Raw genomic sequence first — 72,089 nt, 5'->3', positions numbered from 1 at the left:
ATAAAATAAAAGAATATGGGAACCAAATGAACATTTTGAGTAAAAGCGCAAAAACAAGCTGCAATAATATGCAGTTATAATAATAATACACCGAGAAATTTTGACACTGATACCATCAATAAAAGCAAACTATTAAAATGCAATATTTTAATATTGTGGAGAATAAATAATGTTTATGAATGTAAGTAAGTCCAAAGTCATGGTATTTGAAAGAGAGAGTATGAAAACAGTGTGCAATATAGTTGTGAATGATGAATACTTGGAGCAAGTGGATGAGTTTGTGTATTTGGGAAGTATGTTTACGAGAGATGGGAAGGCTGATAGGGATATTGAAAGAAGGGTGAATGCAGGTAACTCCATAAATGGTGGGTTAAATGCCGTAGGCGCCAACAAAAAGCTGTCCAAAGAAGCAAAGCTGGCAGTCCACAATGGAGTGCTGGTACCTACCCTGATGTATGGCAGTGAAGCATGGAACTGGCAGAGGAAGGATGAAAGTAGGCTGAATGCTGTAGAGATGAGATCCCTGAGGCGTACGTGTGGTAAAACCATGTATGATCGTGTGAGTAATGTGGATATCCGCAAAGAATGCAAGGCTGATGTGAGCGTAATGAGTAAAATTAAGAAAGGGACCCTCAGATGGTTTGGGCATGTAGAGCGAATGAATGAAGAAAGGAGCGTAAGGAGAATATATGACGCAAGTGTGAATGGTGTAAGAAGTAGGGGACGCCCGAGGAAGACATGGCACGATCAAGTGAATCAGATACTTGAGTCGGGTCATGTCAAGAGTCAGAAAAATAGAAGAGTATGTATGAGACGATGTATGAATGTGAATGAGGCAAAGAGTGTGTGCCAAGACCGAGTTGTTTGGCGGTCCGTCCTCTCTGCCTACCCCTGCGGGGAAACGGCGTGATGGTTAGTTAGTTAGTTAACACCCCTGAAACATATACTTTTATACGCCATTGCATAAGATAAATGTACTTACCAATCTGAAGACGCCCGTAGCACTGTGAAACTGGTCCGTTCCCAAAGAGAATTATTTAACACCAAAACACAAGTTAGCAATAACCGAAAACACTATTTATTCGCTGCAGTCTTCAATCATACTGTACTTTAAACTTTTGAGCAAGTTCTATCTTCCAAATTCCAACAAATTTAAAAAAATAATTGTCTCTTTCTGGTCTATTTGTATTTCATACGACAAACAGAGACGGATGCAATTTTAATTGTGTTCCTAAAATGTGTTGCTCATAGAATGTATAAGGACACCTGCGCCGGATGTTACCCAGACGAAATGGTCTGGGACCGCCAAGTGAATATCTTAGTATTTCAAAAGGACATATGAGAAGCGCTGTGTCACCGATTCGGATTAAGTCCTTTTCATTAATAACTAAGAAATTACTTACTATCCCTTAAAAATTGTCCAGTTACCGCCTCTCCCATTTCAATTCCGGTCAATCATTAGGTAAAGCAAAATGGTAAAGTGATAATAAGAATACTAGCGTGACTCAATTATAACGGTGTAGCCCTTTTTATTACAATGCAAAATTTATCTTTCGGCTACCGGCTTCGGCAGGATCTTCGTCCAGTTCGTGGAAACGTTTATAAAGTCCCGCCCCGTAAAAAATATTCTATCAGATTTAGATGTAATTTATTTAATATCTTAAAAAGTAGTAATGCGATATAAATTTTTTAAATGCAGATCGATAGCTGAATAGTTTTTCTAAGATTACCTAAATTATTTGTTATATGGTGTAAAAAACCATCTAGATACAGCTTAAAACTCTAGTTAGTGTAGAATTATAACCCCGGTCCGGGGTGGAAGTGTTAAAATCTCCCGAACTTTGGTAGATCTGTTTATCGCGCAGGTGTTCATTTACGACGCAGTTATCAGATCGCCACAGTTCGCACCATACGTGAATTGACGTTCGTTGCGCGCGTTGCGAATTTATTTTTGAATTGAATTGAATTTATGTTAACCGCTGTTCCTAGTTCCTAGTGATAATGGCAGACAAAACCGTGGAGGATTATTTAATTTCTTGGAATCTGGAGGCTTACATAGAAACATTTAAAGGTGAGTTTTCTTTTTTTCATTTTTTTATTGATTTAGAATTTAGATCATGGAACTATGATATTATATATTATGATAATATCCATTCTATTTTATTTAGAAACTGGCACCTTCATTATTCCATGACTCAAGTACCTACGCAATAGATTTAGAAGATTTGTATTTATTATGTACCTAGTTTGAAGAGTGCGTGTTGACGCTACAACCAAGATTGTGTCAGGAGTCATGACACAAGTTACAGAGAGTGGTATATAAAAAAAAATAATAATTGGATCACTTGTATAGCGCCGTTTTTGTGCAAAATCACCTCAAGGGCGCCTTTATTTCTTTGTTTGTTTCCGCCAGTATTATTTTGTATTGAACGAATGTTGTTTGAAACTGTAGTATTTTCTAAGTTACAATTTTACCCTAGCCAGAAACTAGAACCAACCAAACTAGCTTTGAAATCGTATATATTATATTTTAATAAATGTGTATTGCAAATTATTAATTCGGACATAACATTTTGAACATTGAATTCTGTTGTTTTTTTTTTGGGAGGGATATTTTTTTTTAAATACAGGGTGACCACCCATTGTTAATGTTTACATTTGAAATTTTCATATAAATGAGATAATTTCATTATTAAAACTATTTTATCTCCGCTTGATTCATGATACAGGGTGTTCGGTATCTGCTGTTGTATAAATATAAATTTTTTTAATGAATAATTTTCATTCCTTTGAAAAATAAATTTTTATTTTTTGTTTTGAAATTTTTTGTATTATCTCGTCGTTTTTTTTCTTTATTTCAGACTCAAGCCATAGACTCGAAAACACTCCTGATAATATCTCAAGATGATATTAAAGAATTGATTCCGACTGTAGGGCACCGGGCACTGCCTACAGCACACATTAATGCGCTCAAGGATGTTATTAAACCACCTGTCATAAGTGTAAGTTTTTAACAGCAGTAATGATGACATATTGTTTACCTAGGCCTTTTTTGGCTAACCATTTGGAAATAGTTGTACCGGACGCGATTTTGATACAAAAATAATAGTATTTAAAATAATAATTCCTGTAATTAATGAATAAATCGACTGCCGGGGGGGTCAAGCAATTCCAAAGGGATAAAAACAAAGCTTGACCCCTTCACCCTTTCTTTCCCCTTTGTGTACATACCCGCTTTTTGTTTCAGATTGAAGATATACCTTCAACTTCCAAACAAACAACGCCCATATATTATCAACACGATGACTTCCTTGTAAATGACATTTCCTCGTTGGAAAATAAAAACAAATCACAAAGAATAACGCAAGAAGCTTTTGAAGAGCAAATTTCGAATGTAAGTTAAATAATTTTAGTAAGTTTCAGATACCTAAGTAACTTAGGTTAATTGTTTTATACATTACGATATATGTATTTTAGTAGTGGCAGCGTAGAATAGCCATCCTGTGACCGATATTATGATGATTATAGAAGTGGTTATTAGTTATGTAATCAATATGCAATTTAATTTTGTTTTCCAGGACTTACGCAATCATCTCCTATCAATCAATGAACGGCAAGCACTTTTAATGCAGTTTGAGTCAAAGGGTCTGTTGGACAATTCTGCCAGACTGTGCAGTACTATTATAAGTAAGGAATTGCAGGGTAATCCAGATAGATCCATTACAAGCAAGAGATTTTATGAATTTGCTTTTCAAATCACCAAAGTATTTAATAAAGAAAGCGCAGCCGTATATTTCACCCCATATGTGTGTTTTGGGCCTACCCAAAAAATTGCTGCTAAAGGTAAATTACTAGACACATACAGGCAGCGCCGAAAAGAATTTGCCAAATCAGGACACAAACATCTTTACCTATATTTAAAAAAAAATTATAATAAAAAATGATAATATAAATGTGTGTATGATCAAACGTGTTTTCTTTTTTGAGGCTTTGCTGGTAGCTGGAAACAATATTTTGAGAGACGATTCTTAACAAAATAACTTTTATATGAATCAGGTTTTTAATAAGTACTTTCTAGTCTTACAAAACATAATATTTATTTATTTAGGTTTCATCTCTCAAAAGGGTTGTAATAAACTACCTGCAACTCAAAGTATTTTACCCATGATTCTGAATTATGGGTATAATCCTTCGAGTTGATGGTGGTTACATTTACTCCCTGTATTGTTTTCAGCTAAACTGCAAAGCTGCACTTCCTATTTAATTTAGATAATCTAACCAAAAAGCTAAGCTACAGTACCTAAAGCTAGCTAGCAGTAGAGAGCTAAAACACCTATATCGGTAGGGCTATTCCAACCGAAGTTTAGTTAATCAACCTAACCATTTTGTAATATTAACTAAATAATAAGGTTACTACATCTAAACAGTTCAGTTTTTCTAACCGAACACTACAAAATGGTTTAGGTATATAATTTTTAGTTTAGGTAACACAACTAAACACAAAGCTGTCTCAGCCGATTAGTTTAGCTAGAATACCTGAATCGTTAAGCTGTCATAAATACAGTTTAGGTAACACAACTAAACACAAAGCTGTCTCAACCGATTAGTTTAGCTAGAATATCTGAATCGTTAAGCTGTCATAAATACAGTTTAGGTAACACAACTAAACACAAAGCTGTCTCAACCGATTAGTTTAGCTAGAATATCTTAATCGTTAAGCTGTCATAAATACAGTTTAGGTAACACAACTAAACACAGAAAGCTGTCTCAACCGATTAGTTTAGCTAGAATATCTGAATCGTTAAGCTGTCATAAATAAACTGCTGTTTAGCAAACAGTAGCTAAAAGTTCGGCAGTCACCACAGCAACTAAACTGTTTAGTAGATAATTACTGAAAATTTGGTAAATCGTACCTAAACATTTCTTTCAGTGGGGGCGATGATGGGCACTTTGGGAAACACTGGAAAAGCGCGACAGTCCGATGCATTATGTAGATTGACAATCACAATACATACAAGTACAATCTGCGCGGTTGTAATTTACAATGCGGATAGGGTTTCCTCACACTAGAAATCGATATAGTAATATCGTTACTATAAAGTATTTGTGGATTATCTCAGCGAAAACGCTCGAACGATGAGTTATGGCGTCTTGAAGTTTCTACACTAACGCAACATTTTCCAGATAGCTACGTCATTTCCATCACAACGCTTAAAAACATCTATACCTCTAGTTAGTCATTTTCATCGTATTTTTATGAAAATTCAGTAGTATTTTCAACCTTTGCAAACTTTTAAATATAAATATCGAACAATTATTAAATAGGAATATATAACATTTTTACAATACGTGGAATAAATCGTATTCAAAATTAGAATAGATTCGAAGTAAAAATTAGATTCAATGCGAAAATTTCGTAAATGCGGAAAAGAACGGCAAAATGTGATTCAAGGGTAATTACGCAATCCGCTCATATCAACAGGCAAATAAGAACTTGGATGCTAATACCAAGAGCATACAATTTTATTAGGAAATAATATATGATTTACTCTTTGTTCCAAGTGGATGTATGTATTTTTTTGCATTATAACATAATATCTGATATCTAAGAGGAAAATAATAATTCTATATTATTTTTTCACAACAATGTTTGCTAAATTATTTTTTGAAACCCGCGAAAACGGCCCATTTTGTGGCGGTGGTAGAGGGTGTATGTACAAATGTACATATTCTAAGTAGATATTTTCTATTACGCTTCCATACTTCCATCAAAGACGAGTTGACGAATGACGAATTGTGGCGGGATAATTCGCCATCCGAGGGAAGGAGAACAACAACAATCTATTTCAGTACTTTTATCTGAGCTCCCATAAAAATAAATGCCACATGCCGCGTTTCGCGCCAAATTTAAACTTTAAACCCTATTTTAATAGTGATGGACAATATGAAATTTCTCTTTAGAATAAACATTTAAATTGGTTCCTACCTAATCGAAATCATGTTTGATCCTCTCAAAGTGGACAAATTTATATAGTTTTATTTGATCTAAACACCAAAAATGGGCATCAGTTTATACTATTAACCAAAGAAACATTTAGATAATCTCGATAATAGCTTAATAAAACTCAACAAAAAATGACAATTCAACACACCTTTAAAAGGTGATATAAAGTCATTAAAAGTGATGAAACAAAAACTAGGAACAGTTACATATGTAACCTATTTAACCTTGTTTTTGTTTCATCACTTTTCATAACTTTATAACAATTTTTATAAGTGTGTTGAATTGTCATTTTGATGAGTTATCCGGTCACTAAGTGGGACACGCTTAAAACTCACTTAAAAAAACACTTTTCATCAGTTAGATAATAATTTTGAAGAATTTCAGTTTTCAGGAATGAAAAATAATGCATTATAATAGTTTTTTTCCATTATTTCTGGCTTTCACCCTTCAAGAGTGTTCTTGGCCATCATTTAAAATTATTGAGAAATGAAAGGTGAATTTGAATATTAATTTTATTTAAATAGGCAAATTTCAAAATTATATTTCGTTAAAATATCGATTTTTCACTTGGCGGCCTTTGTTATTGATGTGAAACTTTCAAGGTAAATGTACTGGACAGGAGTCCGCACAAGACTGTAGATTTAAGCGCCGGGTCAAAACCGTGTCTTCAACCGATGAGAATGCTCCTTTATGGCCGATGATGATGATGATAGTTGTAAAGTTTATGGCAATCTGCCTCCCGCACCCGGTGCTCGGTGAATGCTGGGCACTGGGTGCTGGGTTGTCGGGCAGCGGGACGTTATCATCTCACCATAAAAGGCCGGTTTCCCATCGGCCGGTTGTCAGATAATGGGTGGTATCTTCCATCAGCTGATTCTCTCCTCCATCTGTGGCTCTCCTCACGCAGGGCCAGTGTGGTAGCCTCATTCTAGTGTTCAGGGGTCCCTCTGCCATGGGTGGTCCATCCCAACGCCGTCCGTGATAATATTCGCGTAGAATCACGAACGTCTTGCACTTCCCTCGAGACAATTAGATGTGCATTGTATTGCCAGATGAGAAGTGTGGGGGTGACGTAGCGGCCGTGGATCCTCAGGGAGGCTGAGATGCTTGATGGTGAACTCGTACCGCTCGGCCGGGGTACGTGCGCGATGCGGTATCGATACTTTTCGGGGTCAGAAATTTCGGGCAATTTTGGCCGAACAGGAAACACGTAGAGCCACACCGGAACAACGCCAAGCGCCAAACACTGGATCCTCTGATGACAAGGACATAATGATCTTACTGCAAGGCCTCATCAGGGTACGCGAACAACTGGCCTCCTGCTCATCCAAAGCAGAAAAACTGATCATCCTAATGGAGCTTCTCAAGGAGACCTCATCGTGAAGCTCCATGAGAAAAATGACAGCGACGCCGAAAAAATAGTATCCTTTTTAATATAACAAAATGTTTTTTTCTCCCACAGGATTTCTCTCCCAAACTTTTTTCTCCCAACAGGTAGATATGCAGGACCACCGAAGCGAAAAGGACGCAGCCAAGTTATGAAAAAATGAAATTCAGTAAATCACAAAGGTAAAACAGCGTAAAAAGTTCAGAACTTATTGTTTTTCTTTTTCTTGTCATTTGTATGAGGTTTTTTTTTCCAGCTAAGATTTTTTCATAATAAAACTTATTAATGTGACATAAAATCAGTCAATTAAATACAACCATGATAGTAATAAGGCTAAATCAGCCGCAGTACTAGTTAGTTAGAAACATGAAAGGGTATTGTTATAAGCCCTAGCTAGTTAGAGGATTACGAAAGAATCCATAAAATCAAAAAATAAAATAATTTTTTTTTGGCCGAAACGGGCTATGAATGAGCATTGGCGGGGAGTGAGGAATTTGCCAGTGGCGTGGAGTTGGCACATTTTATAAAAGTTAACATATTTTTTTTAAATGGAAAAATATGCCCAACAACGTCCGTTACAGTTAATATTATTATTAGGTCTTATTTAACCCAAAATATGAAGCCAAGAAACTGAAATAGGTTCTTAGTTTGGGTTTTAAAAAAAGTATTTCTAAATTACTATGTCAAAAGGCGTTGAGAAAAGATGTCAAATTATCCGGTTTTTTAAACAAAATAGCTATTAAAATACAATATTTTCCATTTTCTGTTATTGAAATAGTTTTCTCATTGTTTAACTGATACAAAGTGTTTTTAAAATAGAATGTGCCTATTTATATAACGATGTCCCACGTTTCTGTATATTTACTCAATATTTAGACATCGCCACCAGAAATCACAATTCTAGCACCAAAAATGAATGTTTTGTAGTAGGTATAAAGAGTTCGTAAGAATTCACTGGCTTTGTGCCGCATATTTCCGTACTTGTTTTACATTGTGACCCAGTGGAATAAAGGCCACATTTGCATGGCTAATCCAAGAGGTGTTCATTTGAGCTGCCGTTCTTTTTTGTACTTCACTTTTGTAGAGGAGGGGAGGAAAGGTAGTTCCCAAAAGAAAATTGCGAAAGAAATATTGGAAACACAACATTCGATTACCAAAATATTTCGTTTTTGACCATCACTAATTATTCTAAGCTATTTATAAATTGTTTTTATTTTATAAGTAGTACCTACCTACCTGTTCTGGGAAAAAACGAGCAAGAAACGGTCACGACATTATTTTCTATTTCAGTGGCAACAACGTAAATAAACGAGCGAACTTGGATTTTAACGAGAGAAAAGGCGGGAAATAAAATGTGGTTTTAGGACACGAGGAAAATATACATAATATAGGTTAGAATTATTTCAAAACCGCGTTAGAATCTAAACTCTAAACCCAATTATTTATTACTAAGAGACAACATTGACAAACTTATATGCGCAGGCGGTCAGAAAGGGTAATAATAATACAATCACAATATCCACGGTAGCGACGCCTCAGACTGTACAGATGAGTAGTTTGTACATCTGTAAATGCGCACTTTCTGAAGCTGAAATGAACATTGTTCTGCAATAAATTGTGATAGCAAGGAATTAAGGTCGAAACACATTATTAAAACCCGACGCGACCCGATGAAACGCGATGCGTGTTGAGTCGAATCAAATGTATTGTTTTCTTATGACCAGAAACACACTATGAACATCCGACGCGACGCCATGTCGGATGTTCATAGTGTGTTTCTGGTCATAAGAAAACAATACATTTGATTCGACTCAACACGCATCGCGTTTCATCGGGTCGCGTCGGGTTTTAATAATGTGTTTCCACCTTTACGACGATGGGCGGATACGTACAAGAAAAAATTACGACCGCACGCACTAGGTACCTACTTACACATACAAACTGTGCTGATAACAACTTGCAAAGTGTACTTGCATATAAGTGCGAACGAAAATAAACGATACTAATAATGTCCCTGTGCGTACGTGTAACATTTTCGAAATTGGAACTCATTTAAATCCAGACAAGCAATAAAGTACCTACATATAATATTTATTCTATATTTGAAATTAAATCGGTAATATTTTTTAATTTTGTACGAAACAAAAATTTTCATCTTGGCATGTCAACTTACATTCAGTGATTTTTCGCGGGAAACAAAGAAGTAGAGCAGATAATATTGTATGAAGCAAAAAATACAGCACTAGGAATGCCTCGTTTATTACAAAATTCATTGGCATTGTTCAAATTGAATCTCATTCGTAATTTACTCTCGGTGTGGCCGACCTTGACTTTTTCCTGCCCACCTTTACTACAACTTACATGCAGACATTTTTTTCTCATCGGGTATTACATTATCATTATAAAGTAGTTATGACTGAACATGCTTGTATAATAATATTTGGCGTCTGAATCTGTTTCTAACTATTTAAACGCGAATAACTCATAAGAATCTCAACTGCTCGGCGCTAGTAGGACTAAGTCACCCCATTATTGGTATATGATGTAAGGGCGTGAAACTTAAGGCCCCACATACCCAATTTCTACCGATTTATAACAAGTTTCTCGTTAATTCTTCGAGTTTTTAAGTTCCAAAAAATATACATGTTATATATATCGAAACCTTAATTATATTAAAGACCAGTGGCGGCCGGTGGTCAAAATATGTGGGGGTTCACCGGATTACAACATTAAGTCATAAAATAAATTAAATAAAGGTACATACCTATTTATAAAGAAGTTCTATTCTCTGTTCATTTTGTTTAGCAAAGACCTCTATCAATGCTTAACACTGATAGTGCGTTTAGTCTGTCCTGGCTCAACGTGTTAAAAGATTTTATTCTTTTTAACGTTGAGAAACATCTTTAGCTTTCAACTGAGGTCATTCCAAAGGTCATGAATGGTGCACAAAAGTTTTAGTAATTTCACAGTCTCGGGAAAGTCTTCTAATAAACAAGTACTATAAAAAAGTTGTAAAATTGATAAAGCGCCGTTAGCTTTTGAAAAATCGTCGCGGGCGTAAATTGCACAGAGTTTACCTTTTAGGTACTAAACTTTATTTAGGAAGTCATACGTTTTAAGCGTCACATTGAAATCATGTTCTGGGAAATTTGACCTGTATCGATTTTTATTAAATAGCTCATTATGGTGTTTACCTTAGGCACGGTAGCCTGAATCCAATTGCATTCTGATGTCAACTTTTCCTAAAACCTTTAAGCTCAAAACTTTTTGTAAATGTAAATGATAAGAATTAAGTTTTTTGATTTTTTCAGAAAGGTGAGTTACATCAGTAACACCGCTGATTGTCCAAACTGAATCAACATCGTAAATTAAACACGTAAAACAAAATAAACTATTCAATTGATCACATGCACAGAGCTACAAGCTTTGTTATACATTGTTTTGTTAAATGATCGAGTAAACTTCTTCGATCCAGATTAGCACTCTTGTTTTATTATCAGTTCAGGTTTTAGGTGGACCGGCATTTTTTATTATCACTTTGTTTTCAAAACTCGACCTATTATTCTTAATGTATTCCACATTCAAACTCATTCTTAATTTATACGTTGAACAAACACAAAAGTAATCATAAATTAGTATAACATGCAATTGATATGCCTTATTAATAATTGATATACAAGATCGATATAACCTGCAATTAAACTTCAAAACTTTCTCAGAGTAAGAAAAGTTTTAAATTCAAGAGACAATGCCTGGCAACGGCGAGTACTGACTGAACTGATAATAAGTAATCTGACCATCACTCGTCTCTTAATGACAAGTTTTATCCTGTATGCTTGTATCGAAGAAGCGTAACATTAGCTGAAAAATAGCAGATGGTAAATTGAATCAACGATATCGACAATAATATCAAACATACGCGTTTTAGTTTAACTTTCTACTGAATAAACCGTTCCTTCTGATGTGGTGGTAAAACTCCGAACGCCGTTCTTGATATGGTATTATTTGCAAAGAATAGTATGTAATGGTATGGACCCACGCTTTCGACTGTTCCACAGAATATGCGACAAAGCAGTTAAATTTTGGATCGCAATCGAAAACGAACTGCTACGAACATAGGCACAAGTCAAAGTCGGTCTGCAAGTTAAGCGCGCTTAATAAGTAGGTACCTTTTGAATGAGATATTATAACCGAACCGAGTTTCGTATTGTGATTAGCCATGTCGGAAATCTTGTTGGTTGTTCGGCGCTCGGGAGCACATATTAGCTGGCCGCCACTGTTAAAGACCCTCGATAGAAAAAAATCGCAAAGTAATCTCCGAAAATTATTAAAAACACGTTTTGTTTTGTTATTTAATATGTTATAGGTAATATGAAAAAATCAGTGTATCTTTAAAAGCAAATGTCGAGAGATTTTTGCTCTTTTTCAAACGAGTCGTGTTTTATTAAATATTTTCACCATTTTCGCTTAAGGCGATGCCATACGTAGTAATGTAAAATCATGTGTTTTTGGTTTGAAAATTTGGTCGCCTAGAAATGTTTCAGATGCTTTAATTAAATACTGCGAGTAGAATACATCTTGGCCTTTGAAATAATCGAGTATTTTTTAGATACGTATTTTAATAAGCCCAGAAAAAAATAATGTATAAGGCCTATGAAAACTGCTTTAAAGTTCAAAATCTCCTACTTATGAACCCATTTTCGGTTATGGTTTTATTGTATAGTGTGGCAAATTAAGTTATTTATAAAATGATCGAATTTTTTTAAATATTTATGCCTAAACATCCACAAAGTAAAACAAAAGGCACTTTTTGGCCATGTTTTTTTCTTGCATAAATCAAAACAGGCGGATGGTGTTAAGCGGGAATTTAAACCTTATTGCCATCTACGCAAGGGATGTTATTGATTGCGGCTCAATTTAAAATATTACACGACGTAGTGCATCGCCTTAATTTTTTTTACATTTGCGCGCTCCCTCTAACGTATTTACATATCTCCCTTTCAAACCATATTTGAACGCTTACTACGGGATCATAAATAAAATTTGAAATAGGTACATATATAACAAAACTGTTGCTGTCCCTTCACCTCCCAAATACTGTGCGAAAGGGACAACTGCACATCTATAATACCTAAATAAAATCGAGGATTCGTAATTTCCATGTTTTTTCCTATAAAACTGGACCGATTTTAAAGATTTATTTTACTAATTGTATCATAAGAAAATATTATATGTCTACGTTGAGCTTTTTTTAAAATACATTATCAAATTTGTAGACTGAACGGTTGTTCATAGAATTTAAACTAGGCAATTTTAAGGATTAGAGGGTCCTAACTCCGATAAGAAGTAACTTAAAAAAAGTGAAACGTAGGGACGACAATGGTAGGGAAATGCCAGTAAGTCCATATTATAGTAAAATATATTTGCTCTTGTGTAAAAATTCAGAGACGAAATAGGGGAATAAACGTTGTCCTCGTTTTCTAGGGGTTTAAGGGGTAAGGAGAAGGGAAGCGACAGGTTGGGAAGTAGGTACCCGGCTGTTCAGATCTGGCCACTCAACACAACTAAAGCCATTTCAAGCAACTTTTAAATTCTGATGAGAGTTACCACCACTCTGGAACATGCCACAAAAATAATATACTAAACAATATTTCATTTGAATTATATGTGAAATAACACACACAAGCTGATAGAATTCTGGAAAAATGCAGCTAACCATTGTATAACTCTTTAGAGAGGATTGAATGCCAAAAATAACGACCTGGAGATACAAATCTTATTCCTGGTAGTTTTTGACGTTCCCATTACACTATATGTATGCATGAAACCAAGACAATTTTTAATTATGAAAAAAGAAAGCAATATTAAATAATATGAATAAAATTTAATGTTTACCAATAAATTTGTAAATGTTTGTATCACTGACAACCAATAATACTACAATAGACCTCCGTCGAGAGGTAAAGCTCTCGAATAGCAAGCAGGAAGTCGCGGGTTCAAATCCCGGCGTGCGCAAATAAATTTTATTTGATTAATTTGAATTATTTCACAAATTACTCATTAAAAATAATATCAAGTATATTTTCTGCACGAGTGGAAGCTACTCTCAGTCTCGCCCTGGTGTATGACCACCATTTAGAATTGAAACGTTGCTTGAAATGGCTTTGGGCGTGTTTAGTGACCAGACCAGGTTTCACATAAATAATAGTAATAATAACTTATACAACCAGACACGACTGTAGTTGAATCGTATAATCAAATTATGCATGCATAGGTTAACTCATTCAGAAGTCGGAAAGAAAATAAATTAATGCAATTATACGAATATAACATTGGAGGGAAACCATTTTGCAGGTTTCGTTCTTCATACAATATTCAATTATTAACACAGCAAATTCTACTATTCCCTGGTTTACAATATAGTTTTCAAAGTCAGTGTAAAAATGTAAAGCTTTGAGTAATTTACACGAATTTAGTCAGTGGGATAAGCAGAAGGTGAGATGATTTAAAATTTTGATTCAATGTTTGTGAAGAGCGATAATAATTACAGAAATGGAAAGTCAAAACAAAGATAATGTTTGTTTTGTGTTTACAAAATGATGTTAGGTTGGAGTAAAGATAAAAATAATCCTAAAAGTGAGTTATAAAATAATTTTAAACTGATATACAATGCTTTATGTTAGCTGCATGCCATACTTACTAATTACTCTTTGACATGCCCACTTCGAAAATGTTTGTGGACATCACAAAGCGAAGAAGTGGACATACGGAAACAAATATTTAATTCGAAGTCACAGGGCGCTACATAAACGCGTGTGCGAAATAGCCTAACAGACTATTCTTAGTATTGGTTAAAACAAGACGAAACATAACTGGCATTGAAATGAAGTTTAGCAGTTGTATTTCGAGGCCATGAAATCTAGGGATCATCAACCCCGATGTGAAGAAGTTGGAACACATTATTTAGCGAAACTAACAGGTATTTATAACAGAAATGGCGTATAAAACACTCACCGGTATCCAATAAAGGTAATGAAGCACACACAGACTTTAATTTCCACGCGCAAGACACAAAACAAAACTATCAAGCGGCCGGCTTCCGCTTCCAGCGCGAAATTATATCACAAACAAAAAGTTGGTGATGTTAAGTTAACCACAGATACCAAGCGGCATTAGTGATGGTATACCCAAAAATTTATTTCCCTAGATTTCGGTCTGAAATTTCCCTACACATCCCTGACTGCGGGGGGGGAGTTAAGTTTTTCCGACCGTGCTTCCGCGGTCCGCATGTTTCTTAGAAATATGATATTTTTCCGACCGTATAATTTATAATAACACTAGTGGGACAGGGCAGACGTTGTCCTGCCACAGACCGCCTTCTATGTAGACCGTATTTTATATAGACCTCATTTTATGTAGACTACCTTTTATCTGTTGTCACTTTTGTCGGATGTTTTATGCATTTGACATACATAAAATACATTCGCAAGTCACATCCATCGTACATATTATTTTGACGTTTCATTTGACATCGATAATTTCAACAGATTGTAATTATTGTTCAGCACGATAGAAAATAAGTAAAAATGCGACCGGTAACTTTGTATACTCAAAAACTGCCTTGAAACATGTCTTTCACAGATTTCCGTACTAATACGATCCATAGAAAAACTTTTCATATGCATATGCATATTTTTATATATTTTTTATTCATCTCATATTGAAGTTTAATAAAAAAAATGAAAATTCTTAATTGATAATGAATAAAAATTAAATGTTATAAATTAGGTAAATAAATATTCATGCTTAAGTCTAAGCAATATTGTTGTTTGTTATAATAATGAATTTTAACTTAATGTAATGCGATTTGGTCAACAATATTTTTATACAATCCGCCTTTTTCTAATATGCATGCAAGGTGCTTTACACAACTTTAAAATGAATTACGATCCTTTTTTCTATAAAAATCCTTAAAATCGCATTAAAAAGATTTATTAGGGGGGGGGGGAGGAGTTAAAATGTGTGGTTATACGTATTTTTCGATGATAAAGCTGAAAAAAAAATGTTAAAAAAACTTTAAAAAATAATTTAGATCTCTCTGCAAAAAAAGCAAGGCAATGACAAAAATGTCATTGCCCGGTATATCGGTTGATTTAAAGCTCGGCTTAGTTGGAATGTGGAGCTTAGCGCGGCTTGGAACATAATCCGTACATAGGACGGAAGCCTAGATATCAGCAATATTGCACGTATTGTCTATGATTTTATTAGACCATATTAACATATTACCCAACAGACATATTTTTTTATCTGCTCTCATCAGTGATGTGACGTCCGAGGACATTTTAATAAATTTGAGAAAAAAATACATCACTGAAAATTCCTTTTATTCTTATTTTAGCATATTATGTTATAAATTCAAATTGTATGGCATATTTGTCGTGCAAATAAAGACTATTTATAAATAGATGGAAAATATGAATAATACTGTGTCGGCATTTCATCACAGAAAAATAAAAAGATCTATGCATTATTTATATATTAGATGGCGAAGTTACTGCAGATACCGAGGATACAAAAATATAAGCGAAATATGTATTTCGTTGAAGAAGATAATACTAACAACTCTAAATGAAACATGAAACAGAAAAAGACACAGAAAATAAAAAGATAACAGTCACAACTAGGAATCGAATACAGGATTTCTTGTTTTACCGGGACAGTGTCCCGACCATTGGGGTCAGTAACCATTTGACTATTGGGACCATAAATGAACCACTCTGGGACCTAGTTATTAAACGTCATATTTGACTATCTCTAAATACTAGGGAACAGGTATTTGGTATAAGTATTTATTCTCACTTGTACTAGTTGTTCATAGTATTAAGAAAACCTCTATTTCTCACAAGGAATAAAATTGCAATCTGGTTAACGGGGTAGTACTCCCGTTCTGGACTAATTTTTCACGAAGGGAAAAATATTTCGGCTCATGGTAACACCTACCCCACTGACATCTGTCAACTGCCAACCACCACCAACCACTGCCAATAGTGCCAATCAGTGCCAATGACGTCCAAGAAACGGTCCGAGTGGTTTATTTATGGGTCCAAGTGAAATTAGTTTCAGTCATTTGGGATTCTTCTCGATACTTTGCATCTCCTATTATCGGTTATTAAGCAATATGAACGCCTTTATTGATGAACTCAAAGTTAATTTGAAAACCATTTCCAAAAGTAAAAAGTTGACATTGGTTTTAGGAAATGAGTCTTGTGACTTGGACTCCGCGGTCTGTTCGATCATACTCGCATACTTTCATAATGTTTGCAGCACAAACAAATCAGAAGAAATATATTTGCCAGTCTTCAATATACCACGAGAAGAATTGCCTCTCAAGACTGAGGTGACTTACATGCTAAAAAAATATGCTGTTAATGTTGAGAATCTCATCTGTCGCGATGAATTGGATTTCAAATTATTGCAAGAAAACAGTAAATTTAGTGTTATTCTAGTTGATCATCATGTACTCAGCGACTCACTCAAAGCCATGACCCCTTTTGTGTCAGCCATTTTGGACCATAGACCAAAAGATGAGGTAAGTTGGACATACAGAGATACTGTCGAAGTAACTATTGAACTTGTGGGATCTTGCGCATCATTGGTTTGCTCCGAGATAAATAAATCTGCTAGTGGCAAACAATTTTTGATTGATAATACTGATGTTGCCAACTTACTTTATGGTACAATAATCTTAGACACTGCAAATTTTCTGCCTTCGGCTGACAGAGCTCGTCCGTTAGATTTCCAAATGGCCGACGAATTAGAAAATATATTAAGTGTAGAAGATAAAGATACACACAGATCGGTTATTTTTTCTGAAATTCTAACAGCGAGAATCGATTGTTCTTCGTTGAACTCTTTGCAATTACTAAGCAGAGATTTGAAAATAGTAGATGGCCTACCACTCCCTGGTTTACCGATGCTTGTCAACGATTATCTTAAAAGGGAAGATTGTTCAACAGCAATCAGTACATTCTGCAAAAAGAATAAAACGACTACCATTTTAATTATCGGTTTGATTGTTGTCGATAATGTTGTAACAAGGGATTTGGCTGTATGTTCTATACAAGATTGCCAACTACATAAGAAGATAATTGATGCATTACTTGCGGAAAAAGAACCAAGTTTACAGCTGGAGAAATGTAAAGCCACGCTGAGTTTCTGTGATCATTTTACGCAACATAATATCAAGGCATCGAGGAAACAGATTGTTCCAATAGTAAAAAAATTGTTAACCCAATGAGTTGAAAATATCATTCATGAATAATAATAAATTCACACATTTAAGTGTAAGATAATTATCTTTTTATTAAATATTTATTTTCTTGTATTTTAAAACTGCAAACTTTGTCTAGATCACTGAATAAATAAACCGGTAGAAGTGTTTTGTGTAATTTGTTTCATGTCACCTTTTTAAAATTCACATGCTTGACTCCCCAGATTTTAGGAGATTCTAGAAGTGGGAACCTTAGATCACATATTTTATTAGTTGTCTCTCTCTAAACAAAAAATATATTCTCTTCCATCAAGCCTGATCTAAAATTTCCTCCCCTCCGTTCAACATCTCATCTCTTATAAGTCTGAACTTGACTCCAATCTTCCATATTATAATTATGAAATTAGCCATTTAAATAAACTTACCATTTAAATTCACCTTCCCTCTCTTTATAATTATCAACTCAACATACCTAAAGAACAACTAAACTACATTTTTCTGTTACAATTAACGAATTTGAGTATATACTTTATTACTGTATCAACACTGCCACAGCCGCACAATCCAGAACTTGGGTAAAACGTATGGACACATATCAGATGTATGGAATATATCGCTGACACAATATATTTATATGTACTCACGAACCATTTATCTACAGCTGATATAGGAACTCCCTAAAGAAGTTCTTTCGTAAATTTACTAACCTTACATTTTTTATAAAACAATCGTTAGTTGGGTTACTGCTAACTAACTAACAGTTTCACGATAAAAAGGTTTTTAGCTAATAAATAAGAATAATTCCCCAACCCATCATGAGAATAAACCAACTGTGGAATTCAAATGAAAGAATGATTAGGTAAAAACAAATATTTATTATCAAGCAAACTAACATGAGACTATTATAAAATTAAGCAGTTCAATCTGCTCGCCAGTTGTGAACTCTATTCCTCGACGTTGCGGTCAAGAACACCCGGCACTGCGCTCCTCTCTTCTTCTTTTAAATTATCAACATACGAGTGGCGCAACAACCTAATGTGGTCAGCTGAGAACAAGTAACAGTTCTTTCGTGTAAAGTTGCTAGCGTAGCAAATATAACTGTTAAAAACTCCTCAAAATGACAATTCAACACACCTATAAAATGTGCAATAAAGTTATGAAAAGTGATGAAACAAAAAGTAGGTTAAATATGTAACTGTTTAAGCTAGTTTTTGTTTCATAACTTTATAGCACTTTTTATAGGTGTGTTGAATTGTCATTTTAAGGAGTTATCATGAAACCGTTAGTTAGTTAGCAGTAACCCAACAAAGGATTGTTTTTTATTTTTATTTATTTATTTATTTAACGCCCAGGGGGCTTTTACATGGTTGGTAGTATGATTTTAATTTGACAAATACTTTGAAACATAAAAAATAAGAATAAAATTACATTTGATAAAAGCTATGCAACAAGTCATACAAACACAAGAAACAAAAACAGAAAATTACAGCTATTTGTAGGTTTACATGATGTGTTTAGGAGTATTGTTGAAATAAATGTTTTAAATGATCCACAAAACTTGCTAAGTTGGTATTGAATATGTCAACATCACCCAAGTAATGATTTCCCATGGTATGAAGTCGTTGTATCGGAGAGTGGGCAATGTAGTTACGCTTATGTGTGCTGCTGTAGAATATTGTATTTTGTCGTGTTGTTACTGTGGGTGTATGTACGTTTATAAGTTGCAGGAGTTCACAATAGCGATGTGTAGGTTCAGCCGGATTGAGTCCTTGAGCCCGAGTCCTTTGCGGGAAGCGGGTCCTACTCCCACTCCTTTTCGTAATCAACCACTCCCAGAGAACTCGGTCTGGGACTCGGACCCGAATGCCTCCAATCAACGACTCCCAGAGAACCCGGACCCGAGAATGCCTCTAAGGACTTGGACTCGGACCCGAATGCCTCTAATCAACAATTCCCAGAAAACTCGGACTCGGGGTCTCGAACCCGAATGCCTCCCTCCACCACCGGCCTCGCGAGTCCTGCAGTGAGTGGTAAGTTCTGGTGGTGAAGACATCTTCTGTTTACCTGCTTTACAGTAAGTGGATGTTTTGTTTATTGTTTAATATCTAGTACTTATTGGAGTTATTTGGGGTTATGAGTTGCTTTTCTAAACCGATGAGCTAATTAGTTAAATAATAATATCGACTGACATGTACTAATAAATCAATAATAGCAATAAATTATTTGAGTGATGTAAAAAAAAATAAGTTAAGTAATATTTAATTTAATTAGGTGTATAAAAATTAGGCTGTGACTGGGGTTTTCACTTTAAAAAAAATTGATTCTTACCCTAGTATTGTCGATAGTTTTATCAATCAATTCTGTTTCAGCAATCAATTCTGCCATTCGATACAATTAACAGCATTCCTCAAAATATTAGTATTGAAACAATAAGAAATGATTATTGCGGCTTATAGCCAATGAATTCACCTAGATTTTACCATTTTTCCAATATTTTTAGACTCACTAAGTACTCTAGGATGTACCTAGAGGTGCTACTAAGATATTGCAATACTTGCAAAAATTTGACGAAAAGCGCTCCAGTGGATGTTTTTATTTATCTTCTAAAAAACACAAGCCACTAAAAAGCATCTTGCCTATTATTTATAATATCCATAACACTTCATTGTAAATATTGTATTTTTTGTTGTCACTGTTAACTACAACGGAAAAGAATACAAAAGGAAAAATATACAAATCAAGTATATAATATACACAAATCCTACAATAATATATTGAACAAAGTGTGTATGTATTGTAAAAGTAAAAAAAAATGGACTGGAATAAATAGATATTAAAACATGTTGTTAATTGTTAAAATTTTAATAGTTCAATGCTGTACCTAACTACTTCCTGACTTTGTTTTTAAAACATCTCGCCTTTACTGAGTTTCATTTGATAGAGGCTTCGACCAAGTACCTTTATCTATATCGATGGACAGAGATTATGAAAACGACAAATTCTCAACGACCACCGAAATTTATGTTACTACATTTGATTTATTACTGCTTACGCGTGTGCTAAAATTATCATCTGGAACTTGGAACCTAATACTACATCCGTTACGGCCTCGCATTAGCCGTAGCCCAATCAGCTGGAACACGACAAGACACGAATGGATTTCGTTGAACTTCGCCAAAATGTAAACTGCACAACTCGCGACTCGGGTGCGATGGGTGACGGGATTGACTCTGTGTTCTCGTGTGGGTCCGAGTTCTTGTGCGGGTCCTTGTCCTGCTACGGGTCCGAGTTCTTTCGCGGGTTCTATCCGAGTCCGAGTGCCGAGTCCTTGGCCGGACCCGTGCGTCCCGGTAGTCGCCCAGTACCCAGTCCGCACCCAAGAACTCGAGTTCTTTTAAAAGGAAGCAGTCCTCGGATGCCTCCGGAAAAATGCAGAACTCACCCACCTCTAGTTCACAACAGTCGAATTTAGAGTTAAGTATTTTGAATAAGAACATATTATTTAATAAGAAATTGTATTTTAAGTCTTCGACAGGGATATTTAATTTAAAATTTATAAAAGTAGAAATTTTTTTTGTAATCGCTCAATGTTGTTAATGTGAATTTTGTAAGATGGAGACCAAACTACTGAGTTATATTCAATTAGACTTCTTACTAGAGATACGTATAATAGTTTAATGGCTTGTAAAGAATTAAAGTTTTTAGTTGTTCTTAATACGAAGCCTAGTGTTTTCATACCTTTGTTCACAATTTGATGGATATGATTGGTGAAACTTAGTTTTTCGTCCAAAATAATTCCAAGATCTCTCATTTCCGTGACTCTTTCTAAAGCTATGTTATTGATGGAATATTCGAATAAAACAGGATTTTTGTTTCTGAAGAAAGTCAAGGTTTTGCACTTTACTACATTTAAAAATAAATTATTTTGAATGCACCAATCTCTAAACTTACTAATATTTGACTGTAGTATATGGCAATGATTTATATCAGTTATTTTCTTGTATAGTTTGATGTCATCTGCAAAGAGCAATACCTCGACATAGTTGAAGCAATTGGTTATATCAATGAAAATGAGGAACAAAACCGGGCCAAGGTGACTACCTTGCGGTAGGCCACTGGTAGCCCGGAAAGCTTTCGACATCCAAGATTTTATTTTAACAAACAGTTTACGATTTGACAAATAGCTACTAAACCATTTTAGCATGTTTCCTTATTCCTAGAGCAAATAGTTTTTGGATTAGTAGTTTGTGGGATACTTTGTCGAATGCCTTCGAAAAGTCTGTATATATACAGTCGACTTGTTTATTTTCTGCAAATGATTGTATAATGAAGTTTTGAAATACCGTTAAATTAGTTGCGGTGGATCTTCCTTTGATAAAACCGTGCTGTTTTTGATTAATTAATTTTATTAATTTGGGATAGATTTCATAAAATAGTTTTATAAAAAATAAGAATAAAAACAATAAATAAGAAAGTTTTGTAAATTAATTTTATCCTCGTCGAAAATAACATAATATTTATGAACAAATAATGATGTAATTGTAATGATGTGTCTATTTCTTCTTCTTTTTACTTCTCTGCATGGCGTTGAGTTCTCCCTGCTGCTCTGAAGCCTCGGAATAAATCCTCTTAACCTTCTCTTTACGAATGTTGTCACTGAAATAAAAAAAAAAACAAATAAAATATACGTTTTGTCAACCTTACCTACCCGGCTGTTGCACTTGTGATCCATAATTTTTCACTAAAACACATTCTCGAATATTGTGTCAAAATGTCATGTCATGGTATAGATTGCTTTGAAAAAGTTAATATTATTTCATAGCTAGACGTTAAATTAATTAATCACTAAATTCAAATGTGCCCATAAACAATGTTACAGACTTTTAATAATATACACATATTATGTAAAATTGCAAGAGTCCCCCATCTGTTTAGGGCTAGTGGAACTTCAGCATCCCCCAAATTGGGGAATGTTCTGAGACTGAAGGAAGTTGGTGAGGTGAAGGTTGGGAAGAACAAGTAAGAAAGAAGCTAAAAAAAGGATTCTCTCCTTAGTATGGCCAAAAGGTTAGGTGGCTCACTTAGGGTAGGTGCTCGAATCTTAACTATAAAGCAGAAAATTTGTTTATGTTAAGACTAAAGCAGCATAAACTCTCGAATGGCCAGCTTTGCCACCATGAAATTGCATAGATTTTTCTGTTGGGTAGTCAACATAAACTATGTACATATTATCATTTCTTTAATGAGCTATGGAGCTTGCGCAGCTATCGTAATGATGTATCAACATACAAATGATTCGTACTTGGAATGGATAAGATTCTTATATCTGCGTGGTTCAACTTAATACATAATATTATAATATACACTAGAGCTTTGCAACAATAATAATTCCGTACCTGTGAAGTTTATCCTTCAGTTTGTAGGCTCCAATGAAGGATCTGTCCCTCCTGATCTCTCTCAGCGCCCCCTTCATCTCCTTCTTGTGCTTGTAAACCAGCTTCTCGTGTTCAATCTTTTCCTTAGACATTCCTTTCTTGCTCTTAGAGTTGAATCTGTAAAAAGAAAATTATAACATGTATTAGTCAAGGGATTAACAATATACAGGAACTTCTCTCCAACAGCATAGAACGGATGGATGGCAAACAGAATGCTTTTGAATTAGTATCCTGAACTGTAGCTTCATGAACCTGTTCTTCATAAAACCTAGAACGCACATTTATTCTTACTCAACGGTTTTTGTCGATATCAAGTAACACCATGTGAACGGTAAAACTCATGGCTTGCTTTGAGGTCGGTTTTACTCGATCGAGTACATATGTGCTTACAAGGCTTAAAGGTTTATATGATGTAAAAAAGTATATGGATAATATGATCAAGTGAGTTGAATACTTGTGTAGGAACCAAAAGTAAGAAAAACAGACCTATGTGCAAACGAGAAGAAGTGAGTGAATGTGGATCAACAAAGTCTCCGAGGGTGAAATTAAGTGTTGGTTTGTTAGTTACAAATATATAAAAGGATTTTGTGTCCGAAAATTTGCATATTTATCCAAAAATGGTTATTTGATAATAATAATTGGCTAAAATAATTGAATTAATTTATTAAATTAATTGGCTAATTTGCATAGTGCTGTTTTTGTGAAAAATAGCCCAATAAAAAAAAAATAGCCCAACCTGTACGAGAAAAACTCAGGACCTTCCGGTATTGGGATGGTTATGAATCAAGCAACAGTAAAAGCATCCAAAAAAAATGCTAAATGCGCAAAACCATTTGAAAATATACCAAGCAACTCTTTTTGTTTCTTCTGGAGAAATAGGAAAATTTGTTAGATAAATCAGGAAAACTTACTGTTTTTCAACCGCAGGCTCGTACAACTTCAAAGACTTGGGTTTCTTATTCTCCGATACCAGCGGCACAAATGTCTTGGCCTTCAATGTCGTCTCCATCATATCAATTGTGCCAGTCAACCGTTTGGATACAGACTCTGGATAATCAGTTTTAGGTATCCTCTTCAACAAATCAAGATGGGGCTCAAAAAGCGTACGCTGAATTGTCAAGTCACCCGCCTGATTAAAGAAATCTTCTAATAATTTAATTGACGTAACCAAAACACGAGTTTTAAAGTCGTTATCTTGGTTTTCATTGATTAAATGACTAGCGAGCATCTTCCAACAATCAGAATCATTGATTTTTTCTGATTTGTTTAAAACTAACAGATTACTTCTTGGTCCATGAGGCTTCATTGGCTTCAAAACTTTAATTTGATGGTCTGGTAACGTTGGAATAGGCAGAAACAGTAATCCTCTTAAGAAGTTAAACGCCGCAGGTAGAATCCTCTTTGATAAAACTGTATATTCTGCTACCATTGTCGTGATGAACAATCCCTTGGCTACGTCTTTGTTGTTTTTAACTTTACAAGTCGTCAATAGCAGAGACATGAAGATGAAACACGGCGAAACGACCGGATGTTTCAAATCTGACGTCGGGAATAATAACGAGACCAGTTTAAAGAAAATTAATGTGTCCAGGTCGGGAAAAACAGTTGATTTATTTTTATATTCTTGGTATTTTTCTTTTATGACTTCCGCAATGCAGTTCTTTGTATTGGCAGTGTCCATCTGAGCAAGGTCGAAGAAGTGACTGCTGAGTCTATCTAAACACCTGAAGGCGTTGATCAATTCTTCTTCGGTCGTAACTGATTCTTCGCAGAATAGATCATTCACATATTGCAGGAGATAGGCGAAGAGTGTTCCCAGTTTGGCCTTGTTGCCTTCTTTTAGTTTGGGGTGGTTGCATTTGATTATTCTTTCCACTATTATAAACTGGTAATCTGGAGGCTGTTTCTCAAGTAATTCCTGAAAAAAATGTAGAAAGGAGAGAATTAATTTAACACATTTGAAAATGGAGTTTTAGACGTTCAGTGGCAACCACTCACAACAGTAACGAAAGCACCTAGCAGTGAATGAGTTAAAATCTAAGGCTTTCTCACAACAGAAGTTTAGGTTTTCAGTTCATTGATAACTACAACTAAAAAAATGTCTGACTCGGAACCCAGAAGTAAGAAACAAAATTTGTTTTTTCGATTCCTTCAAAAACCCTATAAGATATAATACACATGTACACATTTGAAGCTGCCACTAAGAGCTCCATTGTAACCACGAGAGGAGGCAACAGAGATACATTTGTGTGTTAGTGTTTTAATTATCTTCTATTTATATGTATAAAGAAGAGTGCGTGGCGGACATCGGTGGGGATTTAATTTTTTCTGCGACTAATGAAATTTTTCACACCTTGCCTAACAAGAGGGTCCCTGTCTACATTAAATTTCGAAAAACTCTGCGTAAAGCGCGGGTAACGCCGGGGACTTTCCAAAAAGTTTTCATAAGGCGTATTCATAAATAGAAAAATTACCTGTAGGGCTTCATAATTTTTGGGCATTTCAAATGTGAATGGTAATTCAGTGGCCGCCTTTTCCATCATCGCTTTCCTCGCCAGCAAATCTGCTTTAATTTTATCTACAGCTGTACTCTCCCCATTCTCCACTACAAAAGTGGTTTCTTTCAAATGACTGCTACTGATTACCCCTGACTGCAATAGCCTGAAATCTTCCTTAGACTTGGCACTGACTAAAGGAGCCAGATCAGGTTTAACAGTTTTTACTGATGATATGTTCAATACACCGGGAGTATCTGTTTTAGTAATCTTCGGAGAGGAAATGTTCAAAACAGGAGCTTCTTTTTTAACATTTTTTTCAGAGTCAGTTTTGACTTTTTTCGATGACGAAATATTCAGTACAGGTATTTTCCGTTTCTTGCTAACAGTTTCTTTTTCTTCGTCTTCACTGGAGGATTCCTGTTGGTCAGGTTCTCTGAGATCACATAGAGAATCGGCTTCACTTTCTTCTCCTGAATCGTCCACCTTTTCTTCTGCACTGCCATCACCAGCTTCTGACTCACTTCCTTCTTCATCTGAGCCATTCTTATCTTCATCACCGCTTTCCTCGTCTTCATCTAGAAATAAAACACAACAATAAAAAACATTAAAAAAATTACACTAAATTGGAGAAGGCACTTGGTCATAATAAAAATGACATAAATTCATGTTAAATGGGTGTCTACACATCTGTGCGCCCTGATATATAATAGCACATTAATCTATTTTGTGGGGCGTACTTAGCACATTAGTTCTCTGCTGGTGACTGACATTTTTTATTGCAAGGTTAGGTTAGGTATTAACAACCACATGAGCTTAGTAATAAAACACACCTCGTTTTTCTTTTGTGTGATCAAATATACGTCAAATTATTACTAAGCAATTACAAACTGTCATATTAGTGCGGGCGGTGGAGCACCGGTAAAAAGCTGATTCATATGTAGAGTGCTAACAAACAATTGCAAAACAGATTTATGGTATACATCGAGGTGCCTCATGTGTAGGCACTTCCATATAAAAAGGGGATTAATTATGAAGGAAGAAGATTATTCAAGGGAAAACAGAGTAAACAAGGTTATGTTAGGTTAGTTATTAATATAATAAATAACCAGTGAAAATAAAACCAAGCAGCCCGATAGAACTTTACATAAATAAAAATTATGAGTTAATAATAACTACCATTGTCCTTTTCAAATCTTTCAGGATTGAGTACTTTTCCTTCAGAATCATAGGCAACCATCATCTCAGGGTCTGAATCAACTTCAAAATCATCATCCAGGTCATCCGCCGATCTAAAATAAAAGTAACAGACAACATTATTATTAATAAACACAAGTTTTTCTATTATTCAGACAACAGACAGGATATCTCGGGATTAAAGCAAGTCCAGAACTAAAGTCCCATGAAGTTAGCCACTCCAAAACCAGGATATATTTCAGTTTCTAGTTTTTCCGAGGACTACGAGGGGAAACTGAATTTTAGCCGCATTCATATAAAAAAAACTAAAGCTCAAGTAGTGTAGAGGTTATGCACTAAAAAAAGCAATGTTGGTTTAATTGTAGAAAGAATAGGTTTTACCGATGTTTCGGTTTGGTGGCAGTCTTGTTCATGGAAGCCGTGCCATGCATTCTGGCTAATCTGTCTTGCTCTAACTTCTCCAACTTGTCTTTCTCCACCTTGGCTATTTCATCCTCACTCTTTAGTCTGTCAGATGGCTGAAAAAAAAATATTTTGAATTATTCCACGTGTGAAAGTCAATTAAACATTGAATTGCCTCGCTAGATTTTTAGCCGGCAACCTGTGGGATGGTGTCAAGAAGTTATCCCTTGCAATGGAGGTAGTTCTGGTTGTACATATATATTATAAATATGTACACTGTACACTAGCAGCCTTACTAAAGAAAAACTACTTCACATTTGTTAAATGGTGTTTTTGTTACACAGTGTATAAAGAATGTGAAAGTTAAGATTTGGCAACAATGTTTTATGTCTATTGAAATATCTTCACATATCGTGTTATGTACAGAAAATGATCAGTTTAATTTTGTTCATAAAATGATCAATTTTCACCACGTTTTTTAGTAAGACCATTGATATTTAGAATGGTAGATATTCTCAGTATCGTCCTGATGAGGGACAACTATTCAGAATCGAAACATTGCTTAAAAAGACTTGTCGTTCTTAGACAAAATCTGAAAAGCTGGATGCACGTCATAACCTTCATCTTTCTCATCTTCCCATAATCCCTCACTGGCTGTGGGCATTTGGGTCTCTTGTACAGTGATTCACAACAACAAACAATAATACTCACAGTTCCCCGAGGCTCGAATTTTAATTCCCTCATCATCTTATCATAGTCTTCGTTCTTCTTCTCATAATCGCTGAGGAGTTTCTCTATCAGAGACGGAGCTTCCACGGGCTTGCTCTTTTCCAGTTTCTCCACTTCCTTGTTAAAGTCCTTGGCCACGACCGGCTGCAGGTCCTTCCACTCAGTGTCCAGTTTCTCGGTCAGGTCCAGAGTCTCCTCCTTGAGTTTCTGCTTCTCCAACTTTCGCTTCTTGGATTCAATGATCAGCTGCTCGATGAGATCCTTTCGGGACAGGGCTCCGTCTCTCCCGTTCTCGTTCCTCGTGAGAACTCCTCCACCGAAATTGGCATCGGCGACAAAACCATCTGAAATAAGAATATAAAATAGAGCATGAGAATTTATATACAGCAGCAATTATTAACAGGGATATACATATATAAGATTGAACATAAATGTGAAATCACGGTTAAGAGGAAACTTAAAATTTGAATAATAGGTATTTTACAAAACTGGTGCTGTCACTGTTACCCCTCCTGAGTACTGAGCTAAAGGGACAATTGCACATCAGGTTGATTATACCTGAATAAAATCTTCAAAATCGAAAATTTTGTACTCCCGTTTTCTTCTCCAAAAACGAAGATTTTTTCAGCAACTGTATGTCTGTATGTTTTGCTTTTATATAAAAATACATTGTCAAATTTGTATACTGAACGTCTGTTGATGGTAATTTTAAAGATTTTTAGGGGTTCTAACTCCTAATAATAACTTATCAAGAAAGCAAAACGTAAGGGACGTGGCAATGGTTGATATCTATACTATATTAAAAATATTTGCACTAGTTTCAAAACCAGAGAGGAAATAGGGGAATATGTTTTTATGGACAAAGCGCCGCCCGCGATTCCTCTTAACCTATTAAAGGACGGAGCATAAAACAGAAAAATCATTTTTAAGCCTCCATACAGGAACCAATCATAAAATCAAAAGTTGAATCTAAAACTTTATTAGCCCAAGCGATGTTGATTTTGTTTTTCATACATTTTTCAAAGCATCAAGATAAAAATCGCATCGCAAATCTTAGAATGCTTGCATGTTCTCCGGAGACCCATCAGCAGTCCACTGGTTAGTCCAAATATTCAACATTTTTACGTAAACAATCTTCTGAGATAAACAAAATCCCTTTAATTTATATTAGGTAACTAGTTTATTATTAACTTTGAAACCATTAGGTATCTATTAGACATGGGAGCATTCCGCAAGTTAATCCACGGTGAAAATATGTTGCGTGAAGCCAAATATCTGACACAACTTATCCACTACTAGGGAAACAAACAGCGGACTGTACAGGAAAAAGATGTTTTCAATCCAATGTCTACAACTTTTTATTACCTTTCAAGTTGCCACCATATTGATTCCTCTCCATTTCTTCATCTTCCTCATCATCTGATCGAGGGTCATCAAACTTTTCAATCTCTTCTAAGGTTTGTCCTCTAGAAATATTATTGAATATTAATAAAAAGAAATGAAAAGACTAATAGGCTAACTTATCATAAAAACACCAGCTCTTGTTGATTTACCTATGAGTTAGAATTTCGTCTTCTGCTAGATTGTAAATACTTGTCTTATCAGATTTCATCTTATTCTGCTGAATTCTCTCCAGCGTAAACCTAGCCCCTATTTTATCTTCTTCAGTAAGAGCCACATTTTTCTCCCCGATTCTTTTATCAAGGAAAGTGTTTGTCTTGTTGACCAGTTTCAACTCATGTCCTAGTGTGTTTTTCCTCTGAAAGGATAAAACAAAACAATATTAGACAAAAATTAAATTTAAGAAAATGTTGACAGAAAGTAGCGACCGATTCAGATTAACTGTCTTACCTTTTTTAAAGCCTTGGCTCGAGACACTCCAGGTAATCCCCAGTCATTCTTTGACTTCTTTCCTAGAACTTTGAACTTCTCTTTATTTATGTGTACTTCAAAAGGGTTTAGATTACGTTTGGTTTTGGCCTGCGATTTCTTGGAGTGTAATTTATCGGCTTGTCCGAAATTCTTCTTGTTCTTAACTTTCACCATTTTGTCTAGCCTATTGTGTAATTTTCAAGTAAAACTGTTTATTTTTTGTGAAAATAAACAGATAACCTTTAAATCACTATTTTCAAAACTATACACACACGTGCCAAAATTTGACATAACATAGAAACATAGATAAAATAACGATTTCGTAGATTGCAAACAATGGCTAAAAAGTAAGAAGGTGAGTAAAATTCCAAACACCTAGTGAGAAATAAATTTCTTGTCTATTGTTTTGTGGCGTTTATCGGTTGAGTCATTTCTTTTTCTGGAACTGTTTTCTATGATTATAATCTGTCACCGTAGAAAACTTTTTGCCAGTGTTTAAAATTAGACGTTGTTTTTTTATCGAATCTCTCAAATATTACACGCATATTACACGCATTTTGTCACGTATTGATATTTCTAGTTTAAGTTAACGGTTCTGATGCGTGATACAGCTTCGCGATTTGACTAATCAATCTGTAAAACCGGCATTAAAATGCAGACAATAAAATGTGTGGTCGTCGGGGACGGCACGATGGGAAAAACTTGCTTACTTATCAGTTATACGACTAATAAGTTTCCTTCTGAATATGTACCCACGGTGTTTGATAACTACGCGGTAACTGTGATGATTGGAGGTGAACCTTATACCCTAGGATTGTTTGATACTGCAGGTATGCATTTTTTTTTATTCATTGCCTTAAATGGATTGGGTAATCGTGCGAAGTTGACATAATATTATTTGGCACAATTAGCACGTTATAGTACTCATGTTGATGTGGCTTATTGATTTTTTTGTTCATTATCAAGATAGATTTTCAACTATATGACCATGAGTTACAATATTATTTCTGAATCTAAAAATTCCTGTTAAAGACATCGCCACTTCAACAATCCTGTTAAACAATGATCGACTTCTATTCTATACTATATAAATGAGAGGTTCAATATTATTATTAAAACTTACAATCCATTGTTATTGTTACTGCTCTCCGCATTCAAAATAGAATTCCTCTTTTATGCATAGTTATCAGTTTACATTATGATAAAGATGGAGATGTTTTGCAACACTCTTTGTAAGACAATGCCATTTCCCACTGAAGCAAGTGTTCCTAGATTCCATTCTCGCTGCAGTGTAAACCCTAATTGATGTGAATATTTTCTGTGCACACATTATGATCACTATTGGTTGGTGGGTTGTGATGTAGATTTGCTAAAGGGCGCTACAGATCATTCAATTTGGCTGTACGGTTGTATCAATCTGGTTGAGTTGAACTGTGTGGAGATGCATTGTATTTGTTAGGGGGGCGTGGCTATCAAATTGAACGGTTGTCCTGCCAGAGCATCCAACCACCATGCAACCACCCAACCCCCAGCCAAGTTGGATCGTCTGTACTACGATTGGGTGGTTGAACCAATTTTACTCAGTCTGCCCAGGGAGCCGTTGTGCGTAGTTGTTTGTGAGTACACATTTAACAAATAAAATGATGAGAATTTAACTTGATTGTGGGATACTGCAAGCATGATGTACTCTGATAGAGATACTAGGAATGAAACTCTTGTGATTATTTTGGAGCTGTTCAAATATATTGAAAAGGATGCAACAAATGAGACCGTATAAAGATTTTTTAAAAATTCTTTTATTAGCATATGACACAAAAAATGATCGCAAATTTTAGTTTTTTTGTTAAAGTAAGAGGCATGCTGCGCATGTTCCCCGGAGGAGCAACTGACGAAATTGAACCAACCATCGCGTTATCTGTATCCAACACTCAATGGTTGACACCCAACGGTACCACCAACCAGATTCAATGGTCTTTAGGGGGTTCAAATTTATATTATTATTGGAAGTGCAATTTTGAAACCTTTGTGTGGAGCTATTTTCGCCTTTTGGGTATGGCATTAAATATTGGTTTTATATAATATGTACATAGTTTTGTGTTTCATAAGACCAGAGTTAGCATATACATTTTTTTAAAGGTGGCTGTCTTATTGCAAATAATATATTATTTTGTATTTTTTTAGGCCAGGAAGATTACGATAGGCTTCGACCCCTGAGCTATCCACAGACTGATGTCTTCCTCGTGTGCTTTTCCGTTGTTCATCCAAATTCTTTTGAAAATGTCAGGGAAAAGGTAAGAATAAATACATTGCTTACTAAAACTTCAAAATTGTCCGCTCTGATGAATATTATAATTTTTTGGAGGATTGTGATTATCGCCAATTTAAATGGGTTGTTGGCTGGATGATTCTGTGGTTCTCCAATCCGCAGAATCCAAGGTGAAGTGATTACTCTCGGTGTGTAAAAATCAGAATTCGAATATTTTCAATTTAGTTTTTATTTTAACAAACTCACGTTACAATAATTTTATGAACAGAACAGATCGCGTACGTTAGAGGGGTTTTAGAACTAAACCGGCGGCTGAGACCACTGGAGAGAGAATGAAATGATTTCCGCGTTAGGCATCTCGCGCGTTGTAATGTTACCAGTCGCACGTGAATGTGGGGAACTGTAAATATTGTCAACTCCCTATTTAAGTTACCCTACAATTGATTGTACTCACCTACTTAAAAACAAAACAGTTATTTGAAGGGAAGGTGATAAATTGGAGTAGTTACCTGATTGTAATATTTTCCTTCATATTTTAATATTTTTCATTTTTAAGTTTACTGAAAAATCAAAGGGAGTTTTAATAAAAAAAACTTTTGAGAAGGGAAACTGGTTGGGGAATAGTGAGGTTAGAGGTATGTGTAAATTAGAAATATAATATTGTTAATTGAGGTTTTTTTATGGTAAAAAGAGCTTTGTTTGTATGAGTATAATGTGGTTCCAACATAAGAAGTTTTCTCTATTCAGTCCCTTGAAAACTGAAATTACAAAATGGCCTAATTTGGGCCTTTATAAGTCAGATATCGAAATACGCAAACTGTGTATTAAATTTAATGGTAAACTTGTCGATTTCCGCTTTATGCTTAATATGATTTTTTTTAATAAATAACACTTGGTTTCAACTTAATTATTACAAGAAACAACTATTTATGTCGAGGGAGATGGTATAAGATGCATTAAAATTCCATTTTTTCTCAATGTTAAGTTTGAAGGTTAGGAAATACGCATAAAGCATTAGACACATTACGCTATATGCTATACGCATAATGCACAATTTGGGCATTGCCTATACTATATGCTTAGGTCCTACACACTATTCTATAATCTTCCTCACGAGAGGGGGTCAGATCCATTGGGGAACTGCCGCAGAATATAATTTATTTGTATGGAATCTGTCACCTTGACAGATGACAGCTGCGTAATTACGGCGCTCCGTAAATTGTCCTACGGCTGGAGAAGGGGTCGCATAATTTTCAAATATCGTCTGGCTAGCAAATCACGGCTCATCATGTTCGCCACGCCCACACTTATAACACATCATCTTTCAATTGTGAGTTATTTAAAAGTCTTTGAGCTTATAGCCTAATCGGTCACCTCCTTAAATGATTAAAATAATCCAAACTAACAACTTAAAAACCTAATTTGTGCATGTTTACTTAAACCCCCCACTTAAATAGTTGTCTCCATTTGATATTTAAGGTGAAATCAAGTGTTGTTTTTTTAAAGAGCCTTTGCATGAAGCGGAATTCGATAACTTTACCTATTTAATAACTAAAAATTGCGTTAATGGCTAAATGGCATGTCTAATTGTATGATTGTTTCTAGTGGGTGCCCGAGATAACGCATCACTGCCAGAAGACCCCCTTCCTGCTAGTGGGCACGCAGGTGGACCTACGAGACGACCCCGCCCAGCTGGAGAAGCTCGCTAAGAACAAGCAGCGGCCCCTGACACTGGAGCAGGGAGAGAAGCTGGCCCGAGAGCTTAGAGCTGTCAAGTACGTGGAGTGCTCGGCCCTGACGCAGGTTAGTCACTTTGATTACTACATACTTCATTGGCCTCCGTCCATTGTGGATCCAGCCTCTCTTCATATGGCCTCTGGAGTTGATTTCTTCAGCTTTGTCTGCTACCTTTCTGTGAATATTATTAGGGGTTTAATGTTTTCAACTAACTATCCTAAGATACTGTGGACACTCGAACCAAGCTCGCCAAACTGGGAACTCGAACGTGGAGAAGCTCGTGATCTATGTTCATGCCCACGATGACCGTGTGGAGGGGGGGAGGCAACTGGAGTGGGGATCCTCAGAAATGAGGCAATGTCTCAAGAAAACAACAGCTCTATGAAGATTCTGTATGGAGGGTTTGTCTTTGGAAGCGAAGGACTAAACTTGCTTCTTGAAGACACCCAAGTTTGGCTGTACATTTTTAGTTATTTTCTAGCTTTTTTACCAGTTTTTTTTTTACCAAATTGGCGCTATATAATTATGTTATAGAATGGAGGAAAGACAAGACATTTTGCATTTAAGCTGTTAGTCATTCTCATGTGTCAAATAATGTCATGCCACATTCCACCATAGAGAATTGAGACTGTTGACTTTGCTCAAATTTCACTTGATTAATCATATTGCTACTTGTCTATCATAAATAATCTGATATCTAATCCTTAATATTAGTAACGTGACTCTTCATTGTTTTGGAGTTCAACTTACATATGATGAATGTATTGAAGAAGGCATGCGATGCCAAGCACATTAAACTGTACGTACAGAAGAACCCCGATAATTCGAAATTTTAGCCATAAAATTAACCGCTGAAATTTGAAATTTTTTCGTGTAATTCGAAAAAATTCGATTTTTGCGAAAATAAATCATTCGCAAATCTGAATCTAAAAAGACAGCCGTGGCGGTAAAACGCGGAAAAAAGTGTTTTTATGTGGTTCTACACCGTCCTAATTAGTAATAATATTTTGTAAATCTGAATCGATTATTATAAAAGAAATTGACTGCATTTGGGAAATTTTTAATTTAAAAAATTAATTAAAAATTTCCCAAATGCAGTCAGATTCCTTTTATAGTCATTGAGGTAAATCAGAAGGTTTTATTTAAAAATATTTCGTATAATCCATGTCCAGCGATTCCGAATAATTACCAGAGTGTTTTATAAAGAACAAAATCTTTATAATAACCTACCAGAAGTCTTAAAGCAAGCTAAAAGTCTTTGCTCTTTTCTTAGGATATGTGCTATATAAAAAAAAAATTATGATCTGTATGTTTGGGGATGTGGTAAGGAGACAAATGAAAGAGGTAGGTTGTGATGTCACAGCGTTTATTTAAGTTTGTGCAGTTGTGAGATGACTCCGGACCGATGCTCATGTAGTTGGTGGATGTAGATCCACGGTGAATTCCCCAGGCCGTAGATCGACACCCCGGCAGTAGATATTGGCAGCGGCGATCCTCCATGTCGAAGAGCAACGTGTAAAGCCAGGCGTAAGCGGCGATGATGGCGGTGGAGTAATCGAGGCAATAAAGTCAGTGGCTCGAAACCGCGTTGGTGGAGATCGGACTTGTGGATGTGTTCAGCACTGGGGATGACCTTGAGACTTCCTGGTACTCCAGTGTGAAGCAAGAGAGACAAAGATACGATTGACCTGGTCGGCAGATGCGCAGGCCGGCGAAGATGTCGCAGGGCCAAGGCACAGACCAGCGAAGATGTCGCAGGGTCTAGGCGCGTGGGGACCGCAGGCCAGGGATGATATACAAGGCCAAGGCGCTAATGTAATCCCGCAGAGTTGATGATTATCTGTAGCCTTTTTTTTTAAATTTTTTTTTTATAGTGAATACCTCACAAGAGTCCCAACTGCTCCCGTCTGGAGCCAGTGAGACTATGGCATCCCCAATTGGGGGATGTTGTGAGGCAGAAGGTAAGTGGGGAAGGGAAAGAGGAAGGTGGGGAAGTACCTGGCTATTCAGATCTAGTCACTAAAAACGGCTAAAGCCATTTGGAGCAACGTTTCAATTCTGAATGGTGGTCTTACACCAGGGCGATACTGGTAGTATCTTCCACTCTGGAACGTGCCGCAAATATACTATATATTATTTTAATTAATTAATTGTGAAATAACACAAATTAATCAAATAAAATTTATTTGCGCACGCCGGGTTCGAACCCGCGACCTTCGGAATGGCAGTCCAATGCGTTACCACTGGACTATGCCGGCCGTCATAGTCCAGCCTTTCCTTTAAGGTTCATGCAATGCTGGGCATAGTAGGTCCGTAGCCCATGGCGGCGCGGTGAGGTAGGAAGCGGGGCGCGGCGCTGGGGCTACTGCCCGTCTCAGTTGTCGCTTGCCGCTCGTATGGTACTAACTTGTAAGACTGACTGTTGACTGACTGAGTAAGTACCTCTTGACGCTGCCATTTATATAGGCGTAAATGCGATCGATAATAATCCAGCGAGTAGGTAGATGCGCCGTACCTTTCGATGTTTCGCTAGTAGGTTCTAAGGCGATGCGGGTTGCATGGGCGAATGTTCCCGAATATTCTAGTAACCTACCACTACGTTTGCAAAGCTACCTGTTATTTTAGTTTCTTTTACATCAAAATTTATCTGTATTTCTTACTTACCTAACCTTTATTTTTTAAAATTTTTATATTTTTTCCTACTAGATGTAAGAAAAAGAATCTTCCAAAATATCACTTGTGTCATCACAATTTTAATATCGCCACATCAATTTTATCCATTTCATTTTTCAGAAAGGCTTGAAGAACGTCTTCGACGAAGCAATCTTGGCCGCCCTGCAACCGCCGGATCCCATCAAACCTAAGAAGTGTCTCATCCTCTGATTTGCGACAAAACTTCTTTCACAGAGTCTTGTCGTTACCGTGTCAAATAACTTAATGTATAGATTTTCTCTCACACAGCGTAAACCAATCCCATTTACACAATAATATTATTATTTATGATAATGTAAATGATTTGTGCTTATTAATATAATGTATTGGAATCTTCAAAGCTAAATGTTTATCTACAATATACTAGGCTAGTCATCTGCAATAAGAGTAAGCGATGAAATATAATTAAACATATCTCACCGTTTACCTTGATTGATTCATATCATAGATAATAGAAACAAGGGTATAAGAACCATTATTATTATGAAACTTCACACCAATGCACGTCGGCATTATCGTTCACCCATACTACAACAAATCGCATCTACTCACAGCGGCATCCAAACTTTGTTTCTACCTAAACACCAAACACAACTTTTATTTTCTCCGTCGCTTTGATAGTCTGTTTAGTATGGTGAGAGCTCGACAACAGTCAGCACCCTCCCATGCCATGTCTTCCTTTGTTTCTATTATCCATGGTTCATAATATTGATTTAATACATTGATGATAAAACATTGGTTTCATGTTAGAACTGAGATTACCCGGTATTTTGATTTTACAAGATTACTTCATTACGGGTCACTTTCGGTACTACGAAAGTCAATCTTTTGTACTTTATATCAGTTACTGTTATGTATCATCAGGGTGGAGACACATTACGCTTACGTTGGCCTATTTCGATAAATCGCTCGCCGTACACTACCAATGGGAATGTATGGCGAGCGATATGCTGAAATATGTCAAGCCACGAGAAAATAGAGGGCTTATAGCGTGGTCTGTCACAGGCATTAAGGAATGGATATTGCATAAATTCATATGTCAATATTATGTAAATACCTACATACTTCTTATTTATGTGCATTTCAAGCAATTTTTTTGCATAGTTATAATATTTTAGTGCAAGAGTTTTAGATCATATATATTATTATCAAACATATTTTTCGAAAGCATACTGATCCGTTTCCTAGTTATACAGCTTCATATATAAAAAAGGTTTAGATTTAACCATTTGCGACCTGAAGGGTAATTCTGTATCTTTTGCTTTAGCCTAATGGGGTAGACACATTATGTTATATGCATCAAAGCGTTTTATATAACATCACATCGCTCGCCATACAATCCCATACAGACCTGTCACACCAGACGATGTGTTATACGTGTGGGTGTGACGACGATGATACACCGTGATCTGCTAGCCAAGCGATATTTGAAAATGATGCGACCCCTACGGCAGGAGAGGGGGTCAGATCAATTTACGTAGGCTGTCATCTGCAAGGTGACAGATACCATTCAAAGAAATGAAATTCCCCAGCAGTTCCCAATTAATTTAACCACCTCTCCTTAGGTAGATTATTGCGTATGTATGATGTAATCTGCATAGCCCACTCCCAAACAAGCGTTAATGCGTGTAGCGTAGTGTGTTTAAGCCTTTGAATGGTAAATCGGCCGTAAACAACACATTTTCACAGTTTTCCCAAACACGGTATTCCATATCTTGCTAACAAGCTAAATACGTTATATGTAATAAGCGTTAAGAGACAAATATATATTATACTGTAACATAAATGCCAGAAATGACGGTGTGTTTACCGCATAACCTGCGTTACAAGCCGGCAGTCACAGACAAATTTGCGAATGTCAATGTGTTTAAAAATCATTAAAACAATACTTCAAAAGGATATTAATTTATGAATGCCTATTAGGCTTTTACTATCAAATATGTAAGTAGTTATAATATGGCAATCTTTTATGTATTTCATACAATAAGTTATTTTACACAACAAAATATCTTGTAAATTCTCAATTGAATGATGCTTATTACATGTAGCCTTTGAATATGCGACTTTTGCTCATCATTATTTGAAGACATTGTCTAATGAATGTTTTTTTTTACCAAACCACGAGCCACTACGATGTTCCAATGAACCTATTATTATAGATGTTGTTCTTGTCTTTAGAAACAATCGCAGCTGGTTATCTCCGCGTGAGGTGTGCCCTTCTAACCAATTAATCCAACGTCAACACACAAACAAGAATAGACAAGCTAGAGAAATTTGACAGCCGTTAACACACGACGGATGTCTTTCAACTTCCAACGGCTAACCTAATGTAGTGCAAAGTTTTGAGATACGGATTACCGGTTTAGCCTTTTTGTGTTAATTGTTTCGGAACACTAACGTAACACAACATCTAACGCAAAAGTTACAGATTGACCGGTATGTATTCATTCTGGCAGACATGTTTTTTTTGTGGTTGTGTGAGTCTAGTAATCATAGTTGTATGAGTCTAGTAATAATCTATGATCCAATAAATGATGTCTTAAGGGGTATTATATTACAGAACTGATAATAAGAAGGTTTTAAAAATGGTTGTCTTAATAATAAATAATCACAAAGGACAGTAGTCTTCCAATTTAAAACATTGCTTCCTGTTTTCTTTGTTTACGACACGTAATATTCATAAATGAAAGTTTAACCCCTTGTACCCCTATAAGCCGTTGTGGCCACGCACGTCACGAAACACTACAATTGCAGAGTTGACCTTATGCATTCATTTTGCCTTTGGATTCTACTGATTTTGTCAAATGCAAAAATCAAAATGTCGCTTTATCAAGCATGGTATTAGTAAAAAAAATGTACTTTTATTTATTGAATATTCTCATTTTGGCTATACCAGGGTGCACTAATTTTTTGTAAGTTATTTACTGAGTTCAAATGCCTTGTAAATAAATCTTGCTTGCCTTTCATAACTTAGAATAGCAATGTAATCATTTGCCTAAGAATGTGTGTGGCTTGTTCAATTTTGTACTTTGGTAATAAAATTAAAATAATTTACCCGATAAAGGTAATTTATGATAACATATTTTTGTTCATCATAGGAATTCAAAAACAACTTTTTGCAATTTTTTAAATTTAAAAAAAAAATATATGGGTGACTCCATAAGTCGATAGTGACATTTGTATAGTGGAGTATTTAGTAGATCCTTTGATATTGGGTGGCTCAAAATAACCTAGCTAAAAGTTAAACACATAATTTGGTAATGCATTTTCCAATAGTATAAAATATTGTTTTTGATTAGATCAGATTTTTTTCATTACTATTTATGTTCCTTATTAATTTTATGACTATCACGCCGCTCGTGTACAGAATTGTTACGCTTCAGCGATAACTGCTACACAACATGAGTCGACTTAGTTCAGTCGAGTAGGCAGGCTACGTTACTCATAACGCACTGTTAAAAAATTATATTTGTTGCCTGTTCATTGAAGTATTTTAGTACATGTTCCAAACATGATAAACATGAATCTGATAAGTGCTCCATTTGCATTATGTATATCAAAATACATAATAATGCACCTCTTTTGGGTCTCTTAAGTCTATGATATCACCAAAGATTTTAAATGAACACATAATAATCTTTTATGTATGTTGTGAAAAGTATTATAATTTTATTTATTAATTTGTAATTACACCTTTATATTTTATTTTATTTCTTTCTTAAATTTACTTGTGTTATTTGTACCGTAATTTTGCACAACTATTGTCTTACGGTTCCATGGCAACTCAGCACAGTGACAATTCGACCCACTTTAGAAAAAGTGATATTTAAAAAACAAGTCATTAAAAGTGATGAATTTTTTTTTTGTATAAAAACCTAACCTATATAACATGGTTTTTTTCATCACTTGTCATGACTTCATATCACTTCTGAAGAGTGTGTTGAATTCCCACTGTCCTGAGTTGCCTGGTTACCGGTCGTAAGCCACAACTGTAGTTCAATCACCCACGCACACGAAAACATTGACCATAGTTGTGTTATGAAGTATACAACTATAGTTCAAAGTTTATTTTTATATAATTCAAATATATATAGAATAACAAAAGGTTTTTTAACTCATAGTCAATTTTGTTGACTTTTGGGGACAGCTCATATGGTCACATGGAAATCGTTGTGTCTCCCATACCCTCATAGTTAGAAATATGAACTAAACTGAGTTAGAAAGAGAAAACGCCAAGCTTTGTTTCCAAATATAGAAGTTAACCACAGAAGAATTTAAATGCCCACCCTCTATTCAACAAAAGTTCCGAACGTAATTTTGTCAAAAAAGTGTATTTTTTGTTTATCAGTTATTTTAGCTTAATTTTTAGATAAAAAACGCAATTACTTTTAAAACTTTATCACATTTGCTTTCTTAAATTTAATAAACTTATGTTTATTTCTAATAATAACCTTTCAAAAACAGCTTTTAGTGTTACCAGATGGTAGACCTAGCCAGAAAGTAATAATGAAATACGCGACCAGTTCCTACAATATTAAATGACTTTAGCCAACTTGAACACTGAAATAGTTATTTTTCTACTGAAATCCAAAGCTGCTTCTAACACACTGCACAATCTTTTTTATCAATTTATTCTGCATATTTATTGCATTATGTTTTTTGATTAATAACTTAGCTCACACTGCATTTTATGGTTACATACTAATACTAGGTAGTGTTGTAATATTTATACTTCATATTGTATTATTATTTATTTGTACATAATTTAAACTTAAAACCAAGTTAACCCCTCCGACTTTTCGCGAACTTGAAGCTAAGATGTCTTTACCGAAATGTCAATTTCACGAAAACGTTGTGTTATTACCGCCTCACAATCAAAGCTCTATAAATGAAACATTACTGAACGGAGCCGAATAGTAAAAACTGTTTTAGAAAGGTTACAAAATAGGCTTTCAAATTGTTGTATCATAAATAAATATTAACATTTGTAAATATTTAAATTTAGAATGGAAACATGAAAAAATTGTAAAAATGACTCACCTGTAATGTTTTATGTAAAAACGATACTAAAATCACGGATAATGTAAAAAAAAAAACACTTATTTCATCGTACAAATGTACAATAAACAATTCTGTCACTTCACTTTTTGACCATTTCATACAAAATATATTTTTAAAAAAATAATTAAACTTGCGAGGCGGGTCGGCACGTCAAACGGCTTTCTTGGCGTCGTTTTACGATTTGGCGGGTAAAATTTGCTTCCACTGAGTAGGTCTTTTTACGGGTTTCTATGGATAACTTTGAATAGAGATGTGAAGCTTCATTCAATACGAATATTCTACTTTTTGTTTTAGGGATGTCACTAGAAGAATAACGGAGTTATGACGATTTTTGTGGAAACACACGCGTTGACGTGTAAACACGCTTATTGTACTTGACTGCTATCGTTATTTTATCGTGTATATCTGCTTACGTTGCTGACCGGTTAAATGTGTGCTAACATGTAACTCTCTAATTTAGGCTGTTTAGGTGTGTTTCAAATTCCTTCCCATTTGATGACCATCAAATCTACGATCGGCACCAATTATAATTTCGATTTTCGGCCTTTGATCCAATTGTGATCAGCTGTCAACCATAATAGTCAGTTTTTCAATCGATTTTCACTGATCATAATTTAATTTAAAGTTAAAATGATAATAAGAGTCAGCGAAAAAGAAAGCATTCAAGTGCCAATATTTTTTAATGGTGCTGTTATTTTCATTTGATGGTTATCAATTGTGTTGGGAGTTTTAAACACTTCAACCTTATTTAATTTAACACACTAGTTTTTTGTATCAATTTTTTTGGGAGTTTACACCTCAACCTTATTTAATTTAACACTCATGTTTTTTAATATCAAATGTGTTAGGAGTTTACAACTCAACCTTATTTAATTTAACACATATGTTTTTTGTATCAAATGTGTTAGGAGTTTACACCTCAACCTTATTTAATTTAACACTCATGTTTTTTAATATCAAATGTTTTGGGAGTTTACACCTCAACCTTATTTAATTTAACACACATGTTTTTTTGTATCAAACGTGTTGGGAGTTTACACCTAAACCTTATTTAATTTAACCCACATGTTTTTTTGTATCAAACGTGTTGGGAGTTTACACCTAAACCTTATTTAATTTAACACACATGTTTTTTTGTATCAAACGTGGTGGGAGTTTACACCTAAACCTTATTTAATTTAACATACATGTTTTTTTGTATCAAACGTGTTGGGAGTTTACACCTAAACCTTATTTAATTTAACCCACATGTTTTTTTGTATCAAACGTGTTGGGAGTTTACACCTAAACCTTATTTAATTTAACATACATGTTTTTTTGTATCAAACGTGTTGGGAGTTTACACCTAAACCTTATTTAATTTAACATACATGTTTTTTTGTATCAAACGTGTTGGGAGTTTACACCTAAACCATATTTAATTTAACACACATGTTTTTTTGTATCAAACGTGTTGGGAGTTTACACCTCAACCTTATTTAATTTAACACACATGTTTTTGTATCCCTTATTGCAATTTTTGTCTTTAGTTAAGACCATCTATGCAGTTACTTCGTGAACTTTAATATGTTTGATTTATTTTTTATTATGTGTGAGAACTTCACTATGTATCACATAAAAAAGTAATTTTACCAAATGCATTTCTAAGAAATTTTTATTTGTTATCAAAATTCCTATTCAAATATTGTACTTTGGCTTAAGAAATTATGTTTATACGGTGAAATACACATACTTATTATAAGGTTCCCATACAAGAAGATTTTTCTGGTTCTTTATAAGAGACTTTCACTGTGAAAAGCTGTTTGTTAACATTTTCCACAGGATAGAATAAATAAATATGATTTTTATTCTCTGGAAAAGTATTTTTTCAATTTTTTTAATTATATTCTGTCCTGATGTATTTACTGCAATGTAAATACTGAATGTATTTACTGCAAAATAATGTTTTATTTATTTATTATTTTTTTAGCTACTACATACATCTTCCAGTCAATATTTTTGTAATAAATATTTATAAAATGTATTAATTTTATTGATTATTTATTAAGGTTTAGATTATGCACTGTAACAAAATGAATCTAATTTTGAATTATTTCTGACCCCAGTATTTTGATTTACATAGAACACTGAGTGGATAACTGATAGAAGTGTGTTATGGAGGTGTCAGTATGCTTACTTCGGGTCAAATTCGTAAAACATTTCAAATACGTATGGAAATTATTATTTTTTTTTACAAATTATCGATTTCTCGGCCTGTTTGGGGCCAAGAGTCGAAAGGTTTTACGTAAAATGGCGAAAATTTTAAACCTCAACCTTATAGGAGTAAATTGAAAAAAACATTTATGGGGAAAAGATTTCTTTTTTACTAGCAGTATTATTAGGCCCTTCATACCTGGAGATACTTAGAAGCTACGTGACTGTGTTGCAACCATAAGTAGCCTACTGATATGCTACCTGAATTTTTTTTTACATTAGTTCGACACAGGAGGGCCGGCATAGTCTGGTAACGCATTGGACTGCCATTCCGAAGGTCGCGGGTTCGAACCCGGCGTGCGCAAATAAATTTTATTTGATTAATTTGTGTTATTTCACAATTAATTAATTAAAATAATATATAGTATATTTGCGGCACGTTCCAGATTGGAAGATACTACCAGTATCGCCCTGGTGTAAGACCACCATTCAGAATTGAAACGTTGCTCCAAATGGCTTTAGCCGTGTTTAGTGACTAGATCTGAATAGCCAGGTACTTCCCCACCTTCCTCTTTCCCTTCCCCACTTACCTTCAGCCTCACAACATCCCCCAATTGGGGATGCCATAGTCTCACTGGCTCCAGACGGGAGCAGTTGGGACTCTTGTGAGGTATTCACTATAAAAAAAAAAGGAGGCTCTGAGGAAAATAATTTCCCCCAGGGTCTATGTCGTCTTTGGGGATGCTGTGTGGAGGATTTTTTTAAGGAGATGAAGATCAAGGAAGGAAAAAGGTGTGAGGGGTGGGTAGGAATCTGGGGGTCAGTGTGTCCAGGAGTGACGGATGATTGAATTCATCCCTCCCACTGCAGTGCAAGGCGATGGGTCAAGAGAGTCCTGCTCGAGAGACAAAAAGACCCCCTCAACCAAATCCGGTCTCTCCAAATCCTGTCTGCCACAGTAGGTGGGTAGACGCATCCGCCGCCAACACCTAGATAATCCTCACCTCATGAAAGTGCTTGGGGTGACCTATGGGAGAGGTGTTGCTTATTCAATGAATGATTCCCAGGGCGGCGGTACCCATATCTGCCTCTCAAATTGGTATAAATTTCTAACGCATTCGGGTAAATTATAGTCATATAAATATGTAAACTTTTCCACCTTCAGAATGAATTTAACTTTCGATTCATTTTCGGAAGTCATTTCTGTCAAACGAGTAGTAGATAGGAACCCAACTCGCATAACGTGCTACCAGCACTGTCAGTAGCGTGCAACTGATATCAAGCACGTAGTCGACCCGTGTACGAACACTTGCAAAATAGTATGGCGGGTACTCAAGAGCAGTGCGTTTGCTACGCGCACGAAAGTCGAGTCGCTTGTAAGTATCTCAATGTACAAAGAGCATTACTGCTGCCACGCCATTTTACATTTCATCATGTATTTGCAGCAGTGAATTATTGTTTTATAATATTCTAATTCTGGAAATAAGGGAATTTAAACAATTTCAAGATTTTGTACTGTTTTGATACGTGAATAAATAATATAACATATCTCAAAGTGCATTTTGAAATTTTGTAGAAATTCCTTTTGTGTATTACTATCATAGATGAGTGAACAAGTGAAATGGGGCATGAACCATTAAATGTATGAAACCACGCGCGTAAAGCGTGTCGCCAACATTGTTCATCCACACTACTGCAAATCAGCTATGCCTCGTCTTGGTTTCTACCTTAACCCCGATAGAGCCGTGTAGATTGGTCGTAACTCGGTGACAGTTGGCACACTCCCATACCATATCCTCTTTGTTTCTGTTATCTACGGCTACTACTAAGTATTTAGTTAGTTCTTATTTTGGCCACCTGCACATATAAGTTTGTAGATCTGTAGTCACTGTAGCTCAGTCTGAATTTCACCTTTTTTCTTTTTGGAATAGGTAGGTGCATATTTTTATTTTTCAACAATAATAGAATAATATGAAACAAACGATGTAACTTCTTGTTTTATGGCCATTGTTCCTAACCCTACTGATTCACTTTTGAGCCCATAGGATAAAGAAGAAAACTAGATCATTTATAATCTAGTTTACATGCCCTCTGTCTTTCTTACACTCTTCTGACATCGTAGATCTCCATCCCATTTTAATTTCATAATCATGGTGATCAACAGTTTTGTATTGGAAATTTAAGGCCCGATTGGCCAAATATTTGGATCACGAAACACATCCAAGTGGAATTTCTTGTGTTCTTTATTCTATGGTTGAGCAGAAATTTTGTCTCAACATTGCTCAAATGCACAACTACACTCAATCAAGCATCGATCAAGCTAGGGGAACCAAACGACTGAATTAAACTCAGCTCAGTAAAGGACTAGTAATAAAAAAGTGTCAACAGAGTGAAAAAATACAGAGAAATGTCAAACGTCATTCGGTTTGCACTCTAGTTTCAATTTTATTGTGTTTGCTTATTGCCAATTTTATTATCAATTTGATTATATTAAATTATATTTACATGGACAGCGAAAATGAAGATATTTAGATAGAGTGGAATGGGCAGAAGTAATAGACGATAATATCATGTTACACAGAAGGCGAAAGGGTGTGCATGTCAATTACATCCAAATATTGAATGACAAAAGTTTTTTCTAACCATTTTCCAATGTAAGAAATACCATTTCATTGCCGGATGATGTTCTGAAATCCACAATCTTCATTTTCTCACTCTGCCTGTAGCTATTGCTACGTTTTGGTTTGTTTTTGCTGTCCATGTTGAATTCTTGAGAAACTTCAAAAGTCAAATTTTCGAATGTACTTATGCGACATTAGAAAGGGCAAGCTGACGCTTTATTTTTGGATCTGGAAATTTGATGCAGAAAAATCTCTGTGAATTTCAAGACACCGGAGCTTATAATTTGAGGGTTTTGCTGCTTGATCTATCACTGAAACAGAACTCAGATGCCAACTCAGCCACTGACAAGTCATTTCATGCAAAGTTTCGTAATGGATGACTTAGCCAGTCGAGTAATTGAACTCACGACGCCTGGCTGGGAACTAAACGCTATGCCAACTCAGCCACTGACAAGTCATTTCATGCAAAGTTTCGATTGTGAATGGTGAGATACCAGGGCGATACTGAGAGTATCGTTCAAATTCATCCATGAATTTAAATTGATAACTAGCATTGGTTATATTTTCTACTTCCATAATATTATTATGAAATCTGCTTTTTATCTATATACATTATCTGGAGAAACTACTATCACTCTTGAGATAAAATAGATAAGTCATTCAATAAGTAACAGTTACACAGTGCGCAACAATTTTTTCATGGAGTGAACTCATACTTCAGAGTCGGTATTACATTAAGCTGTAGTGAGACAATATTGAAGTTTTATTTGTGAAAATGGCCACAAATAAAGTTGTGAAATGTGTAGTGATAGGAGATGGTGCTGTTGGGAAGACCTGCCTATTAATAGTCTACGCGAAAAACACGTTTATTCGTGAATACGTCCCAACGGTGTTTGAAAATTACAGTGTCGGAGTCAACATCAGGGGTGAAATGGTGCAAGTCACTCTCTGTGATACTTCTGGTGAGTTACATTCTAGATACGGGTTGGCTGATAGAAATTGCTGCCAAGCAATAAGTCAGCTCTTTATGTATGTATTATAAAGTGTTAATAAATGTTGTGTTCGTACAAACAGGTCTCCAACTCGTCTTGGAAGGAGTTTATAAATAATTGGTTCTTTTAGATTAATCAGGGATTTATTAATACTCCACGTATTATAAAGGTGACTCGATAGTCGACCTAACTAGAAGCTGGCTAATTGGAATCTGAAACAGTAAGTTTCTCTGGGAGCCTTCCCACTGGTCCTGGCGACTACTGGCCACTGGCTCCATCTTGCGGACTTTCACGCATGAAGCTCTTACTTCCCAACAATAAATAAAATAACTGAGGAGCAGTGGGGGTTCATGACCTATCTCACTGAGTTCAATCGGAGATTTCAAACAGTCACACGACGTCTGATTGATGTGAAACATTGAAATTGATTTTTATCGATGGAAGTGAAAATGATAGTAAACTATTTTTCTGATGGTAAACTAATTATTTTATTATTATTAAAATATATGGTGTCGCGCGTGGGACCTGGGGTGCCCTGACTTTCCCTCGGCCAGCTCAGAGCGGGGCATGAGACGTCTCTCTCATAGTCAGGGTTCGGGGTCAGCGCGAGGCTCAAGAATCCATATCCCACCGTCTACACAAAACACTCCCATACGACTGCTATCCCCAAATGAAAGAGGTTAGGTTTTTTATGAATCAACATTGTATTTGAGCGGCAAAATGGACATTACATGGGTGAATAACATTAGAATACAGGTTGTTACATCCTAACTGGAATTATCATCAAAGGGTTCCCTAATCTCTCTCTGGGGAGTAATTAACAGCTCTCTCTCTCTCTCTAGACCGACAGGCAGCGTGGACGAATTTAGGTTATTAGTGGACACATTCAAGGGGTAATAGGAAGCGTAAGAAACTCACAGCGTGGCGTGGTCGGGACATGGGAGTCCTCGGGGCATCCTGTTGATTGTAGGGCTGAGCGCCGTGTTTCAAACAAGCGGTGCCAGCCTGTCGATGTTCAAAGCGCGCCATTCTCGTACATTATGCTTTTCGACCGTGCGGTGCGAAATTGGGAACGCGGGGCCGGAACGCGCACACGTCCAGCTAGGTCAGAGGTCGGGGCGTAAGAAGGGCGAGGCGCTTGGTCGCCCGGGGTGGGGGGAACTCTAGCGGATCTTTTGTGCGTTTTCAACTCCGTTTGGCCCAGCAACCAACCTGATAGTTCCCGCTACTCAGGCTAGCAACTGTAGGATCTTCGCGCCTAAAATCTGTTATATGACAATGGAGTTAATAGGAGTTATGGCGGCCGGGCGGAAAGAGCTGATAAGTCACGACTGGCCGAATGAAGTGTCGTTCCATGCAAGAGTGTTGTCTACGCAAGAGTCGGGTTTTACCCCCCTAGGCGTGCCAAAAGAAGTTTCACATCAAAAATTGCCTCATCCTGGCTCCCTCTTGTTGAGCAGTCATTCACCCAATTCCAAAATAGGGTGACCGCTCCAACCTGGCCAACTACCACCCCATTCAAGGTGATAGAACATGTCATCAAACACAAACTGCTCACATACCTCAAGAACAACAAAACTACAGGGTTTTCCAATAAGAGGTGTTATTTTGATATTCAATCGTAAAAGATCAATGGTTTCGTTGCTTGTGTGGCACGTAGCGCCGTCTTGTTGAAATTAAACGTTGTCCAATACCATCCAATTCCGGCCATAAAAATCATTAATCATCTCTCGATTGCGCAATCCATTCACCGTAACTGTTGCTCCAGCCTTATTTTCGAAAAAGTAAGGTCCAATGACTCCGCCGGACCATAAACCGCACCAAACAGTCACACGTTGAGGATAAAGAGGCTTTTCAACAATAACTCTTGGGTTTTACGAGTCCCAGATGCGACAATTTTGCTTGTTGACGAAGCTACCGAGGTGGAAATGGGCCTCATCACTCAAGATGATTTCCATTTAATTCACTCAAGTGAATTTTAATAATTTCAATGCATTGTTGAAGCATTTATCGTACCATTTTTATTAATGGCGTAGTTTCTACTTCTCAAATGTCAAAAAAATGACATCTTCAAAAGTAACATCTACCGAAATAGCGGGCTATTCAAAATAACACCTCTTATTGGAAAACACTGTATTAAGGATGGACAATACGGATTCTGGCGGAACCGCTCGTGCGGTGATTTTCTCGCGAATGTGAGGCACATTACGGTGACACCCAAACAGTTGCACTGGATGTTTCCAAGACCTTTGATTGGGTTTGGCATCGAGGATTTTTCAACAAACTGCCTTTTTTTGGACTTCCCGCATCCTTGTGCACTTAGATTGCCGACTATTTGAGGGAAAGGTCGTCCTCAATTTCAATAAATGCTGGCGTCCCACAGGGATCTGCCTCCGACTTTGTTTTTGTTGCACATCAATCATCTCTTGTTATGTGCACAAAATCACTGTTACGCGGATTACAGTACAGTTACACGTCCGTGATAGCTTTCGTTTGACAGGCCCCCAAAGGATACACAAACTTCAAGATCTCGGAGGGCTTTGTAGCAGTGAGAGAGTGGATAGTTACCTCTTTGGGTAAGAATAACCTGGTCGAATTTAATGTTTCAATGGTCCAATCATGCCTGATTACGTTTTAAAAATATATAAATAACAATCTAGTCTCCTTCAACGGAAACAACCTTCCCAACGTGCCTTTCATTGATATGCTTGCTTTCCTCCTGGGGTAAAAATAATCTCGTCGAATTTAATGTTTCAAAGACCCAATCCTGTCTGATTACGTCTAAAAGGGATCTAAATGATAATCTAGTTTCCTTCAACGGAAGCAATCTTCCAAACAGGCCTTCCATTGATATGCTTGGTGTAACTCTAAGTTACCAGCTCAGGCACGGTGGCTCCATCAAAGCCAGAGTCAAGTTAGCCTCTCATAAGCTGTGCTTACTGTACAGGGCATACAGATACTTAAATAGTACACAACCGCAGACCCTGTACAAATCGCAAGTGCGCCCCATTGATGCATTTGGTAGACACCTCTAGTCTGGAGCCCCAAAATACCTGAAAAACAACGTTGTTTCCCCTTTCTTAATAAACGGACTGTAATCCTTGGAGCACAGGCGTCAAGAAAGCATCATTGATCTCTTCGGCACACAACATAAAATGTCGGTTGACATTTGTCACACGAGAACGGATTGCTTCTACGATTCGTTCTCGTGTTCAACAACTCGGTTGTGTTTATTTTATGTTTTCGGTACATCATGCCGTTTTATGCATCAAGTCTTGAAGATCACCGGCCCTTAAAAACTGTCTGTTTTGCTGCACCCTGTATAAGAAAACAAATGTCACGAGTAACCGGGCTGAGAATAAAACTACTCCCTTCCGTAATGGTTAAAACCTGTACGAATGGTCACCTTAACAATACGTACAATGAAAATATGCACTTGGACTTGATTCATAGTATATATTTTTTCAAAATTACACCCTTTTCATTTGAATCTTCTGGGTGTTGCCATCTACAGCAGAGATGAGCCTCGTGCGGCCCTCAAGCCCATTACCTACGTGCGGCCCACAAGCCCATTACGTGCAGCCCACAAACCGCAAAAGTTTAATCATTCTTTTTTTTATTGAAGTTTTTAATGATTTCAAAGGTTTACATTTTATATACAGAAAAAAAATGTTCCTGAGTAAATTTTGTTTAACTCTCCGAACGAATTATTAAATTAATTGATTTGGCCTTGAACCTAGCAACATTTTTAAATTTTTGCGCTTTATTTGTGCCCGTTATGATTGATATTTTGCATGGATTCCGTTTTATTAGAGTAGGTAGTTACGTTTTCTAATTATGTTTCTGAAAATAGTTTTTAACCGTTCAGATTTCCGGGTGCTGTGATCAAATATTTAACTTTTCTAAATCTATATTACAAAATATTTACCTATACGAAAGTGTTTCGCAACAAACTTTTGTTTGCTTATTTCAGAATGATAAAATCGACAGAACTATTGGTTTACCTTGGAGATAAATAAAAATCATCTGCGGATTTTCTTTTTTTTTCCTTTTATGATTTCTTTATTAAAAATGAATAGTTTTAGAAAATATGAAATGAATTGCGACACCAGTTAACCATGTCAAGCTGTATGTACTCTAGCCCTTGCGGCCCGCGAACAAATGGAAAATTGATAAATTGGCCGTTCGGTTAAAAAACTTGGATACCTTAAAGCAACCCAAATCCATAAGCCATCGATTTCGCTGCTATTATTTTTGTCACACTGTATATTAAAAAAATCTCTTGTATTTATCTTTCAGGCCAAGAAGAGTATGACAGGCTTCGTCCCCTGGCTTATCCCAAAACTGACGTATTCCTCATCTGTTGCTCTATTGCCATTCCAGAATCATTTGATAATGCTAAAGAGCGGGTATGTATATCATAATATAATGTACTACTACCTACTACCCTCACAGCTGCTAATCGCCGACGACATTCTTGACATTTGACAGTTGAAAACATCATATTGTTCGCCCGTTGGAAGAAAAAATTATACATAAATTATTCCCCTAAAATTTATTAAAATTGATTAGGCATTTGGTGATTTTTTTTACCAATATTTAAAATAATCCTCAATATCTGTTGATTCTCCATATCCCCGTGTTAAAACGACGCTTATCGAATGTAGACAACTGTATCTAGACTTTGGACGATCTTGATAACTAAGCATTGTTTATGATGCATTTTCATTAATTTCCCACGGAATAATCGCCTGGGGAGGAACATACTAATCGAAGTCTATCATTTATTATTTTGAATACATAACTTATAATGCCCACGCACAGGCTTCGCATTTGTGGGATTTTTTTGTTGTTGCAATCTTATGTTTTGTGTAATTATATATGTACCTGTATGTATCAAAAAAATTGCCAAAAAATAAAAAAAAGCAGCCCTCAGTCGATGTCAAAGGTAATTGCCAATTACTAGCAGTAAAAAGTGTTGCAGAATTGTTCATGGTAAGCCTCCAACTGTAGCAAGGGTAAACTTAACTAGATTCATGCTAGACCTCCAATCCCAGCAAGGGTCGACTTAATTAGATTCATGCTAGACCTCCAATCCCAGCAAGGGTCGACTTAATTAGATTCATGCTAGACCTCCAATCCCAGCAAGGGTCGACTTAATTAGGTTCATGCTAGGCCTCCAATAAGGAACTGGATTGAAAAATATTATGGATTAAAAGTATGTATTCATATAGATCAATAAACAACTCTGATTCTGTAGATATAAGTTAATAATGTATTAATAATAAAAATGTTTAATAATAAAAATCCCATTGCATACATTTGTAATCTTAGTTTCAAGACAGGCACATTCCCAAACCACTTAAAACAATCAGTTGTTTTATTGATTTATAAAAATGGAAACAAATCAGATATACATAATTATCGGCCAATATCATATCGGCCATAAAATTATCGAGAAAATCGTAAAAAATCGTCTCACCCTCTATCTTGAAAGACATAAAATCTTATCTAATAACCAGTTCGGCTTTCGACCAGGTCTAGGAACAGAAAATGCTATTGCTACGCGGCCCTTGTAGAATTCGGTGTACCCCAAGGGAGTACCTTAGGACCTATTTTGATCAGTATTTATATCAATGATCTGTGTGACAGCAATTTTTACAATCATATTATAACATTTGCAGATGACACTGTCTAAATATTTGAAGGTAAAACATGGAACAATGTATACTGCAAAGCAGAAAGTGGAATGAAATAGCTAAAACTTTGGTTAGACTATAATCTGTTGACAGTCAATTCGGAAAAAACTGAATTTATACGATTTAGTGCGACAGAAGCGGCCAACCCGAGGAAGCATATAATATTTTTATACATAAATGCATTGACTCCACTACCTGTAATTGCTATAAATTGGAATGCGTAGACAGTATAAAATACCTTGGTGTTATATTAGACAAATATCTAAGATGGGACGGATACATAGATCTAGTTGCCACAAAGGTTAGAAAGCTTACGTACATGTTTATGACAATCAGAAATATCTTACGTAAAAAAGAATTGAAACTCATTTATGATGCTATGTGTGGGTCACTTCTAGACTATGCATCCTTAGGTTGGGGTGGGTGTGCAAAAACTGTTTTGGACAAATTAGCAAAAGCTCAAAAATCACTACTAAGGGTAATCCTCAAAAAAACCATTTAGATATCATAGCGATGGACTATTTGAAGAATTCAGAGTTCTGGATGTTAGACAACTATACATGAGAAAATTAATTTTAAACACCCATCAACAACGCCACCTCTACCCATCTATTAACCACTCTCACGACACCCAACTAAAACATCTCTCGCTCAAAGACACTTCTCATTCTTAGGTCCAAAACTATACAACTTCAGACAATATATGCCATGGTATAATATGTAGAATATATAAAAGGTCATTTAAAAACTAATAAAATACGATCCCATTAAAACAAACAGTTTGGTTGGTACGACTGAACCTGAACAAGTCTACGTAAGTAATATATATCCATGGTCTACATTGTCTACAACATCCACATTCCACATCATTGTTTCCAATTCGTGGAGAATTTCCCGAATTGTGGGGAATTTCTAAGATTTTCAAGAATAGGGTTTTTTGCAGGGAGAATCTTTTTGTGGAGAAAATACGGAGATTCTAGATTATGCAACCATATCGAAAAAAAATATTTACAATAATTTTGAGAAAGTTCTATATTTATTTTTGGCTCACAGCAAATTTTCAAAACATGTCTATTATCAAAGCCTGAATGAAAGGGAAAATCCGAAAATAACTATGTAGAAAGTAAATAATAATTCAAATTTCAATAGAATTTGGTTTCATTTTGGAGGTAGTGAATTTGAAAATCTCTTCATCTCCTGGGGGTATTTTAGAGTGTATGCATTGGCAACTCTGGTCCACATTCACATTTAAAAAGATGAAAATATTTTAATGCAGGATTTGAAAAAAAAAAAAAAATTACTTATCAGGTGCGGTCGTGGATGCACTTTGATTCAATACGATAACGTTAGTGATAGATGATAACATAGTACCCAGTGTTCTTTCGTGTTAAAAGCTTGTAATCTTAAGAATAAAAAATGTCTGGATTCCCATATAAGATACAGCGCCGGTTGAAAACTTTTTTAGCTCTTTTGAGACTGGTGATTGGTGACGTTATGGGTTAATATAATATAAATACATTCATATACTAAAACTTTGAAAATTATTTTAATTATTAAAACTAACTAGAACAGTAAAAAAATATTAGAAGAAGAATATTTATTTCTAAATTGATGCCTGGCTGGGTTTTTACATTTTACTTTCTTATTTTTTTACAAAGAACTTATAAACGAAGAATAATAAACACAGCAAAAAAAAAATCAAAGTATAATCAAAAAACAAAATCAAAAAGAAAATAGATGACATAATAAAACACAACCTCTTAAAAAAAAACAATGTCAAAAAGAAATAAAGTAGAAACTCACCATGCAAGATGGAAAAATAAAATACTAGGAAAATTACAAAACTTTGGTAAGATAAACAGAGATACGAAGTTTCTATAGTTAAATAATATTATATTTGATATTCTTCTTTCTGAATTAAATTGGGTAATGAATTGTTTATATTTGGTGAATGATGTGTATAAAAAGTAAGAAGGTTATTATTGAAACAAAATGGACCGCAGTCATTTCTAGCCCATTCTAGCAAGTTTCGACTTAACCAGGTTAATGCTAGGCTTCCAACTATAGCTAGTGTCGACTTACCTAGATTCATGCTAGGCCTCATATTCTAGCAAGTTTCGACTTAACCAGGTTAATGCTAGGCTTCCAACTATAGCTAGTGTCGACTTACCTAGATTCATGCTAGGCCTCATATTCTAGCAAGTTTCGACTTAACCAGGTTAATGCTAGGCTTCCAACTATAGCTAGTGTCGAATTACCTAGATTCATGCTAGGCCTCATATTCTAGCAAGTTTCGACTTAACCAGGTTAATGCTAGGCTTCCAACTATAGCTAGTGTCGACTTACCTAGATTCATGCTAGGCCTCATATTCTAGCAAGTTTCGACTTAACCAGGTTAATGCTAGGCTTCCAACTATAGCTAGCGTCGACTTACCTAGATTCATGCTAGGCCTCATATTCTAGCAAGTGTAGATTTGTCTAGGTTCATGCTAGGCCTCCTGAAAGTACTTAACTACTTATATTATTTATCCCTATGGTAGACTGACATTGACAATATGTTTTATTTTCAGTGGCTGAAAGAAATGCGACACCACTGTCCAAATACTCCATTTTTGCTGGTGGGAACACAAAATGACCTGAGGGTGGAACGAACAAATACCGTGACCTTTAGTCACGGGGAGAGGTTAGCCAAACAGTTGGGGGCCGTCAAATATTTGGAGTGTTCGGCAAAGCTGAAGGTTGGTGGAACACTTAAATGTGTACTTTACCTATAATCTTCTTAATAACAAATGGATATATGTCATGGAAGCTTAACGAGTTGCGAACAAACTGCACGAACGATCAAAGCCTGTCAACGACTGTCTGTTGCAATTTAATGTAAGCACATTCCGAAGGAGATGGGGAAGAGGATGTAAGTAAAAGTGGGAAAGTACCTGGCTATTAAGATCTGGTCACCAAAGACGGGTAAAGCCATTTCAAGTAACCATTAAATTCTGAGCGGTGGTCTTATACCAGGGCGATACTGAGAGTGTCTTTCACTCAGGAACATTCCGAAAATATGCCTTATATTATTTTAAATGATATTAGGCATAATCATATATTATATCCTAATATAATCATATAAATAACACAAATCAATCAAATTAAATTTACTTGTTCACGCTAGGATTTGAACCCGCGACCTACTGAAAAATAAAGAAAAAATGGTGGCTTAAAAAAAATTGAGGATAAAAATATATAAAAAAATTGGTACGTTGATAATTTAATGAATAATAATAATCTTCTTTCCAGCAAAATGTGAAGGACGTTTTCAATGAGGCTATCGTCGTCGGCATGGATGGACAAAAGCCTATTTCAAAAAGGAAATGTTTAATTCTGTGAGAAAAATCAAAAGCAATACAAAATAATTTATTCAGTAAAAATTCATTCCCGTGGCACTGCCGCTGAGAGCTACATTATAACCTCTCTTTTTGGCATGTTTATGTGGAAGAGGGAGAGATTACGACGGAGCTATCAGCGGTGTATTTTAACGAATGTGTTTTTTGTGAGCGAAATATATATTTGTACTACCCAAATATTATTATAAAAATGTGTATATTTGTAAAAACCTAAATAAATGATTGTGTAACCCAATGGTACCTTATTCATGATTATTGCATTATTTATTTTATTTATCTGGATCGATTTTTCTAATTTCACAAAATCTCCTACAAATTTTTCAATTTCAATAACGTTTGTACACGATGACAATTAGCCGTCTTATCTAGCAGCCGATAAAGAATAAACGAAAAGTAAAATGATACAAAATAACGTAACTTATTATTTTATTATGTATGTTTATTTCTCAGGCTACATAAAAAATAAATAAGTGCTTTTAATTAAAACAGATTTTTATCATAGGAGGCCCTGAGGAAAAAAAATCCCTCAGGGCTTTATCATCTATGAGGATGATTTGTGTAGGTTCTTTTTAGGGAAAGGAAGGAAAGAAAGTTCTGTGAAGGAAAAAGGTATGAGGGGCGGGTAGGAATGTGGGGGTCAATGTGTCCAGGAGTGACGGACGATGAATCCATCCCTCCAACAGCATTGGAAGGGGTTGAGTTGAGAGAGAGTCCGGCAGGATAGGTCAAAAGGTCTTTTTCAACCAGTTTCTAGTAGTACGTGGGCAGATGCGTCCGCTGCCAAGGCTCATACAAACCGCAACCCATGAACCCGAAAACCTCTGCTTAGTCAAAAAACGTAAGGAACCACTTTAGGTGACCTATGGAAGGGGTGTTGGTTATCCCATGAATGGTTCCCGGGGCAGCGGTATCCACACCCGCTTCCTAAATTAAACAATTAAACATATATTACCAGCAAATATATTCAATAAATATACTACTTGTGTATACGAGTATTATATTGAAAAGTTATAAAATGATTTTTTAAAAGTGAAGTTTTAAAGTGATAATTTTTAAAGCGAAAGTAAAAGTTTGAAGCAAAAAGTTATAGAGTGAATTTAAATGAAAAGTTAGACAAGCAGGTTTATAAATACAGGGTGTATCGGCACTAACCCGACAAACTTTAACCAGCTATTCCTTAGCACATTTGGAGTAAAAAATGTTATGGGCACTTTGCTGTTTGCACTTTGTCGGGTACGTGCCGATACACCCTGTATAAAATATGTAATAATAATAAATTTCCAATGTGAATTTAATAAAATAATTCAAGGTTTTATTCAGTTTTGGGTGATTTTACTATAATGCGCTTCTACCTTCTTTAGCCAGCATTTCATTCTGTCCTGATAATTGACACTGTAACGCTAACCGAAACTTTGGCTAAAGAAGGAGGAAGCGCAACACTGCACAGTAACCCAAGAATTTATCACAATAAGACGGCCGTGATATACTCAAAACATACTACCTTAAAACGTTGAAATTTCATAAAAGTAATTTATCTTTTTTACTAACACCTCCCGAAGTTTGTGCACTTTACCCCCAGACCCCCTGTATATCGGGGCGCACCGATGACTAGACCATCAAAGAATCACCTACCGAAGTATGTGCACTTTACCATCTGACCCCCTGTATATCAGGGCGCACCGATGACTAGACTATTATAGAACCACCTCCAGAAGTATGTGCACTTTACCACCTGACCCCCTGTATATCGGGGCGCACCGATAACTAGACTATTATATAACCACCTCCAGAAGTATGTGCACTTTACCCACGGACCCCCTGTATATCGGGGCGCACCGATGACTAGACTATTATAGAACCACCTTCAGAAGTATGTGCACTTTACCCCCGGAGCTCCTGTATATCGTGGCGCACCGATGACTAGACTATTATAGAACCACCTTCAGAAGTATGTGCACTTTACCCCCGGAGCTCCTGTATATCGTGGCGCACCGATGACTAGACTATTATAGAACCACCTTCAGAAGTATGCGCACTTTACCCCCGGACCCCCTGTATATTGGGGCGCACCGATGACTAGACTATTATAGAACCACCTTCAGAAGTATGTGCACTTTACCCCCGGACCCCCTGTATATCGGGGCGCACCGATGACTAGACTATTGTAGAACCACCTCCAGAAGTATGCGCACTTTACCCCCGGACCCCCTGTATATCAGGGCGCACCGATGACTAGACTATTATAGAACCACCTTCAGAAGTATGTGCACTTTACCCCCGGACCCCCTGTATATCGGGGCGCACCGATGACTAGACTATTATAGAACCACCTCCAGAAGTATGTGCACTTTACCCCCAGACTTCCTGTATATCGGGGCGCACCGATGACTAGACTATTATAGAACCACCTCCAGAAGTATGTGCACTTTACCCCCAGACTTCCTGTATATCGGGGCGCACCGATGACTAGACTATTATAGAACCACCTCCAGAAGTATGCGCACTTTACCCCCGGACCCCTTGTATATCGGGGCGCACTAGACTATTATATACATCATCCGAAATCTATGAATTTGGGTAGAAAAAAACGTATTGAGTAATTGATGTATTATATTCTATGCATTGGGAAGGTAATTTCCGTGAAACAAATGCTATTTAGGTACCTTTTATTGACGCTCTTTTGGTGACAAAACATCCTGGTAACAAAAATAGATTAAAAATCAAATGTATTTAAAGAATTTTCATCAAATTTCAAGGATTGGGGCAAGATTCTATCTAATTTGTAATTCTTAAATCAATATAACGCGATACAGTGCAATCAATAAATGTTAATTGATTGATTATATGATATGATATTGATTGTTATCTGAAACATAATAACTTTACATTATTATCTGACTAAAAACGATTTCAATATAAATATATATAACATATTTCCTGTGAAATTAGTAATACGTACATTTCTTAAAATTCAAAAAATAATAATATAAGCATCAATGTCAACAAGTCCATGCCAGTTAATATCTCACATGAATTAATTGTACGGGAAAATAAATATTCTTCTATGGGGAAAAAAAATATGATTTCGAACAAAGTTATTTTTCTATTATCGTGATGAGTTTTAGGGTTAATGTGCAGTGTTGCGCTTCCTCCTTCTTTAGCCATAGTTTCGGACAGCGTTACAGTCTCAATTATCAGGACAGAATGAAATGTTGACTAAAGAAGGTAGAAGCGCAATATAACAAAATAACCCAAAATTTAATAAAACCTTGATTTTTTTTATTAAATTCACACTTGAAATTAATTGTAATTACTTATTTTATATTTATAATTTTTTTATTTTTTTTTTATTTTATTTTTTTTATTTTTTTTTTTTTAAAAAGAAAGACAAACATTCCCGGGTTACGAATAACCCAACAATGTTTGAAAATCTCCTACTACCACCACAGAAAGCCGAAAAATGTTGCTTGTGTTGTGATGGAGGACTTAGCCAGCCGAGGAATCGAACACGCGACGCTCGGGTGAGACCCAAGCGCTATGCCCACTCAACCACTGACCGGTCAGCATGTCTAACTTTTCACAAAATCAATGGAGCAACGTCTATTAGTGATCTGCTTATGAATCGGCTAATGCTAAATCAATATTTTGATTACACTTCATAACAAATTGGTGTACATTATGAATACCAAAAAATATACTTTAGATAAGTTGAAGGTATTTCTATCGTTTCGTTCGTGTAGAATACAAATAAAAAAATAAATTACTCAATAAAAAATATACATGTAAACTACTAAAAAATATTTATTTTCAATAGAAATATGTATGAACACGTAAAAGAAATAACTTTTAAAAATACAGTATTATAGCTAAGATTATCTGTTACAGTTTCACTTGATTAACTTTTTTGCTTTCTTATAAAATTATTTACAAAATAAATAAAAACCAGTCTTGTACTTGAAATCGAACGTTTCTAGACTCCGTTTGTCAAGCGATTTTAATGCCTATTACCTAAAATATAAGGTATACCAAGAGAATACACATTTTTGGCTTGTAGTTTCCTCTTTACCGAAATTTTGTAATGGACGGTTAGGTTAAGTTAGTTTAGTTGTGGTTAATGTCCTGGACACCTACACCGACTGTAAAATGCCAAATTCCTCTCTGGGGTAATTCATGCAGGAAAGGATTTGCAATTGAAACACAACTTCACGAAAGTCGTCGGACAACGTACTGATTGGGCCAGTTGTTTGCGTATTTTTTGGGTTGAAGTTCAACAGTTTCTACACGTGTTAATTTGGAGCAATTATTCTTATATCTAATCAGAAATATTGTAATGCGTCACAGCCCTGATAATTAATTAATAAGTTCCCACAGTTTTGTCGTGCGAGTAATTCATCCTTCAAATGGCGACACAACACGTTTACGATGTTTTAAAATCTTACCAAGATGACTTATAGATGCGTAATAAGCCTCAAAGGATTCGGCATTGTGAAATGTGTGACAACAGATAAATATTCAATTCCTTAATTATTTAGGTACATCCATCTGCTGTCCGATACAGTTATGATAGGTAAATTTAGCCTTACTTAGGTTAGGTTAAGTTAAGTGTCAAACTGTCACACGAGCGCGAGTGGTGTAGCACCGGTAAAAGTAGTTGTTTCATAGAAAAAACGCTTACAAAAACATATTGGGTGCACCGATATGTAGACACTTTCTAATTAATAAATTTAAATTTCTAAAAAATGCTAAAAAATCAGACTCGGTAACTCGTAAGTCGAAATAGGTACCTAACTACATATTAACATTTTATTCTGTTATTAATCAATAAGCAGAATAAGAATGCGTACTTTATTTTTTTAATCATAGATATTTTTAAAAGATAAGATAATGCGAGTGCAAATATTCAAAGTTGGTGGGTAAGTATTAACATTTATTATACAAGAAATTCCAGTGAATGATAAACGAAAATATTCGATGTCTACAACTGCATAGTTAAGTATGTCCATTATCTCCACACAATCAAATCGCGTCCTCAAATAAATATGGTTTCTTTCAACTCACAAAAATATCAACGTTTGTTTATTTCCTAATAATAATATTATGAAGACGGTTTCATCACCATTATTTGTGTGCTTCGAATTTTGTATATGCTATATTTTCTATTCGTCACACAATCAGAAAAATATTGTCTCTGAATTTTGTGGAAAGCGAAGGAAGTGTGCTATGGGCGTCTGTGTGTCCGAGTTGATCTCATTTTTTTCTTATTGCTGTTGAAATTGTTAAAGGGTAATTAAAGGGTTTTCTTTCAAATCGGCATAGATTACACACCTAGGAATTCAATTCAGTTTATTAATTTTAAAAACATTACAAAATTTGTTAATTTTAATGCGTTTTTAAAATACATTTGGTAATAAGAATGCTTTTTGAAGAAGTTATTAGTTTAATTAGACGGCAAACATAAAATAATTTCAGCACGTATCTGGGCCCTAGGAGTCGAAAGGACTTGTCAATTGGTGACATCAATTTTATTTCATTTTGGCGAAGATCACATTTCTAGGTATTTTCTGTTTGGTGTTGAAGAGATTTTATTTTTCCATTATTGACTTTGCCATGAGTGAAAGTGACCGTCTGAAAAAATATACGCCAAAGATAATAAAAACGAATCATTCCATTTATTATTTGAAGAAGATTGAATGGCCCGTATTGAGGGTGACTTGTTTGTCGTTTATTTACAAAGAAATTTTAATTTTATGAGCACTGTCTTGTAGGAAAGAAAAGAAAAACTGGATTTCTAAAATGGAAAAAAAATAAAGTTTTTCTTCCTACCGTCATGGCATTTATCCACAGTACCTACCTTCCTGACCTTACATCAGTTAAAAATATTTGAAACATAGATTAAATTCGAGTTGTTTTGGTACAGATGGAAGACATTTATTGTTTTGGAAGCTGGATGGTTTTTTCTTTATGATTGAAAACATACTTTCCGTTTAGTATTCGCCGTCGTGTTCTTATTACCCAGAATTATTTGCGGGCATTTAAATAATGAACAACATAAACAGTTATTAAGCGTACACAAAAGAAAATGTGAAAGAAGATCTCCTTGTTGCGAAGAATTCCCCAAAAATATTCACAATTTTATATTTTACAGTCCACAGTGCAGTTAGACGTAAAAGATTTTCAAAAGTACATGAATGTAAATGGAACTAAATTGGCTAACAGTGAAACAGATGCTGACCTTGAACGCGATGATGTTTATACATAAAATAACAAAACAACCTATTACCCAAACTCTTTTCAAACAAAATTATATACAACAAGGGCATTCACAGACATAAAACATATGAAATGAAATAAGGATACACAAAGTAGTTAACTATACAAAGGGATGAAGTATTATAATGCGCTGAAGTACTATAGTAACTAACTAACCATCACGCTGTAGGGGTAGGCAGAGAGGACGGACCTCCAAAACAACGGTCTTGGCACACACTCCTCGTCTTATTCACATTCATAGATTGTCTCATACATAATCTTTTATTATTCTGACTTGACATGGCTTGAAGTATTTCATTCCCTTGATCGTGCCCGGGCGTCCTCCACTTCTTGTACCAATCACATTTGCCTTATATATTCTCAATGCACTATTTTATTCGTTCATCTTACTCACTACGCTTACATCAGCCTTGCATTCTTTGCGGATATCCATATTTCTGACACCACCATAAATGGTTTTAGCAGACATAAGCCTGAGGGATCTAATAATCGGAATAGGTTTATCCAGTATGTGTTAACCCATTCATGACGAACTATTTTTTTTTCGAATTTCGCGCAGAAAATTCACAGAGTGGTTGGTTTTGAAAGTAGAATAAGAACGTTTTTTTCGGAATTTGAAAAAATCGTCTCCTCATCCCCCAGGAGCCTCGAGAAGGATGAGGTCCATATGGATCTTTCGGCAAATAACTAGTCAGAAATTTCATTTTTTCATCTTTATTGTTCAAAAAGTGTAATTTTCAACAACATTATTTAGTGTGATAGCCCTCGAAGCATTTCACGCATAGTCCGACCTTACATGTGATGCAACGGATGCGCTGCTTGCTTTTACAAGATGCACAAGACAGTTTTCCTCCCTTATTAGTCTCAGTTATCGGTATTGGCCCAGGATAATGGGGGACGGAGGTATCATACTGCATCGCCGTTTGACCTATTTTGGTGAGTTTGTCGGGTGCCTTGAAGTATTTCTTGATAGAATACTTCTCGCAGTAATGCTTTGATATTTCTTCACGGAATTCTAACTGCCCCAATTTAAAATTGCCCCTGGCTTTGCGCTTCAGAAGCCAGCAATTCTGAATGGTTACATCAATGGCCCAGGTAAAAATGGACCACCACCATTTCTGTTGGCGAACAGTAATGCGATAACATGCAACGTTTTGGTCCATTCTGTCAGTTCCGCCCATATTCGTGTTATATTGATGAATTGCATATGGCCTCTGTATACTGATCTTTTTTTGCTCCTTCCGTGAGTAACGGCTTGCTAGATCCAATGGATTCTTTCCGTATTTTGTTGAAGCTACAGAACAAACAGCGTTATCAACCCATTGAGTAACGTAGATGGGGGTCTTGCCAAATGATGTCTGCGCACTTTCAGTATGTCCTCGAGAAAGCACACCTTTGTTGTATTTTGACATTGTTGCCTTCTTCTTGGGGATAGGAGATGAACTGGGAATCCGATTGTCTCGAATTGTACCTGTGCCATTGTATCCATAAAAATGCAAATAGTACAGCAATGGCATACCCGTAAAAAGATTATCAAAGTAGAAGTGATATGGCAATTCGCGCTTTTCCACTGGCAATTGATCGACCAACATAAGTAGTGGTGAAGCATTCAAGCCTACAACACCATACTCCTTTGGAATCCGGGGATTGCTGCCTTGGTAGATCTCAAAATTGATCAAGTAACCGGAGGGTGTATTTAGGCTCCACACTTTATATCCGAATCGAATGGGTTTGCCTTTTATGTATTGCTTACATCCATGGCGGCCATAGTATGGAATCATCGATTCATCATAACTTAAATTTTCTTCTGGGTGGAAGTTTCGCATAAACCGTTCAATAAGCCTATCTGTAAATGGACGTAACTTCCACATCCGGTCTGCACTATTGAACTGATTTGGTGAAGCAAAGTGTATCATTTTGTGTATCTGTTCAAATCTATCACGAGACATGGTGGACGCAATCTGCTTATTGTAGAAAGGGCGAGAGCTGCTCCAGAACAATCGAGTTGATGGAATCGGGCATAATCCCGATGTTATAAGTATACCCATGTACGCTTTGATATCCCCGACAGTTAAAGGTGATACTTTATGACTATTTTCAGGGTCTGATATTTGTTGGATTCTGTAACGATGAATTCGTACATTTCGTTGTCAAAATTTAGTTCAAATAATTCCACCGGTGATAAAGCAGCTACGTCGGTATAATTTCCTTCGGGAAATATGCTAGAAACAATTGGCGTCACATCGTTAGACTTCCATCGAAACATAGTTTTCGGACCAGGCATACGTTTTGGAATGCAATAAGGTGGTTCAGCGGGATCATTCACTCTGTCTCCAGTACTAACACGGCATCGTTTCAAAGGAGGCTCGAAAGAAGTGCTTGCAGACGCTTGACCGTGTGATGCTGAAGCGTCGAATAAATTTATGTCGAAGTCACTGAAAGTTGAATCCAAACGCTCGTCTCCGAAATGCTCTAGATTAGGGTTCTCTTGATCTGAATCATAATCGGGCGTATCTTGTCCCTTTTTGTGTCGACGGCGATTTACGATTTGGCAATTAGAAAACAATTGTGCTCGAGAAATATTGGCAATTATTCCACCGTCATCTTCATCAGCTGAATCTGCTCCGGACAAATCACTCTCATTTGGCGGCTCCACATACACATCCACATCCACTACCTCATCATCCTCCAAATTCGTATCCGATTGTTCTTCAAGCAGTAACATCACTTCTTCAACAGTCAGACCCCTAAAAAACACGAAAAAACAATGAAATCTGCGAAAAATTACAATTTATGTATAGTGAGATCTGCCGAAAGGTCCATATGGAGCCAAAAATCAAAACCTTCAATTCAAAGTACTCTCTTTGATACAATAAGGATTATTTTTGTAACAATATGTCTATAAATAGTTAGTAAATTTCATTCTTTACGGATCATAAACGGTTTTGGAAAAAAAAAATCAAATCTACACATAAGTTTATTGGATTACTTACTTCACTCGCTTTGACATTTTGAAAAATTTGCACTTTTTTTCAAACTCCGTTTATACACGTCTGTCCACGCCGGCACATGCAAACGAACCGAGCCCCTCTAAGACAAACGTATTCGTACATGCTTGTAGACTACATAAAACTGAATTTCGCATCGCCATTTTAATATATCGGCATGATGTGACTAATTGAGGTCCAACACTTTTTCAAGGTCCATATGGCACCTTCGTCATGAATGGGTTAAGTAACTGTTGTTTTACTTCAATCCATTGTGTTTCTGTTTTTTGCAGTATAATTGGGTGGTTGTGATCTTTGCTTTTTCTTTCTCGTAATGGATAGTATCGTCGTATAGTGGTTGGTTATGGTAGAGTTGTTGATTTAGTAGTCTTACTGGATATGTGGTCGGTGCAAGTTTGTGTCATTAGATACTCTTGTAGGTTTATTTATCATACTTTTAAATCCGTGAAAGGCTAATGTTTACAGATATTCAGTTCTATTAGGATGGCCGTCTTCTAATATGTCAATATTTATGTTTCCAATAAGGTGTACCTTTTTTGTGTGTGTTTTTTGTAAATCTTGCTCATAGGAAAGCGTTTCAAGAAACGGATTAATATTTGTTGTAGCTGGTGATCGATAAATAGCTAATATAGCTAGTTAGTTGTCCCACTTTGTAGTTCGTGTAACGGCCCGTTAGCACGGTAACGATTCGTTTCTTTTTCAGGATCGTGATTTATAACGAATCTTAAAAAAAATCATCTCCTATTTGAATTTCACTTTTGTTTTCGGGAATAAATGAATGCAAATCTTGGAAGCGGAAATTAACCCACTTCCCGACATCCGGCCGAGCTGAAACTAGGTACCACATTGGTGGCAATGACGTACACAAATGTGGACGTATACTGGATGAAATTATAGCAGTTAACATACGATATAAATATTGGTCTTATATAATCAGCATTTGGCGAGGTTGACAGAGTTGTCGACTATAGTTCCTGGGTTCAATCCTCAGTCAAACCAAAATGAATAAAAATAGATGTATGACACTAAAAAAACATTGTGTTTTTTACGGGTTACGGGCTACGTCTACGATGTTACGAATCGTGAAAATGAAGAATCTGGCGACTAACGACATTCGGTTTCGACAGCAAATCACTAAAGCGGAATAAGGTAGAAGAAAAATACATTTGCCTTGGGCTGCTAGGGAAAATTCAACCGCAATCAAATTAAAACGCAGGCCTGTCCAATACTCCATTGTACATAGCTGCTTCACTTTATTTTGATTTTGACTTTATTTTAGGGTAATGTCCCGTCTTAATCCACTGAGAGCTTGTTGAAACCTCTCTCTCCGCCACATGCATCGTTTATATGAAAGAGTGAGAGGTTACAGCGGTATGCCTTGCCTTGTGAACAGGTAATATTCCCACTTTGATAAGTACACACTCACGACTAAAATTTTTTAAATTAATTTAATAATTTTGAAATTTTATCGCATTTTTACACGGAGCGGCATCATTTTGTTTACCTATCCGTTTCCGGCGGCCATGTTAGGAGTTTTGGCGCCGAAATAAGTAGGCGAGGAAATTTAAACTTCCAATGCTGTTTAGTTAAAAAACGTATCGCTGGGAGAAAACAGGGATGTGTATTTAGAGACAGTATTTATTTTGGTTATTAAAATATAGGTACTTTGTATCTATATTTTAATTTAAAGATGTACCTACCCCCCAAAAAAAGCCTTGTGTTTTTTTTTTATATTTACTCCACACAGGAGGCCTTGAAGAAAATAATTTCCCTCAGGGCCTATGTCATCTTTGGGGATGCTGTGTGGAGGGTCTTTTTGTGGAGAGGAAGGAGTGAACATGGGTCTTGAAGAGTCCCATGTTGTAGGAGGGAGGAAACACAGAGGCCGGCAGTTCGTTCTACAGCCGAGCTGTTGAACTTAAGAACGAATCGTAGAAGCGACCCGTTCTCATGTGACAAGTGTCAACTGTGTACAAATGTTGGGCGCGCGTTTGGCGTGTATCCCGACTACGCACCGGTGCCGAAGGGATCAATGATGCTAGTTCCTCAGAGCATCTTCCATTGTAATACCGATAGAACAAGGACAGCATACCTACCTGACGCCTGTGCTCTGAAGATTGCAGTCCGTTTGTTAAGATTGGGGAATCTATCAAACGGACCGCCCGTTTCTGCCCAGAGTCAAGGGTTTGTGTGTAAGGGATGGAGAGGGGGAGGGGGTGTTATCTTTTGTTAGTTACTAAGATTTGTTTTTACTACGTAGTTATTTGAAAAAAGAACTTAACAATTTAAAAAAAGTTCGTTGTTTTATTTTAATTTTTTGGTATTTTGAAACCGCACGAATGTCCACACTGCTCCCAACCATCTGGAGCCAGTGAGACTATGGCATTCCCAACTGGGGTATGTTGTGAAGCTGAATGTTGTGGGATCGGAAGGAGACGATAAGAGGAAGATTAGGGTGTACCTGGCTATTCAGATCTTGTCACCAAACACGGCCAAAGCCATTTCAAGCAACGTTTCAATTCTAAATGGTTGTCTTACCCCAGGGCGATACTGAAAGTTCTTTTCAGTTTAGTTTTTTTAGTTGTTTTATATTTAAAAAAACTTTTATTCTTAACGGATATTCTTAACCTTCCTGGAAATTTATATGAATGTTTTCCTAGTATTTGTCGACCCAAAATTGTTATGTTAGTACTGTGTTCCTAATTTAAACAGCTTTTTAGGGTTTAGTGAACTCATCAGTCTAAATAAGCGTTCATACCCATTATCATAACAATATATCCATTTAGTACTTTTATTAGAAATTAATTTGCGCATTGTGCCACCCGGTATAATATCCCGTTGACGATGTTTGCTCGGTTATATTAGTTTGGTTTCTCTTTTAGTTGAATTGTTAATAACTCATTGCGTACGTGACATATCTGTCGAGTGGAACTTACCTGAACCTGCCCATTTTACATTTTCCACCCATCACCCACAGCAAAAGTATTATTCCATTACCAAGTGGCATCCCGATTACAGCAATTATTGTAAAATATACAGTTAAATACATTACAAAAGTATTAATATCGCTGAGGGTTGTCGTCTGAGCCAATCTTAAATTACAACACCGCTGAATTATAGAGTCTTGAGTAAGTTTTAAATTACATTTATTTTGAATAAGTGCGTCTTAAGACAATGTCATGTAAAAACGCCATGGAAGGAAGTACAAGCCCCAAGCAAAAGCTTACTATCGCTAAAAAACAAGTCTTAAGCCAATGTTACATTACAATATTGCGGAATAAGGTACAAACCCAAGCCAAAATTTCACCATTCCATCGATGATAAAAGATGTCTTAAGTCAATGTTACATTACAACATTGCGAAATAAGGTATAAGCCCCAAGCCACTGTTTCACCATTACATCGATGATAAAAGATGTTTTAAGTCAATGTTACATTACAACATTACGGAATAAGGTACAAGCCACAGTTTCACCATAACATTGATGATAAAAGATGTCTTAAGTCAATGTTACATTACAACATTGCGGAATAAGGTACAAGCCCCAAGCCACAGTTTCACCATTTCATCGATGATAAAAGATAACTGACAATCTGACGTTGCTATATCTGTGTCTATAGCGAAATTCTCGAGATCTTTTAATTGAAGTGGTAAGTTTGGGCAGTATTTTAAAGAGATAAAAGGTTTAAAATACTGCCCAAACTTATCACTTCAATCGAGAGTTGTTATTGAATTATTATACATAATATACACCACATTTCTCACAAGTTATCAGTATTTAACTCACTCATTCACAGACTCTTACATATACCCCTGAATTGTATAAATTATAATAATGAACTCAATGTTATTAAAACCATAGCAAATAATAATGGATATAGTAGTGAACTTATTGATAGTTTATTAAAGAAAAAGAATAAAAAACTCACACTGGCAATCATATCACAAGGTCTTACAATCAACAATGATAATGATGTCACAAAAAACAATGGGTTAAAATACCTTATATTGGTGATATATCCACAAAAATATCTAAGATAACCAATAAAGACAATTGTAAAACAGCATTCTATAATGTAAATTCATTAGGTAAAATCCTAATAAATAATAAAGATAAAAGGGATAAAATGGAAAACTCAGGAGTTTACCAAGTCAACTGTGCCAATTGCCCGTCTTACTATATAGGCACACGTCTCTGGTTAGAAGTCAGGTTGAATACAATGCAACCATTTGGTGTCCTCATTTCAACTCTCATTGTTTACAAATTGAAAAAATTCAAAATAAATTTTTACGTTTTATTAATTTCAAAATTGGTATTCCTATTATTGAAATCAATTATGTCAATTTACGCAGTAAACTTAACTTATCGAAATTATCTGAAAGGCGAAAAATATTTGATCTCCTATTATTATATAAAATTGTTCATTCAAGGTTAGACTGCCCTGACACTATAAACTTGCTATCTTTACATATACCTCCAAAATATACTAGACGGAATATTTTATTCTACAACAATAACTTCGCTACGAATTCTGTGTTAGAAAGAATACATATGTTGGCCAATGAACCAAGTGATGTCGCTGACATATTTAATTTAAACTTCAATACATTTAAAGCCAAATTAGACCACCACTTTTTAAATGTAAATAATGTATGAGAAATCATTATATTTTATTTCGATTTTCTATTGTTTGTTTTATACTGTTGTCAAAAATGAAATTTGTAATTTTTACGTACTTAAAAGCCCAATAGGGCGTCAATAAATAAATAAATAATCCTGATTCTGGTGAGAGACCACCATTAAGAAACAAAACATTGAGTGAAATCGCTTAAGCTATGTTTGGTGGCCAGATCTGATTCGCTACGGAGTTTCCAATCTCCTTCCTATCTCCACTCCCTTCAGGTTAATATTTTTCTGTAATTTTTTTATTATTAAAAGTATCAACTGATTGATCTTTTGTAGAATTGTCCTCATTTGAAAATTTTCATGTTATTATAGGTAGGTATGTATAGTAATATGAATACTTGATTATTTTCTACGATAAGTAATTATTTTCCGAAACTAGTAATATTGAATTCACAACGCCTGGGTGGGAACTAAACACGATGCCAACTCAGCCAATGACCAGTCAAATCATGCAAAGTTTCGATTGTGAATGGTGATAGTAATAATAATAACCAGTGCGATACTGAGATGTACTGAAAAAACCCACAGGGATAAAATAATAAAAATAATAATACTTGGATGACTTGTATAGCGCCGTTTTTGTGCAAAAACACCTCAAAGGCGGATCAGTCAATTCATCCATACATTTAAATTGCTAACCGACATTGGTTATATTTGCTACTTCCATAATATTATTATCAAATCTTTTTTTATCTTTATGCATTATCTTGAGAAACTACTATCACTGTTGAGATAAAATTGATAACCCATCCAATAAGTAAGTCGAAATAAATTGTATTTATTTATCCGAAAGAGTTGCGCAGTACGCAACGATTTTTTCGTGGAGTGAAATTGTACTCCAGTGTCGGTATTACATTAACCTGTAGTGAGACAATATTGAAGGTTTTTTTGTAAAAATGGCAACAAGTAAAGTTCTGAAATGTGTAGTGATAGGAGATGGTGCTGTTGGGAAGACTTGCTTATTAATGGCCTACGCAAACAACACATTTAGTACTGAATACGTCCCAACGGTGTTTGATAATTACAGTGTCGGTGTCAACATCAGGGGTGAAATGGTGCAGTTCACTATCTGTGATACTTCTGGTGAGTTGCATTCTAGATACGGAATGACTTATAGAAATTACAGTGTCGGAGTCAACAACAGGGGTGAAATGGTCATTCTTAGTGATACTTCCGATGAGCTACATCCTAGATACGGGTTGGCAGGTAGAAATTGCTGCCAAGCAAACAAGTGTGCTCTGGATGTATTATAAAGGGTTAATACACCATTGTTAGTAAAATAATTATTTTATTATTATTAAAATATACTTAAAGAAATATATGGAGTTAATAGGAGGCGACCGGGCGGAAAGAGCCGATAAGTCGTCACGGAGACTGGCCGAATGAAGTGTCGTTCCATGCTAGAGTGTTGTCTACGCAAGAGTCGGTTTTACCCCCCTGGCATGCCAAAATAAGTTTCACATAAAAAATTGCATTTTTCATCAACAATTCAAGCAACAATTTCATCTATGAATCCTATGTTGGTCTTTTCCATTCTTTTGAATGGTCACCTTAACAATACGTACAATAAAAATATGTACGTGGACTTGAATCATAGTATATATTTTTTTTCATAATTACACCCTTTTCATTTAAATCGGCTGAGTGTTGCCAT

At 35.8% G+C, this 72,089-nt stretch overlaps 5 protein-coding genes across 5 annotated transcripts in view; 4 read left to right on the top strand and 1 right to left on the bottom strand.

The window, feature by feature from the left end:
* The first annotated feature begins 16,180 nt into the window (after window positions 1–16,180).
* pn (exopolyphosphatase prune) lies at window positions 16,181–18,007 on the top strand. Its single transcript, XM_089646786.1, has one exon. It carries the CDS (start codon window positions 16,489–16,491, stop codon window positions 17,686–17,688), a length of 1,200 nt encoding a protein of 399 aa, XP_089502912.1. The 5' UTR covers window positions 16,181–16,488; the 3' UTR covers window positions 17,689–18,007.
* A 4,125-nt stretch (window positions 18,008–22,132) lies between these two features.
* On the bottom strand, window positions 22,133–30,102 carry l(3)07882 (Nucleolar protein 14 homolog l(3)07882). The gene is made up of 10 exons (XM_089646802.1): window positions 29,771–30,102; window positions 29,473–29,678; window positions 29,285–29,385; window positions 27,902–28,263; window positions 27,170–27,306; window positions 26,771–26,883; window positions 25,571–26,169; window positions 24,008–25,014; window positions 23,058–23,213; window positions 22,133–22,317 (listed from the first exon to the last, which is right to left on the bottom strand). The coding sequence occupies exons 1-10, from the start codon at window positions 29,963–29,965 to the stop codon at window positions 22,215–22,217; spliced, it is 2,979 nt and encodes a 992-aa protein (XP_089502928.1). The 5' UTR covers window positions 29,966–30,102; the 3' UTR covers window positions 22,133–22,214.
* A 212-nt stretch (window positions 30,103–30,314) lies between these two features.
* On the top strand, window positions 30,315–36,726 carry LOC149411480 (cdc42 homolog). The gene is made up of 4 exons (XM_089646803.1): window positions 30,315–30,621; window positions 31,973–32,082; window positions 33,663–33,860; window positions 36,588–36,726. Exons 1-4 carry the CDS (start codon window positions 30,444–30,446, stop codon window positions 36,675–36,677), a joined length of 576 nt encoding a protein of 191 aa, XP_089502929.1. The 5' UTR covers window positions 30,315–30,443; the 3' UTR covers window positions 36,678–36,726.
* A 10,332-nt stretch (window positions 36,727–47,058) lies between these two features.
* On the top strand, window positions 47,059–56,484 carry LOC149411479 (cdc42 homolog). Its single transcript, XM_089646901.1, has 4 exons — window positions 47,059–47,343; window positions 51,673–51,782; window positions 55,643–55,810; window positions 56,364–56,484. Exons 1-4 carry the CDS (start codon window positions 47,157–47,159, stop codon window positions 56,451–56,453), a joined length of 555 nt encoding a protein of 184 aa, XP_089503027.1. The 5' UTR covers window positions 47,059–47,156; the 3' UTR covers window positions 56,454–56,484.
* A 14,747-nt stretch (window positions 56,485–71,231) lies between these two features.
* LOC149411478 (cell division control protein 42 homolog) overlaps window positions 71,232–72,089 on the top strand; it is a 6,322-nt gene continuing 5,464 nt past the window's right edge. The window contains exon 1 of the mRNA XM_089646880.1: window positions 71,232–71,518. Within this exon, the coding sequence (XP_089503006.1) occupies window positions 71,332–71,518 (187 nt within the window). The 5' untranslated portion in view covers window positions 71,232–71,331. The remainder of the gene's footprint in view (window positions 71,519–72,089) is intronic.

Source organism: Hesperophylax consimilis, chromosome 25 (assembly GCF_061612785.1).
Source record: "Hesperophylax consimilis isolate HC1 chromosome 25, BYU_Hcon_1.0, whole genome shotgun sequence".
Classification (NCBI taxonomy): Eukaryota; Metazoa; Arthropoda; class Insecta; order Trichoptera; family Limnephilidae; genus Hesperophylax; species Hesperophylax consimilis.
The sequence above is the reverse complement of the archived record's forward strand: the minus strand, read 5'-3'. Positions and strand labels throughout refer to the sequence as shown.

Coding starts and splice junctions, on each gene's coding strand:
- pn (XM_089646786.1), top strand. CDS start 16,489: ATGGGTCCAAGTGAAATTAGTTTCAGTCATTTGGGATTCTTCTCGATA.
- LOC149411480 (XM_089646803.1), top strand. CDS start 30,444: ATGCAGACAATAAAATGTGTGGTCGTCGGGGACGGCACGATGGGAAAA. Junction 30,622..31,972: donor AGGATTGTTTGATACTGCAG/GTATGCATTTTT, acceptor GTATTTTTTTAG/GCCAGGAAGATTACGATAGG. Junction 33,861..36,587: donor AGTGCTCGGCCCTGACGCAG/GTTAGTCACTTT, acceptor TTCATTTTTCAG/AAAGGCTTGAAGAACGTCTT.
- LOC149411479 (XM_089646901.1), top strand. CDS start 47,157: ATGGCCACAAATAAAGTTGTGAAATGTGTAGTGATAGGAGATGGTGCT. Junction 47,344..51,672: donor CACTCTCTGTGATACTTCTG/GTGAGTTACATT, acceptor TTTATCTTTCAG/GCCAAGAAGAGTATGACAGG. Junction 51,783..55,642: donor TTGATAATGCTAAAGAGCGG/GTATGTATATCA, acceptor TTTTATTTTCAG/TGGCTGAAAGAAATGCGACA.